This window comes from Lolium rigidum, chromosome 6, assembly GCF_022539505.1.
Source record: "Lolium rigidum isolate FL_2022 chromosome 6, APGP_CSIRO_Lrig_0.1, whole genome shotgun sequence".
NCBI lineage: Eukaryota > Viridiplantae > Streptophyta > Magnoliopsida > Poales > Poaceae > Lolium > Lolium rigidum.
The window spans coordinates 67,141,899-67,210,886 of record NC_061513.1 but is presented as its reverse complement, the minus strand read 5'-3'; the positions used below and the strand labels follow the sequence as shown (position 1 = coordinate 67,210,886).

At 45.1% G+C, this 68,988-nt stretch overlaps 2 protein-coding genes, 1 long non-coding RNA gene and 2 other non-coding genes across 10 annotated transcripts in view; all 5 read right to left on the bottom strand.

The window, feature by feature from the left end:
* Positions 1-22,935: 22,935 nt before the first annotated feature.
* LOC124659216 lies at positions 22,936-29,907 on the bottom strand. Of its 5 annotated transcripts, XR_006989490.1 has the most exons (5): positions 29,743-29,907; positions 29,271-29,465; positions 28,943-29,182; positions 25,774-25,924; positions 22,936-23,400 (listed from the first exon to the last, which is right to left on the bottom strand). XR_006989490.1 is itself a non-coding variant. In XM_047197148.1 (4 exons), the coding sequence occupies exons 1-4, from the start codon at positions 29,779-29,781 to the stop codon at positions 25,874-25,876; spliced, it is 525 nt and encodes a 174-aa protein (XP_047053104.1). In that variant the 5' UTR covers positions 29,782-29,907; the 3' UTR covers positions 22,936-25,873. The 5 variants fall into 5 exon arrangements, 3 of the variants coding, with proteins under 3 accessions (XP_047053104.1, XP_047053103.1, XP_047053102.1); XM_047197148.1 differs by having other exon boundaries at positions 22,936-25,924; XM_047197147.1 differs by lacking the exons at positions 22,936-23,400; positions 25,774-25,924 and adding an exon at positions 26,818-27,487.
* On the bottom strand, positions 28,213-28,302 carry LOC124668909. Its single transcript, XR_006991976.1, has one exon. It is a non-coding gene; the product is annotated as a small nucleolar RNA SNOR75 (small nucleolar RNA).
* LOC124668910 lies at positions 28,594-28,678 on the bottom strand. Its single transcript, XR_006991977.1, has one exon. It is a non-coding gene; the product is annotated as a small nucleolar RNA SNOR75 (small nucleolar RNA).
* Positions 29,908-31,218: 1,311 nt separating the features above from the next.
* Positions 31,219-33,552, bottom strand: LOC124659549. Its single transcript, XR_006989617.1, has 6 exons — positions 33,316-33,552; positions 33,126-33,231; positions 32,721-32,787; positions 32,543-32,620; positions 31,569-31,767; positions 31,219-31,296 (listed from the first exon to the last, which is right to left on the bottom strand). It is a non-coding gene; the product is annotated as an uncharacterized LOC124659549 (long non-coding RNA).
* Positions 33,553-61,021: 27,469 nt separating this feature from the next.
* LOC124668407 (5'-3' exoribonuclease 3-like) overlaps positions 61,022-68,988 on the bottom strand; it is a 13,747-nt gene continuing 5,780 nt past the window's right edge. The window contains exons 1-23 of one of the 2 annotated variants that reach the window (XM_047205553.1): positions 68,886-68,988; positions 68,412-68,514; positions 67,732-67,808; positions 67,418-67,609; positions 67,114-67,233; positions 66,957-67,019; positions 66,594-66,740; positions 66,346-66,510; positions 66,083-66,160; positions 65,876-65,962; positions 65,065-65,334; positions 64,880-64,975; positions 64,058-64,153; positions 63,818-63,888; positions 63,553-63,681; positions 63,398-63,474; positions 63,271-63,311; positions 63,124-63,198; positions 62,874-63,031; positions 62,553-62,657; positions 62,399-62,474; positions 62,193-62,296; positions 61,022-62,113 (exon numbers count right to left, since the gene is read on the bottom strand). The exon at positions 68,886-68,988 is cut by the window's right edge and continues 170 nt beyond it. In XM_047205553.1, the coding sequence (XP_047061509.1) occupies positions 61,483-62,113; positions 62,193-62,296; positions 62,399-62,474; positions 62,553-62,657; positions 62,874-63,031; positions 63,124-63,198; positions 63,271-63,311; positions 63,398-63,474; positions 63,553-63,681; positions 63,818-63,888; positions 64,058-64,153; positions 64,880-64,975; positions 65,065-65,334; positions 65,876-65,962; positions 66,083-66,160; positions 66,346-66,510; positions 66,594-66,740; positions 66,957-67,019; positions 67,114-67,233; positions 67,418-67,609; positions 67,732-67,808; positions 68,412-68,514; positions 68,886-68,988 (3,064 nt within the window). In that variant the 3' untranslated portion in view covers positions 61,022-61,482. The remainder of the gene's footprint in view (positions 62,114-62,192; positions 62,297-62,398; positions 62,475-62,552; positions 62,658-62,873; positions 63,032-63,123; positions 63,199-63,270; positions 63,312-63,397; positions 63,475-63,552; positions 63,682-63,817; positions 63,889-64,057; positions 64,154-64,879; positions 64,976-65,064; positions 65,335-65,875; positions 65,963-66,082; positions 66,161-66,345; positions 66,511-66,593; positions 66,741-66,956; positions 67,020-67,113; positions 67,234-67,417; positions 67,610-67,731; positions 67,809-68,411; positions 68,515-68,885) is intronic. The other variant, XM_047205554.1, reaches the window with a different exon arrangement.

The window sequence follows — 68,988 nt, the reverse complement described above, 5'->3', positions numbered from 1 at the left end:
TCATTGCTATTATGGATTATGTGATATTGGTGCAAGTGTTAGTGCTATTCCGTATGAGCTCTACACGGAAATTATGCACGAAATTGATTCTTGTGAACTTGAAAATATTGATGTGGTTATTCAGCTGGCTAATAGAGAAACTATTTCACCAATTGGTATTGTCCGAGATGTGGAAGTTTTATGCGGTAAGATTAAATATCCTCGCTGACTTTTTGGTACTTGGTTCTGCTTGCTAGTGATTATTGTCCTATTATTTTTGGTAGACCTTTTCTAAATACTTGTGGAGCTATTATAGATTGCAAGAAAGAGAAAATTTTGACTAAATTTGCTGGTGAATCTTATGAGTTTAACTTCTCTAAATTTACTAAAACTCCTTATAAAGCTGATTTGCCTAGTAATGATTTTAAAATGGAGCAGGTGTGCATCTATTGTTCTTGTTCCTAACAATCCTTTGCAGCAACATTTGGAGGATAGCGAGAGTGAAATTTTTAGGAAAGAAAGAGATGAACTTGAGGAAATCTTTCTTCGCCAACCTATTCTCAAGCACGATTTACCGGTGGAAGATTTGGGTACAACACCGCCACCTAAGGAAGATCCTGTTTTTGATTTAAAGCCTTTACCAGATAATCTTAAATATGCTCATATTGATGATAAGAAAATATATCCTGTTATTATTAGTTCTAAGCTTACAGAGTTTGAAGAAGAAAGATTATTGCAAATATTGAAGAAACACCGAGGAGCTATTGGCTACACTCTTGATGATTTGAAGGGGATTTCTCCATCTATTTGCCAACATGCTATTAATATGGAAGATGATGCTAAGCCTGTTGTTGAACCTCAGCGTCGTCTAATTCCGAAGATGAAGGAAGTGGTAAGGAATGAGGTATTACGACTTCTTGAAGCTGGTATTATATATCCTATTGTCGATAGTAGATGGGTTAGTCCTGTACATTGCGTTCCCAAGAAAGGAGGTATGACTTGTTGTGCCTAATGATAATGATGAGCTCATTCCTCAAAGAGTAGTTGTAGGGTATAGAATGTGCATTGATTTTCGAAAAGTTAATAAAGTTACTAAGAAAGATCATTACCCTTTACCATTTATTGATCAAATGCTAGAAAGATTGTCTAAAAATACTCATTTTTGCTTTCTTGATGGTTATTACGGATTTTCACAAATTCTTCGTTAAAGCTAAAGATCAAGAGAAAACCACCTTTACTTGTCCCTATGGAACTTATGCTTATAGACGTATGCCTTTTGGTTTATGTAATGCTCCTGCTACTTTTCAAAGATGCATGTCTGCTATTTTTCATGGTTTTTGTGAAAGTATTGTAGAGGTATTCATGGATGATTTTTCCGTTTATGGGAATTCTTTTGATAGTTGCTTGCGAAACCTTGATAAAGTTTTGCGAGAGATGTGAAGAAACTAACCTTGTTCTTAATTGGGAGAAATGCCACTTTATGGTTAATGAAGGAATTGTATTGGGACATAAAATTTCCGAAAGAGGTATTGAAGTTGATAGAGCTAAAGTTGAAGCAATTGAGAAGATGCCCTATCCGAGGGATGTTAAAGGTATTCGTAGTGTTCTTGGTCATGCTTGGGTTTTATAGGAGGTTTATTAAAGATTTCTCCAAGATTTCAAAGCCTCTTACTAATCTTCTTCAAAAAGATGTACCATTTGTTTTTGACGATGATTGTAAGGAAGCTTTTGAAACTCTTAAGAAAGCCTTAACAAGCTGCTCCTATAGTTGAACCTCCCGATTGGAATTTACCATTTGAAATTATGTGTGATGCTAGTGATTTTTTTGTAGGCGCTGTTCTTGGACAGCGAGTAGATAAAAAACTGAATGTTATTCATTATGCTAGTAAAACTCTTGATGCTTGCTCAAAGAAATTATGCTACTACTGAAAAAGAATTGTTAGCTGTAGTCTTTTCTTGTGATAAATTTAGATCTTACATTGTTGATTCAAAAGTTACAATTCATATTGATCATGCTGCAATTAGATACCTTATGACAAAGAAAGATGCTAAGCCGAGGCTTATTAGATGGGTACTTCTTTTGCAAGAATTTGATTTACATATTGTAGATAGGAAAGGTGCTTGATAATCCTGTTCTTTGATAATTTGTCTAGATTGGAAAATATTGCTTATGATCCCATTCCTGTTAATGATAGTTTTCCAAATGAACAATTGGCTGTGATAAAGGTGAGCTCGCGAGACAGTCCATGGTATGCTGATTATGTTAACTTTATTGTTTCCAAGTACTTGCCTCCAACCTTTTCAGCTCAGCAAAGGAGGAAATTCTTTTATGATTTGAGGCATTATTTCGGGATGACCCACACTTATATAAAGAAGGAGTGGATGGTATTATGCGAAGATGTGTTCCCGAATATGAACAACAAGAGATATTGAGTAAATGTCATGGCAGTGCTTATGGAGGACATCACGCTGGAGATAGAACCGCGCAAAAAGTTCTACAATCAGGTTTTTATTGGCCAACTCTCTTCAAAGATGCAAGGAAGTTTATTTTATCTTGTGATGAATGTCAAAGGGTTGGTAATATCTCCATACGCAATGAAATGCCTATGAATTATACTCTTGTCATTGAACCGTTTGATTGTTGGGGATTTGACTTCATGGGACCTTTTCCCTCTTCAAAAGGTAACACTCATATACTTGTTGCTTTATTGATTACGTTACTAAATGGGTGGAAGCCATACCTACAAAAAGTGCTTGATGGTGAGACCTCTTTAAAAATGCTTTTAGATATTATTTTTCCTAGATTTGGAGTACCTAGATATATTATGACTGATGGAGGTTCTCATTTTATTCATGGAGGTTTTAGAAAAACTCTTGCTAAGTATGGTATTAATCATAGAATTGCTTCCGCTTATCATCCTCAAACTAGTGGTCAAGTAGAATTATCAAATAGAGAGATTAAATCTATCTTGCGGAAAACCGTTAATAAATCTAGAAAGAATTGGGCTAGTAAATTGAAGGATGCACTATGGGCTTATAGAACTGCTTATAAAAACCCCATGGGAATGTCACCTTATAAAATGGTTTACGGAAAAGCTTGTCATTTACCTTTAGAACTAGAACACAAAGCTTATAGGGCTGTTAGAGAATTAAATAAAGATCCTAAACTTGCCGGTGATAAGAGGTTGCTACAATTAAGTTCTCTAGATGAATGGAGAAGTGAAGCTTATGAAAACGCTAAACTCTTTAAAGAAAAAGTTAAAAAATGGCATGATAGAAGGATCATCAAAAGAGAGTTTAATATTGGGGATAAAGTCCTATTGTATCGGTCTCGTCTCAGATTCTTTGCAGGGAAATTACTCTCGAAATGGGAAGGACCATATGTTGTCGAGGAGGTGTATCCCACTCTTTGCTGGTTCCATCCATCTTGAAGTACTGCCCACCACCGAAGTTCTCGGAATTACCCGGATGATCAATTATATAGTGTTTAGTCAGACAAGAATGGCAGCAATCTGCATTTTGTAGAAACAAGATCAGAAAGATTTTTATCTAAGGAGTTCAGAAAATCTAAAAGTTGCAAACATGTCAACATGCTGCATGTCAGGCCAGAGGCAGGTCATCTGAAAGTTCAAATAAAACAGACATCATGAGGGGCAGGCACCGCTTTCAACGCTAAGGTTAATAGACAACTTAACGATTAAAATAAGGGGTTAGTCATAAATTTTGTTTTGTACTCCAGGCGAACCATGAGATGATCAGATAGCACTTAAGTTCAGTACTGAAAGGTGCTAAGCGATTGGACGTCAAGAGCATACCAACTTCACTTGATGAAGGTTGTACCGTACAGCACAAGGTGATGTCCTCTTCACAAAAGTGCGAGCCAGACGGGCGAAGAGCTTCAGCGAAGAAAAACACAGGGGCATCTCTGGCGGAAGAAGGGTCCTTTGGCCACGCCATGAAATTGATATGGAAAGATTTGTCCGTATTAAATTCATCCTTCATGGTTCCTAGGCCATAGACGATATGAAGCTGGTAATGTGCCGCAGTTTGCTTAGCATACTTAGATAACGCTGCATCAGCCATTTCAACCCATCGTCTGTACCATCTTATAAGAACATCCCTTCTTCTAGCGATGATTTGGAAGGCCTCCTTGCAACGCTCCCGAAGAGGAGGGTGCGGCAGCTCATCGGGTATCGGGGAGGGCAGCAGCATAGAGGAGAGGCGCAGAATGTCAGCTGAGGAAAGCCTGCGCATACCGCTTGATCTTTATGATAACTCTTCAAGCTCTACACAAGCCGGAATGCCTCACTTGATCAATGTTGCTTTGTGAAGACTCACAAATGCTCCCCCATACACTATGATGGGAAAGCTCCGTTGATGCACATCTTCACATGTCCATTATCACCAAATGGACGGCAAGCTTCAAGCATGTGATCCACTCAAGATGCTCATCTTGAACTTGCCCAACTCAACCTTGTATCTTCTCATACTCACATAAGATAGAGCATGGCTAATATTGAGTTCCACATAAGAACTCCATCTTCATTGTTCTTCTTGATCATATCACATATATATCCTCATACCGATGATCTTGATGCCAATACACAATACATCCATACTTGAATCCAACACATGGAGTACAAGTAGTACCTATGGAATATTCCTTCATATAAACTCAATGAAAACATTAGTCCATAGGGATTGTCATTAATTACCAAAACCACACATAGGGACAATGTACCCTTACAGTAGTGAATAAAAATATTATTTTTTATAAGGGATAGTCAATAGGATTTTGTTCAGTGACACGACACCTCGGACGAAACAGTAAGCAGCGTAATGAGGCATGTCCCATTCAATAGGTACTTCATGAAAAGATATTTAGTTACGGAGGGCTTGTTGGCTTCCGGATCACTAAACGTTGCCTCCTATCTCTCAGGTCCATGCATGGGGTTGATCCTCAGGAATGGGATCCATGCATGGGCTTGATCCTCACGAAAGGGAGGCTACGTTGTGGCCAGATCGACCTTAGCGTCCAGATTGACCTTAGCGTCCTTAATGTTTCCTTGCCGTGAATTAACAATTTCATTGCGTCACTATGACATCTCAACGTACTCGAAACCCTGCAACTCCAAACTATGTACACATGCAAAAAAAAATCTCAATATAACAATGTTCATCTTCTGTAGCTTAACAAATATTCGTATATATCCAAAAGACAGGTGCAACTGAATAAAGCGTTTCGTGAAAGAAAATGCCATATATATACTTCATAACACAATTGCCACTCTACTTCAAAGTTGAACCTTAAACTAGTATAGCAGATGCACTTAACTAATATACGACTAAAGGCCCAAATCAACATGCTATCTACCAACAATCTTGTCTTCTATCTCGCCCGTGTCTGCTCCAGCCGCACTTCACTCCCTTGACGTCCGGTTCACGCCAACACCGCCCACCGTTGGTCTCTTGTTTCTCATCTTCCACATGCTCCTATCACACTGTTGAAGATAATCATTGTGCTTCCATCCGCTGCAGCTCGAGGTATCCAAATGTTGTTCAGAAAAGAGCACTTCAGTTGCAGCTGCTAAATGTACAAAATATTATTCAGAAAGGATGCATATACAAATATTCACCTGTGTAACATGTTTGTTCCTAGCTAGCTACAGAGAATATAGATGCCCAGGTGATATAGACAAAAAAAAACCAAAATACATTGTCACACACCATTTGTACAACACAAAAGATTCAGCCTATTTATCTTGCTTACAAGCTTTTGATTTTTTTAGGGCGTTTGACTTGATTTTAAATTATCTGCTATGTTCGGTTCAGGTGAAGAGAAAATGAACTTTATATAAAGGAACAAGAAATTCGTACTTCTCATCGTTTGGTATGTTCAGGTTTACCAGATATTGAAACGTCCACCCAAGGTTTGTATTTTCATATCTTAGGTAAATATTCTCATTTTGGCATATGATTGTTCTTCTCTTTTTATCTTTCTCTTCTCTTTTGTATCTGCTATCTTACTGAGATATGATTGATCTTCTATTGTGTACCTGATTGTGCAGGAAAAGAGGAAACATAAACACATTGTGCACCTTTATACACTTACACTTACAAAATACTACATTTTCTTCTCCCTTGCAGATTAGAAGGGACATGACCTAAATAACAAATAATGTTTATGTTCAATTGGTTGCGCAGATAAGCAACCGAAGCAAATAGAATACCTTTAGGTTGCTTATACAACATCATCTAAGAATCATTTTAAGTTTCATTTTTCATAATATGGTCAGTAGATGATCAAACATATGTTCACCTTCTCTCAGAAGGTCGTTGCCACTGATCACTACGGGAACAACTTCATATGCCGACGGCCCCGTACCGTCGGCACAACCACTTCAACCGTCGGCACCGGCTGTGCCGACGGTGACCGTCGGCACAGGCTGGTCGGCACATTTCCGGTCGGGGCAGCTCCCATCACCGTCGGCACGAGTGGACCACCGTCGGCACACGCTGCACCGACCGGGCCGGGACGGTGGCCGTCGGCCGTGCCACCGTCGGCACGGGGCGTTGGTCGTCCGCAACGGAGTGACGGCGCTGGCGAAGGCCGTTAGGCTGTGCCGACGGTGAAACCGTCGGTACAGAGCCCGCATTTTCCCGAATGCGTGGGCGCGAAAACTGAAAAATTTCGAACCGGCAAAAACGCGCGGCTGGGCCGGGTCTGTGCCGACGGTGTCACCGTCGGCACGGACTCCTGCCATTTGGCACAGCTACGGGCTCGTGCCGACGGTGACACCGTCGGCACAACCGGCCCAGGTTTTTTTCAGTTTTCGCCATTTTTGCTCTATTAGCTCAGAAAATTGCTGAAATTGCACATATTATAATATTGAATGCCCGATAACATATATAGCACCATATAGCACAAAGATATCACCGTATAGCACCAAATCTCACAAATATAGCATCAAATCTCACAAATAGCACAAATATAGCATACAAGACCATGGTACATACACCGGATCCACTACAAAGATGAAGCGTGTCATCATGTGCTAGTACAATGTAGAAACTATGGTGGTGCACCACCCGAGTGACGATCTAGCTACGGTGACGAGCTAGCTCCGAGTCGGTGAAGTGAGGCCGTCGTATCTCGACGGTGCTCGGGGAGGTAGAACCACGACGAGAGCCACCGGAACCGAGAAAAATGCCGAGGTTCGGCGAAGCACCGAGGAGAATGGCGACCGGGGTGCATCGGCGTACCACAAGGAGTGTCGTTCCCGGATTCTCCCAATCCCTACATGTTGGAGGGAGTTAGCAACTTAGCCATGTCACACCAAGTTAGCAACTTAGCCAAGTTAGCAACTTACCGGAGTCAACCGACGCCGACGCTTGTACATGATATAGAACTCCTCCTTGGACGGGAACACCGGCGTCGGCCCCGGATGAGGTGGCTGCGGGAGTGGTTCCTCTCGCACTCCAGGTCATCATGAACCGAGTGAAACTGCGCAAGAAACGGGAGAGATTGCTCGGATTCAAACATGGGGACTTATGATGTTTTGCAACCATAGAGATTGAAACTTACCGCCATCCGGTTGCTCGTCCACTCGGACATAGGCATCTTTCACAAGGTCATGCTCCTTAATCTTCTCGAGATACTCCTCGTAAGCTACTCGCGTAGGCCTCCTCGAGCTGAGTCTACAATTTCAGAAATAATGCGTCTCATCAACATAGCCATTCGGGAACAAGAGTCAAAACAGAGGATGAAAGTGTGGATGACTTACATCTACCTCTACCCGAGAACGGCCCGTAGTCCGCGAGGAGGTAGCGTAGCTGCCGGAGGGAGGGTAGCCTTGATCTGCGTGAAGTTCCTCCGAGGCTTGAAACCCCCGGCAAAGGCAGAGCGGGACGTCCATGCGGCTGGCCGGACCCCGCCGAGCATCATCGCCACCTCGTCGACCGGCTCGGTCATCGGGTCCTCCACCTCCGGATGGAGCTTGGCGTACTCCTCGCAGTATCTTTCCTTGCTCTCTTTGGCCTTGCCGTAGTACCTCTCGAGCGCGGGCCGAGGCTCGTTCGGACTCGGGCGTCACCGGCTTCATGTGCGTCCACGCTTCCATCTCACCAACTTCCCTCCCGAGCTTCTTCCCCGCATCACAAAACAAATGTTATGCATATCATCGAAAATCAAAAAAATGCAGCTTGTTCCATTTTTATATGTACCGGACGCTCCCGATAGCGATCGGTGCTTGCTGCTCCCCGCACCTGTGTGTTCCACGGTTCCCACGGTTGGCCTTGTTCCGGTCGCTCACGGCCTTGAAATCGGGGTTTTCGCCGACCCAATTCTTGACCAACTCCATGAAGGCGGCCCTCTTATTATTATCAGCCCAATGTGGTACAACTCTGCAAAATCAAAACTCATTTGAAGAACAAACAATATAGTTGCAAGTTAGCCGCAGTACATAGAATCGCATTGACAATTACTTACCGACATGAATTGCTCTATCGTCATAGCCGGGCGAGTCCCCGCACAATCTCGGGCTTTGTGTACCTTACGCCCGCTCAGCATAGAAGTGGCCGATGCACGTGATCCTCCGGTTGTACCACTGCTGCCGTGTCAACTTCCGACACATGCTACGGAGGATCACGTCCGCCCTCTCCTTATGCTCGGTCGCCACCCTATAATTGCGCTCGCAATCAAGCATAACGAAAGTGTGAGAGGCATGAGTTATCACGGTGGGGTTATCAACTACATATGAACGAAACCCAAAGAGTATGCATTACGTACCCAAAACTTCTTGATCACGGCGTCGGCGGCGGAAGTAAAGCCGGGGTAAGGCGCTATCTCAAAGTCTTCCCAAGTGTAGGCTAGCTTCGACTCGCCCCCAAGGACCGGAGTGTACATCCCCGGCCGGTACTTCCTAATAGCAGCTCCAATCAGACTCCCTGGCACGCGGACATTCCCCGTGTATGTGAAATTCCTGCACAATTATCAAACATTAGAAAATGCTAAGTGTCATAACGAAAATGAAATCACCTTACTACTTACTCTGTCTTTCCTGGGACAAGGAGCCACTTCTCATCCTCCGTAGCAGGTTCCTTACTCTCATCGGGAACCTGCGCTTCCCCACGAATCCGCAACTTCTTCGGAGCCATCTCCGTCGAAGCCTCCTCGTCCCTAGACTCCTCCTCCTCCTCCCTAGTGTCCTCCTCCTCCTCCCTAGTGTCCTCCTCCTCGTCCATAGACGCGTGAAGCCACCGAGCCGAAGCGAGAGGGAATGTCGGCTAGAAGGAGCTGTGCATTCCCCCTCGTCCTCCGAGCTCGTCCTCCCCCTCGTCCTCCAGCTCGTCCCTCCCCCTCGTCCTCCAGCTCGTCCTCCCCCTCGTCCTCCCCGCCCTCCGTCTGCGTCTTCGTAACGCCGGGTGGGAACAATGGGTCTTCCACTCCGTCTGGAAGCACCCGGCCCTGGCTTCCGCTGATGCATCTGATCAAGCAAGGAGCTCGATGATGCCTTCCGTCCGCTCATATTGGGCAATTACCTGCATAAGAAAAAGAGAAAATAATTAATAAGCATGTTGAAAATTAATAAGCATAATGACAAATATAGGTACTAAGCATAATGAAAAATGTAGGTATTAAGCATAATGACAAATGTATGTATTAAGCATAATGATAATGTAGGTACTAAGCATAAAAGACCCTCACCATTCATCACCACTCTCATCTCTAGGCATTGGGTTCTCAGCCTCACTATCAAAATCAGTATCATATGAGTATTCATGGTCGGCATTGGGTTCCGGTTGAGTCTCGACAATGTTGTCTTTGCTCGCATGGCGCTTGGTGAGCATAGCTATGTCCTTCGGGTCCACCACGGTCTCACCACGCATTTGTACATCGTTGTGGAGATCCCGAAGACCTATGTCTATTTGAAGAGCCCCGAACTGCTCTTCCTCTTGATAGAAAATTCCCTCATATGTTACCGGGTCAATGTTGTTGTAATCGTCCTCGGAGGGGATGGGTAGCTTACCATGTGGCGATACCCGGAACACGACTTCCCAGCCCATGAGTTCCTCATTCCGACATGGGTAGGACAAATAATAAACTTGCTTGGTTTGGTGAGCCACAACATAGACGTCGGATCCGCTGTAGGTGGTTGTAGGCCTAACTTCAACTAAACCAATGGAGGGGTGCTTCTCATTCCACTGTGTGGGTCAAACCGAGTGGCATTTGAACACAAAGAGCTTGAGTTCTATGTTTGCGTTGTTGAACGTCAACTCGTATACCTTTTGTAACCTTCCATAGTAATCAAGATCATCGGCTCCGCGGGTGTAGACCCCAGTATTTATTGTTTTTGCATTAGGCCGGTTCTTCGGTGAAACTCCGTATGGAAGCGATACCCATTTACATCATACTTCTCATGCGTATGGACTCTACGGTTAAAACCCTGGGAAACGCATCTCAACTCATCTGTCATCTCAACGTTGGGATCAGCTCCCTACAAGTTCGGTTCAGATTATTTTGTGCATTAGTTACGTGTAATAAGACAAGTCACGGATTGCAAAGTAAGAGGAACATTTGAGAAATTACTTTTTCATGGAACCAGTTCACGAAGCTTTTATTTAAGGGCGGGGCACCCTCTTTCGGAAGAGTGTACCACTCGCGTGGGAGTGGGACCATTTCTTCCCGACCACATTTCATCATGGAATTCGCCGAAAGGAGAAAATACGTATTAGACCAAAACCAAGTTACTGGTTGCAAAGTAATTGGTTCATCATTTTACCTCATGAAATCGACCACTTCCTCCATGTTCATAAGCACGTAAAGCATTATGCAATCCTTCTCTTCGGCGAAATGTTCTCCACTTTTGAGGCACCGGCCTTGCCACCGGGATATTTGAAGAGCAAGAGCTTTGGGTCACGGTTGGGCTCATCGGAATTGTACCGAGCGACCGGGTTATGCTTAGTGGGCACATCATTGGCATAGTACATTGTCGTGGCGTCCGCCATCTCATGGAGGAGAGTTGCCTCAGCTATGCATGCTTCAATCTTATTTTTGTTTCCACATTTGTACCGAATATACTTGAACTCCCTCTCAATACAAAACCGCCAACGATATCTGCACCGGTCCCCCAAGAGTGCCTCGTTGGCGAGATGCACGATGAGATGTAACATCGGAGTGAAGAAGCTCTGGGGGAATATCATCTCTAACTTGCATAGCATGTCCGGCACTTGCTCCTGCAGCTTCTCAATCACCTCGGTACATATCCGCTTAGCACGGACCGTGCGGAAAAAATGGCTCACCTCCGCAAGCACTCGCCGGACATGATCGGGGAGATACCCTCGAAGCATCACCGGCATCGGCCGCTCAATCCATATATGATAGTCGTGACTCTTGAGCCCGTTTATTTTTCCCGTAGCAAGATTGACTCCCTTACTCATATTCGAACAATAACCATCGGGGAACATCACGTCATATTTGAGCCACGTAAATGCCTCCTTCTTGTCGGCGCTATCAAGACAAGTACTTGGCATGCGGCTTTAACCAACCTTTTCGATTGCCCTCGGGAGGCTGCATGTGTAGAGCCACCCTGTCACATATCTCCTCAATATCGACTCTAGCTGAAACATTATCCCTTGACTTGCCCGGTATATTGCAGCAGGTGTTAAGGAATGCCTCCCCACAATTCTTTTCGGTGTGCATCATATCGATATTATGGGGAAGTTCAAGGTCCTTGTAATACTCGAGCTCGTTATGCCCGCTATGTGAGTCCAGTTGTGCGTTTTACCATATCCCTCAAATTGGTGGCCGGGTTCCTTACTAGGTCCGGAGAGCACGTAGCTCAGCATCAGCAGTTGCACCATTGAACTTTGGTATTTCTTTATGTTCAAGCACAACTACGCCTTTCGTGAAGTTTTTCTTGTCGGATCTCGAACCGATGCCCTGGACTCGAGGAACTTGCGGTGTTTGTCAAAGGCAACATATTTGTGTCCAGCTTTTAGGTGCTCGAATTCTAGTTCGTGCTCGCACACTCGGGCATGGAAACTTACCAGCTGTACTATGCCCACGGAATAGGGCGTACCCGGGTAGGTCATGCATCGAATAGTGGAACCAAACTTTCATGATGAAGTTTCTCTTTGTTGCTCTGGTCGTATGTCAATGTACCGTGATGCCACGAGTGGTGCAAATCATCCACAAGTGGTTGCATTAAGACACTCAATTTCTTCCCTGGATATTCGAGGCCCCGGAAGGATCATCGACAAGAATATGTTCTTCCTTTGCATTACGACTCCGGGAGGGAGATTGAGCGGAATAACAAACACGGGCCAGCAGCTGTACGCGGCGGTCGACATACCATATGGGTTGAATCCATCGGTTGCTATCGCAATTCTAACATTCCGAGCCTCACTTGCCTCATTTGGGTGCTTTTCATCGAAGTGCTTCCATGATTCACCATCGGATGGATGTACCATGGGTACCCGTTTCTTCTCGTCTTGCAATCTTATCCCGGTCTTATGCCATGTCATCCGCTTGGCGTCTCCTCGAACATGTAAAGCCGCTGGATTCTTTTGATAAATGGGAGATAACGAAGAATCTTTATGGCTACTTTTGTCTCGCCTCTTCGACCATTGCCTACATCTACCTCATGATACCTAGAGTGACCACACTTGGCACAAGATTCTTGTCATCCGCATAGTCTTTCCAAAACAAAAGGCAAAGTTTTGGACAGACATCATATGTTACATAATCCATTTTCAATGCTTTCAAGATTTTCTTCGTTTCGTACATGGTCTTGGGCAAGCAATGACCTTCGGGCAACATGTTACCTACTGTGCTCGAGTCTTTTCAAAGGATGCTCGAGTACTCTCAAACATGCACTTGTCGGCTAGCAACTCGCGTGATGCCATCAAGTTGAGACATTTTTGCACCCGGGTATAGAGGCCTCCTAGCCGAGGCCATCATATCAATGAAGGCCCTCGCGGTTGGCTCGAGTTCCTCCTCCGGAAGTTCCTCCGGTTGTGGCGGTCCCTCCGGTTCGAGCGGTTCCTCCGGCTCGCATCTGTTCGTCCCATGGTAACTCGGCATGTCGGCATCCCGAAGATCATCTAGCAAGTTTAAGATGCCATCGTTCTCATTGCCATCGATCCGCTGCCGCATCACCTCACCTCTATCACGTTCGTGCCGAGAAAAGTCGACCGGCGGGTCGTAGTCACGCATATACCCATTCCACCAAAGGTGTTTAGTCATCTCTAGAATATCCTTAGGATGACGCCTCCTGCGGACATTGCAAGGGCAACGGGGACGAACAATCCCCTTCGAACCACGAGCTAACTCCTTCACTAACAAATCGGTCTTCCATTTCCATTCATCCGTCACTTGAGTCGAACTAACACGGCCACCTGTACATCCACTCATTATCGGCCATCCCGCTTTATTGCGTGACAAACAACAAATAGTAGCATGAAATTGAATGCATCATATTTTTATTTTTCTACCGGCGAAAACGCGTGCATCAACCTACATCTCTACTAGGTGGGCTCCTAGCAGCCCCGGACCCGTAGTTGGGTACGTTCTCCACGTTCGCTCGGGTGCGAGACGAGATTTCAGCAGCACCTCCCCGCTGCTCTCCCGATACACGTCTCGGCAAAAAGCCGAGAGGATGTGCATCCGGAGAACAACGAGGAGGCGCCGACGAAATCCTGTCTCGCACCCGAGCGTAACATGGAAAACGTACCCAACTACGGGTCCGCGACTGTCCCGTAAATGCCACAAGCGTTACGGTTCAAAATATCTCGACCACTAATGCATATTTATCCGCGTAACGCTTGCGGACGGGAATTGACACCTAGGTTACGCGACTTGACGGAGAAATTAAATCTAATGACATAAAAAATGCGAAGGGGAGTCGGCAATTCAGCTCACCCTCGGCTGTAGAGGAAGTAGTCGAACAACCGGCGATGTCGACGGCCGTAGAGATGCGCCGCAAGATCCGGGATCGTCACGCGGGATGCTCACTACTGGACCTAGTTAAAATAATAAAAATTTGTCAATGCAAATTCATCAATTGATAAAACAAATGCATTTCTACAAAATTCTAATTTATTCCATTTCAATTTCCATTTCTATTCCTTCATTTTCATTTCAATTTACATTACAATTTCAATTTCAATTTCCAAATTCTTTACTTCATTTCAATTTCAATTTCAATTTGCAAAATCTATTTCAATTTGCAAATTTACATTACAACTCTATTTCAATTCTTTACTTCATTTCAATTTCAATTTGCAAATTTACATTACAATTTCAATTTCAATTTGCAAATTTACATTACAATTTCAATTTTAATTTGCAAAAGCTAAAAAAAATAAAAAAAAGGTAAGAACCTTACCATGGCCGGGCAGGGGTGCAGGGAGGGCGGCGGCCGGGAGGACGGCGGCGGCGCGGGGACGGCGCGGGCGGGGGCGGCGCGGGGACGGCGCGGGGCAGCGGCGGCGGCCGGGAGGACGGCGCGCGGCGCGGCGGCGCGGCGGCGGCGCGCGGGGGCGGGAGTGGGCGCGGGCCGGGGCAGGGTGCGGGGGAGGGCGGCGTCGCGGGGAGGGCGGCGGCGCGGGGGCGGGCGGCGGCGGCGGCGCGGGGGCGAGGGCGGCGGCGGCGTGGGGGCGAGGGCGGCGGCGCGGGGGTCGGGCGTGGGGGCGGGGCCGCGGGCCGGGGTGGGTGTGCGTGTGTGGATGAGGCCGGCCGGCCGGCTCGACCCTACGGTTAAGTGGGTGTGTGTGCCGACGGCCGGGGTTGTGCCGACGGTGACCGTCGGGACACTTTTTTTTTTTTTAAATAAACATTGTCACTATTTATTCCAAATAATAAAAACATAATATATCATCTCAAATACTAATACTATATCATCTCAAATAATAGGGTTTAGGTTGTGCCGACGGTGACCGTCGGCACAAGTTATTTTTTTATTTTTTCAGTTTTTTAAAATAAACATTATCACTATTTATTCCAAATAATAAGAACAGAATATATCATCTCAAATACTAACACTAATCCTAACCCTAACCCTAAACCCTAGATCCGATCCTCGATTTCTGAAGAAACCCTAGTTCTGTTGACCGCGCCGTCTACCCCTTTAACTGCATCCCATCGGGGTTCCCCCGGTGGGCGTATGCCTACGTTTGAGCTTGGTTAGGTCATAGGTACATGTGGAAACAAAAATCATCCCATATGATATCAAGTTTCTCTCCGGTTCACGTACGAGGGAGTCCCCCCCTATACATGCAGAATCTGCCCAAGTGTAGGAACCCCCTGTCCGAGAAGCCGGACACACCCGGGGGTAGCATTGGATGTAGAACCATCACAAATCACTTATGTGCATGCCATGTGGACACACACAAGTTTTGGGGCCATTCCCTAGATCCGACGCTCGATTTCTGAAGAAACCCTAGTTCTGTTGACCGCGCCGTCTACCCCTTTGACTGCATCCCATCGGGGGTCCCCCGGTGGGCATATGCCTCCATTTGAGCTTGGTTAGGTCATAGGTACATGTGGAAACAAAAATCATCCCATATGATATCAAGATTCTCTCCGGTTCACGTACGAGGGAGTCCCCCCCTATACATGCAGAATCTGCCCAAGTGTAGGAACCCCCTGTCCGAGAAGCCGGACACACCCGGGGGGAGCATTGGATGTAGAACCATCACAAATCACTTATGTGCATGCCATGTGGACACACACAAGTTTTGGGGCCATTCCCTAGATCCGACGCTCGATTTCGAAGAAACCCTAGTTCCGTTGACCGCGCCGTCTACCCCTTTGATCGCATCCCATCGGGGGTCCCCGGTGGGCATATGCCTCCATTTGAGCTTGGTTAGGTCATAGGTACATGTGGAAACAAAAATCATCCCATATGATATCAAGTTTCTCTCCGGTTCACGTACGAGGGAGTCCCCCCTATACATGCAGAATCTGCCCAAGTGTAGGAACCCCCTGTCCGAGAAGCCGGACACACCCGGGGGGTAGCATTGGATGTAGAACCATCACAAATCACTTATGTGCATGCCATGTGGACACACACAAGTTTTGGGGCCATTCCCTAGATCCGATGCTCGATTTCTGAAGAAACCCTAGTTCTGTTGACCGCGCCGTCTACCCCTTTGATCGCATCCCATCGGGAGTCCCCGGTGGGCGTGTGCCTCCATTTGAGCTTGGTTAGGTCATAGGTACATGTGGAAACAAGGATCATCCCATATGATCCCAAGGTTCTCTCCGGTTCACCTCCGAGGAGTTCCCCTATACATGCGGAATCCGCCTAAGTGTAGGAACCCCTGTCCGAGAAGCCGGACACACCCGGGGGTAGCATTGGATATAAAACCATCACAAATCACTTATGTGCATGCCATGTGGACACACACAAGTTTTGGGGCCATTCCCTAGATCCGACGCTCGATTTACGAAGAAACCCTAGTTCTGCCGACCGCGCCGTCTACCCCTTTGATCGCATCCCATCGGGGTCCCCCGGTGGGCATATGCCTCCATTTGAGCTTGGTTAGGTCATAGGTACATGTGGAAACAAAAATCATCCCATATGATATCAAGTTTCTCTCCGGTTCACGTACGAGGAGTCCCCCCTATACATGCGAGAATCCGCCCAAGTGTAGGAACCCCCGTCCGAGAAGCCGGACACACCGGGGGGTAGCATTGGATGTAGAACCATCACAAATCACTTATGTGCATGCCATGTGGACACACACAAGTTTTGGGGCCATTCCCTAGATCCGATGCTCGATTTACGAAGAAACCCTAGTTACGTTGACCGCGCCGTCTACCCCTTTGATCGCATCCCATCGGGGGTCCCCGGTGGGCGTGTGCCTCCATTTGAGCTTGGTTAGGTCATAGGTACATGTGGAAACAAGGATCATCCCATATGATCCCAAGGTTCTCTCCGGTTCACCTCCGAGGGAGTTCCCCCTATACATGCGGAATCCGCCTAAGTGTAGGAACCCCCGTCCGAGAAGCCGGACACACCCGGGGGGGTAGCATTGGATATAAAACCATCACAAATCACTTATGTGCATGCCATGTGGACACACACAAGTTTTGGGGCCATTCCCTAGATCCGACGCTCGATTTACGAAGAAACCCTAGTTCTGCCGACCGCGCCGTCTACCCCTTTGATCGCATCCCATCGGGGGTCCCCGGTGGGCATATGCCTCCATTTGAGCTTGGTTAGGTCATAGGTACATGTGGAAACAAAAATCATCCCATATGATATCAAGTTTCTCTCCGGTTCACGTACGAGGGAGTCCCCCCTATACATGCGGAATCCGCCCAAGTGTAGGAACCCCCGTCCGAGAAGCCGGACACACCGGGGGTAGCATTGGATGTAGAACCATCACAAATCACTTATGTGCATGCCATGTGGACACACACAAGTTTTGGGGCCATTCCCTAGATCCGATGCTCGATTTCCGAAGAAACCCTAGTTCCGTTGACCGCGCCGTCTACCCCTTTGATCGCATCCCATCGGGGTCCCCGGTGGGCGTGTGCCTCCATTTGAGCTTGGTTAGGTCATAGGTACATGTGGAAACAAGGATCATCCCATATGATCCCAAGGTTCTCTCCGGTTCACCTCCGAGGGAGTTCCCCTCTATACATGCAGAATCTGCCTAAGTGTAGGAACCCCCTGTCCGAGAAGCCGGACACACCCGGGGGGGTAGCATTGGATATAAAACCATCACAAATCACTTATGTGCATGCCATGTGGACACACACAAGTTTTGGGGCCATTCCCTAGATCCGACGCTCGATTTCTGAAGAAACCCTAGTTCTGCTGACCGCGCCGTCTACCCCTTTGATCGCATCCCATCGGGGTCCCCGGTGGGCATATGCCTCCATTTGAGCTTGGTTAGGTCATAGGTACATGTGGAAACAAAAATCATCCCATATGATATCAAGTTTCTCTCCGGTTCACGTACGAGGGAGTCCCCCTATACATGCGGAATCCGCCCAAGTGTAGGAACCCCCGTCCGAGAAGCCGGACACACCCGGGGGTAGCATTGGATGTAGAACCATCACAAATCACTTATGTGCATGCCATGTGGACACACACAAGTTTTGGGGCCATTCCCTAGATCCGATGCTCGATTTACGAAGAAACCCTAGTTCCGTTGACCGCGCCGTCTACCCCTTTGATCGCATCCCATCGGGGTCCCCGGTGGGCGTGTGCCTCCATTTGAGCTTGGTTAGGTCATAGGTACATGTGAAAACAAGGATCATCCCATATGATCCCAAGGTTCTCTCCGGTTCACCTCCGAGGGAGTTCCCCCTATACATGCGAGAATCCGCCTAAGTGTAGGAACCCCCTGTCCGAGAAGCCGGACACACCGGGGGGTAGCATTGGATATAAAACTATCACAAATCACTTATGTGCATGCCATGTGGACACACACAAGTTTTGGGGCCATTCCCTAGATCCGACGCTCGATTTCCGACGAAACCCTAGTTACGTTGACCGCGCCGTCTACCCCTTTGATCGCATCCCATCGGGGTCCCCGGTGGGCATATGCCTCCATTTGAGCTTGGTTAGGTCATAGGTACATGTGGAAACAAAAATCATCCCATATGATATCAAGTTTCTCTCCGGTTCACGTACGAGGAGTCCCCACTATACATGCGAATCCGCCCAAGTGTAGGAACCCCCTGTCCGAGAAGCCGGACACACCGGGGGGTAGCATTGGATGTAGAACCATCACAAATCACTTATGTGCATGCCATGTGGACACACACAAGTTTTGGGGCCATTCCCTAGATCCGATGCTCGATTTCGACGAAACCCTAGTTCCGTTGACCGCGCCGTCTACCCCTTTGATCGCATCCCATCGGGGTCCCCGGTGGGCGTGTGCCTCCATTTGAGCTTGGTTAGGTCATAGGTACATGTGGAAACAAAAATCATCCCATATGATATCAAGTTTCTCTCCGGTTCACGTACGAGGGAGTCCCCCTATACATGCGGAATCCGCCCAAGTGTAGGAACCCCCTGTCCGAGAAGCCGGACACACCCGGGGGTAGCATTGGATGTAGAACCATCACAAATCACTTATGTGCATGCCATGTGGACACACACAAGTTTTGGGGCCATTCCCTAGATCCGATGCTCGATTTCCGACGAAACCCTAGTTCCGTTGACCGCGCCGTCTACCCCTTTGATCGCATCCCATCGGGGTCCCCGGTGGGCGTGTGCCTCCATTTGAGCTTGGTTAGGTCATAGGTACATGTGGAAACCCTTTCCCGCTCTTTTTCCCGCCCACCCTTTCCCGCTCCTTCTCTCCCGCCTTTTTTCCTCGCCCACCCTTTCACGCCGCTTCTCTCCCGCCCTTTTTTTCCGCCCACCCTTTCCCGCTCCTTCTCTCCCGCCTTTTTTTTCCCTCCATGATTTCCCGCCAAGTTTTCCCGCCCACCCTTTCCCGCCCATTCCCTCCCGCCAAGTTCTCCCGCCGTTTCAGCCCCTTGCCGGCCTATATATAGCCATGTCTTCTCCACTAACGACACCCGAGCAACATTTCTCCCTTCATCGCTTCTCTCATCCAATAGAACCACAAAATCCTCTAAGCTGCCGCCGAGATGGCTCCTCGTCGCCGTAGCAACACGGGCTTCATCGGCGTTCGCTCGCGGCCCGCGGGACATTTCGCGGCTGAAATCACCGCCGGTGGTACGCGTGTGTGGCTCGGCACCTTCTACACGAAGGAGGCTGCCGCCCGCGCATACGACGTTGCGGCTTGGAGGTTTGGCCGGCCGCGCCACGAAATGAATTTCCCGGAGGTCGGGTCTCGACGGAAGCTCGTAGTCTCTCTGCGAGCCGCTACTTCGCTCACAGGGTGAAGCGCGGCGGTACGAGGCCGGCCGGCCGGCGGATTGATACCACCGAGGCGGACGAGCAGTTCATGGCACAGTGGCGCAGAGACCATCCCGGAGACGTCGAGGCAACGCGCGCATTCCGGAAGGAGAAGCGTACGTACGGAGAGAGAGAGGAGGGCGGGAAAGCGGCGGAGGAAGGCCGAGGTTGAAGCGCAGTACGCCAAAGGAGAGGCGTCGACAGGGGGGAGAATGATGAACGGTGGTCGTGGAACCTCACAACCACCGCTTCAGAGGACACCCCCAGCGAGGATGAAGATTTCGACTTCTCTGATTAATATGTGTGTGTGTCGAGTCCGTGTGTCTAGCGGGTCATGTGTCGACCCAGTGTTAAGTGCTTTGTTCGTGTGTGGGTGTAGTTCTTTAAATGCTTTGGTTTGTGTGTGGGTCTAGTTCTTTAAGTGTTTTGGTTCCTGTGTGTGGGTGTAGTTTCTTTAAGTGTTTTGGTTCCTGTGTGTGGGTGCAGTTCTTTAACCGTTTCGGTTCGTGTGTGGGTCTAGTTCCGTAAGCGCTTTGGTATGTGTGTGAGTCTATTTATTTAAGTGTTTTGTATCGTGTCCGGGTCTTAAGTTCTTAAGTATATCACTTTTGTGTCCTTATACCGCCCTTATACATATATAGGTTTCCCGCAAAGGGGTTCGCCAAACTAGCGAGTAAGAAAGAAATAAACAAATAAAAATGATTGGGATTATCAATTATATGTAGTAAAAAATGTTAAATAAAAAATGTTAAATAAAAAATGTTAAATAAAAAATGTTAAATAAAAATGATGGGCTGTGCCGACGGCCGAGGTTGTGCCGTAGGCCACCGTCGGCACGAGGAAGAGGGGACCCGGTTGTCGAGTGCCGGGCCGACGGCCGAGGTTGCGCCGTGGGCCACCGTCGGCACGAGCATAGACGGCGCCGTGACAGCGTAACGGCTCGGCCCACCTACCGGCGCTGTGCCGACGGGTGAACCCGTGCCGACGGTGACCTTCGGGCGCTCTATCTTTGTGGCGACGGCCATGGTTGCGCCGACGGTGACCGTCGGTGTAGCATGCGAGTGTGCCGACGGCCGGCCTATGCCGACGGTCAACTCCGTCGCCGGTCGACGAGGGCTTCTGTGCCGACGGCCCCGACATTTGGCCGTCGGCACATCTCTTGGCCGTCGGCACATGCCGGCTCTCCCGTAGTGGATACTGACACACAACGGTGAGCGCGACTACAAACTGCATTCCTCTACACCGACGCGACTCATCAATGACTGTTTTCCTTCACCTGTGCAGGCTTCTGACGGCAGAACCGGAGGAAGGTACTAAAGGATTCCTGGCCAAGCTGCTACCGATCTGGCTGTCGAGCCTAATCTTTGCGGCAGCCATCGCGCAGGTCACCACCCTGTTCACCAAGCAGGGCAGCACGATGGACGACCGGCGCATCGGGGGCCTCATCGTGCCACCTACGGCGCTGCTAAGCGTGATTAGCATCACCTACATCACCCTGGTCCCCGTCTACGACCGCGCCCTGGTGCCGCTCATGAGGCGCCTCACGGGACACCCCTCGGGCATTACGATGCTCCAGCGCGTCGGCACAGGCATGGCCATGTCCTGCGTCGCCATGGCCGTCGCGGCGCTCGTGGAAGCCAAGCGACTCCGCACGGCCAAGGACGCTGGCCTGCTCGACCGCCCCTCGAGTACTGTTGGGCGTGCAGCTACAGAAAATGACGCGTTTCTCGTTTCCATCGGAAAGAAGTGGTGGTACGGTACCTTGGTGTAGATCTGACTCGGTCGATTGATCGATCCATCCGTATCCAAAACTCAGTGCTTGCTCAAACCAACAAGAAAGGGAGATGTGAGCGTAGACTGTATACTGTACAGCACTAGGTGATGCCCCCTTAAAAAAATTCAGAGCCAGAAGGACGACGAGCTTCAGAACAGAAAAATACAGGAGCTTCTCTGGAAGAAGAAGAATCCTTAGCACCGATATATAGACAAGATGAAACGAACCTTGCTCTGACCGGAGATGGGCTTGCCGCCGGTTGGCCGGAGATCTTCGCGTGGTCGGCCATGGCGCGTGCTCTCCTCTCCTCTCCGAGCAAGAGTCAAAGTCTAAGTCATAGTCACACGCGCAACCCGCACGCGGTCCGTGACAATGGCCTTCTACTTGTAGAGATTGGAGGAAAAGAGATGGAGAAGGTTTGGAACCTTTGCGTGGAAGAAGAGATGGATCTGACGGCTGGATATGCGATGCACACGGATCGCTGATCTAGCATCAATCAATCAAAATGCTCCGTCCGTCCGCATAATCTAGGTGTGATTATTAAAAGCTCACATGGATACCGATGGGTCATCCTAAATACTGGCGCTGATTTTGGTCCTTCCCTCGTCCTGGAATTAACTGCTACCTTGCTTCCATCTCAGAATCGATCCGTAACTCAAGGATCTGACTCTAATATTTTTTTATTATATTTTTCCTACTGAAGGGTCATTCTAATAACTGCCGCTGATTTTGGGCTTTCCCTCGAATTTTGAAGATGGTCGTGACTTTTTCATCTTACCGGTTGCCGCTATTTTTTCTGTCTCATTTACAGGAAAGCGAAAAGACGAGTTACAAGCTGGAATCATTTACGGGAGACACGTCGATTTTGTACACACTACATAAGATGGGAGTACTTATAGGACGGTGGTTATTAATTATGAAATCGTGTCGCCCCATGCAACGCATCATTTCCTTAATTTAACTGCCTGTCTAGATAATAAAACATATCCCATGATTTCTTCGTTGTGGTTATTATTTTTTTCCTTTAACGTTTTCACGCTGGCTTTGCTACACTCTCCTTCTCGAGGGTGTATTACAAACTTTCTGGTTTCCTGGAGCTAGCCTCAAGAAAAACCAGGGCTTAATTTCACAAATAGTGCTATACATTTTGACATGCTCCTGATACACATAAACATACTCTGCTTTCAAATCCACGTACACAAAAATTGCGGAGAGTCAGAGCTAACACCACGGGAGAAACAGTAATGATTCTTCTCCATCATTTTTGCATGCATGATTTTGCAACATAGTATGTAATGTCGCATTGACAAATGAAAATTTCAAGAGTTTTCAATTCATCAACACCAAAAAAAAACTAGCTTTACATACATCTAATGCTTCCAAAGCCTGAAAACTACATCACCTACTCAATATGGCAGCAAGGTAAAATTACAACGAGGATACATATTTGGGAGCTGTGTGCACACACATTGGAAAACCCAAAAGACGTTCCCCAATTCAGCTTCAGCCTTCTTCTTAAACCAAGGCACGGCAGATTCTTGTCTATGGGCTATGACCAGCTTGATCTTCAGCTATCACATTGATTTGTTAGAGACAAATCCATCCATCGTGGCTTAGCAATAGTACTGCATTGCAAATAGTTACAGCCACCATAGGTAAGTTTCTACACATACTCTAACTGCCCTTGTGGCACCATTGCCGGAGCCCAGGAAGCAGAGGTTATGCCCATTGGATGAGCCTTATCTATGTGTGTATCTCCTGGCACCAAAGGTTTAAAGGACATCAGCTCAGGAACATATTATGTCTCGTAACAGAATCACAGCTGCTAGCCGATAGCAGATAATTAACCTTTCTCCACAACTATGGTTACAACACAATAAAGAAGAAGTGCAGACAAAGTATATATATCTCATAGCAAAGCCTTCGGAATGATTCAAGGTTTGGCTTTGCAGGTTCCACAAGCAACATTAAAGAACATATTTACTCCAAACAAGTCGAAAGCACCCAAGCAAACAAAACTAAAAGCATCGCCCAGCTAGTAAGCTGCGAACTACTGAAGTACACAAGAAAAATGATCAAGCAGATAGCAAACTTCATAATTTAATTCTTGATAGTAATAAATAAACTAAAAGATTCATGTGCCTAGTAAAGGGCTATCTAAGAGCTGAAGAGCTAGTTCAACCACATTGTCGAGTGTGTGAGATGAAAGCGCACAAACACGCTCCATGGTAGACTGCAAAAACCAAAACATGTTCAGCATGAAGATAAATGACCGACCAGTGGTAAATGACAACAGATCGACATACACCATGACCAGCCAGTTTAGGTTTATAAGTTTACCTGCAGGGAACCAGACGAAAATAATTAAGCACTCAGAAATAGCAGTATGTCTGAGTAATTATAGGGACACAGGGTCTTCTGAATACCACCCACCGATCAACAAATAGCGCAGCATATTTCCGGTGGGCGGCCAGGCCACAAATTAATCTAAGGATTTCATGAAGTAGAGAAAATGGCAATATGCATCCTGGTCTTTGATGCCCAATTGCAATAATGTGAGGTAATCATCAACAGCCTTTTCATGCAGAAATATGGGAAACAATATACAAATGCAATGCTAGGCTGTTCAAAAAGGTGACCATGCTAAACGTATTTCCCGCATATTGTAGTTTTGCTGTTACCAAATATATAAAACAACATTTGGCAGCTTTATTTTCTCAAAACTGGTAAACTGTGACATATAGGTTCTAATCTTTAACCTAGTTAGGAATTTAGAAGCATCTAGGTGACCATTTGACAGGTTGCTGGAACGAAAATGTCTTTAACCGGAATTGCAAATAACTAGTTCTACTTCCCACCCCACTGACTGAACACCTCCAGATTGGAACCAAATAGCAAATCAAGAAGATCCACACACAGACTGACATTACTAACTTCAAGCGGAAACACATCGATAGTTAAGTAGATGATATTGCAAACTACGCGTTACAGAGTTAAGATGGTAGCTGCACCAGATAGACGCGTTCATGCAGTAAATACATATAACATGGTTCGGATCTTCAAAATGGTTTTCACAAGGTACAGTAAGCTAACCGTTGCGCAACCGATGATGAATATATCAGCAAAAAGGGGAGAAGCAACTAAGTAGCCGGTGCCGAGGGGGCAGCTGAGGCAGAACACCAACAGCACAGGGCAAGGCTCAGGAGGCCACACCCAACCTAGCAACACTGCCAGGGATGGAACACAATGCATAATGAACAATTAGTGGATCAGGGATTTCACAGTAGATGCACAATTGCAGTCATGAGGTTCAAAGTGGCTAATACAACTACACGAAGCTTACCATTGCAGCAAAAAGGGAGACACGACTAGCAAAAAAAGAACTCTGATTTAGTAGAACATGTATGCACAATGAGTTCAGACCAGCAAGAACTCGAGAACATGCATACAACACAAGCAATGCCCAAGAATTAACTAATTCTTGAACGGGAGTTTCTATATTTGTTTCATACAGCTAGTCATTTAGTAGGGCAAGCAGCAACAATGTGTGAGTTAACTTGCAACCTATAGGTTCTATAGATATGAATGTATTAATCAGAAACATGTTACACGTCTCATAACAAAAACTTAATCACAGCTGCTTGATAGCAGATAATTAACATTTCTCCACAACTATGGTTACAACACAATAAAGAAGAAGTGCAGAATAAGTATATGTCTCAAAGCGAAACATTCCAGATGATTCAAGGTTTGACTTTGCATGTTCCACAAGCACATTAAAGAACAGATTTCTGGACATTAATAATTATTTAGGCTGTTTAATCCAAACAAGTCCATAGCACCCAAGCAAAGAAAAGTAAAAGCGTCGACCAGCTAGTAAGCAGCCAACTACTAAAGTACACAAGAAAAATGATCCAAACAGACGGCGAGCTTCATAATATAATATTGAAAGTAATAAACAAACGAAACAATCTGGTGCGTTAGTAAGGGCAAAACTCAAAAGTGAATTTCAGAATTATCTTGTGTTAAAGATGTCAAATCTTTCTACGAAGCATGAAAATACTAATGATTGTGTGTTACCCAATAGGTTAGGAAATTTAACACATAATATCGAACAGCCTGGGAACTCACATGAATGTCCAAGGCGATACCTTCATCAAGCTCTTCCTAGATGATGTCAGTGAGAGGGAACCTCGCTACCATCCCATTGCTCCACACGCCCCCACGGACATCACCAGACCAGTGTAGCTCTCCCCACATTCCTTGCCAAACTCCTACTGCTCTACACGAAATTTCAGAAAAGGTAAGGTAAAAGTGTATACCAATATGTGAGGCAAATATAAGGTACAAAAAACACAGAATGCATAAATAATCAACCAATTTGTCCCGCCATCACTGTCTCATCACTATAGTATGCATTGCATTGATGTATTCTAGCATGAATGTATGATGTTAAGACTGGACCACTTCTATATGCAACCAAAGTAACAAAATAAAGATCGAGTACAAACTAATCCATTGACAAATAGTACCTCATAAGCTTGTAGCAAAGTAGCATCTAGATCGATGTGCATGCGCGCATACAACATTATACAACAAAGTCACTCTAACTTGCTACAACTTAGTAATTAAGTTAGATATTCTGTGCATGAACTGAACATGTTGATAATGCTCCTGCTATATACCTTATCCGAAAGATCAAGATATAAACACAACTGCAGGTTACAACGAAAATGAGTCAAAAGCACCCTACTACAGACCAATATGTGGTAAACTATCTTGTCTCGAGTTGCAACACACCCTCAGTCAGCATTCAACATTCATAATGAGAAATTAAAAATAAGTCTGTTTCTTCACTTCAAGAAAAGAATTCAGATTCAGGTGCCAGCGTCAGCAGGTCAACATCTTCAGAACACCTTCCAACCCACCGTCCTAATGGCTGGAAACTACCCACACAACCAATCTGAACTAGTGTGTGTGTTTCACTCAAATTGTGTTCATGGAACGGATGAGATCAAATTTAAGCAATAGGGAGAGATGGATATACCTTCTTCCACTGCTTCTTGGATGAAGACCATGGCCGAACCACCTCGCTACCGGCCTGAGGTACATCGTCATGCCAACAACCTGGGACATACATTACCACCCCCCCACCCCCCCCCTCCTTCTGTAAAATCATGATTGTAACCTCTTAGGAGGCGTGTAACAAAATCTATCTTTTCAATGAAATGACCTTTGCCTTTCCTCGAAAAAAAAAGTATTACTTTCTACGGTTCCTAGCACCAAGGCCGAGAGCCAGTAGTACCTTGCTTGTGCGCATCTTAAAAAGAAGAGACCAACAGGAACTAGTAGCCCTTGTTGATTTTTGCTTTACATAGAAGAAACAACCATGAGCAGCCAGGGGAGTCCAGGGACTCGAACACTGGTGGGTTGGGAGCTCACACGCTGCCACTACTAACTGGTTGACGACCAGTTCTCGCTTATGCGCATCTTTTTGAAAACATCTTGAAGAATCTTGTATTTCTCAATCATACCATTCTATGACTTGGCGTAGCAATTCACCTCCAATAAGGCAATAGCCCTCAAAATTGACTAATTGAGTAATTACTAATATTTTGCGAAGAACCTCATCCAAGAACAAGAACCAAGAACCAGAGCAGGACAAGGACCATGCCACAACCAAGAACCGGAGCATGTGGAGACAGTCTCACCCGTTCTTGGCAGCAGCTTGAGAAAGGGGAAGCTGAGCAGAGCAGCACAAGCCAAGAAGGAGCTGGAAGGCGAGCTAGGAGGCCGAGAGGGACGACAAGCTGTACGGCGAGTGGGGCGGAACTGAAATATAGAACTGCAAAATGACAGTTGGTTGACTGCACCATATGAACTCAACATCAATCAATCAAAACAATTATGCACAAGCAAGTAAATGGGATAAAACTATGCTTTCCACTTTTCTAATTAGCATCTAACCTATATTTGTGAAGCTGTTTACATTATCCAAAACTCCCTGGGATTAAGTTTGTTGCTCTCCAGAATCAGATGCCTAAATTTCTACTGTGATGAACCAGAAAAAGTGAATGAGAAATGTTACAAAAAGAAGAAGAAATGAACAAGAAATCATATATATGGTTAAATCATCAGGTTAATGGATTAGATTGAGTTCCATGTGCAACAACAAGAGATGAGAAAAATATTCTGTTACTGTATAATCAAAAGAGGTTGCCAGCTCTGATAATGGATTTTCAGGCTGACGAACTCTAAGTACTCAAAATATTACACAAGCAGTAAGGAGAGATAAATCAAGATCAGGGCCAACAACAGGGTGGCAGATGAACTACTACAAGCAAATCATATCAGATTGCTAAATGGACAACAAGCAAAAACAAACAAGATGTGGCGTGAATCTGCAACCCACAGTATATACATAAAAAAGTACTAACCACACTATGAAATGATTTTTTTCTTTAAGACAAAGTACATATGTTGTCGATTTCACATTCAGAATGAATAGGAGGATTATATCTTCAAATAGAACTATACTAATAAAAATAGCACAATGAAGATTATGCAGCGTTCTCTCAGCCAAATGCCACAATTGTCCACATGGTGTAACAGAATGGATTACATCAGACTCGTCGGCATATGTATTCATCATCACAGAGAAGATATAACAACAATATTACTTAGCAGCAAGCACTGAAGAAAATCCACCCTTATGTAACACAAACGAGCACAACTTTTAGCTAAAATAGCAGAAGACAAAAGTAAAGCGTATATAAATAGGCATTCTCTCGGAAAAATGCATCTAGTGTCTACATGGTGTAATACAGTGGACTACATTAGACTCGCCAAGTCGTCATATGTGTTCATCGTCGCATATTAAAACTAGCATATCAATTAATCAATTATTTACTGAAAACAAGATGCCAAGACTACAGCAAAAACTAATGGGTATTCTCTCAGTCAAATGCTTCAATTGTCCATACGGTTAAATAGAATGGACATCGGACTCATCATCTGCGTTATATCATCATAGAGAACCAAAAAACTCAACTCTATCTATGTAGCAGAACCAATATCATCACAAGGCAAAGGTATTAACCAACAGTGTTCTTTCATATAAATGCTTAGTGTTGTCCAAACTGTTTAGTGGAATGGATTGTACAAAAAATATAATCGGTTTAATTAAAAAAAAAGAACCAGACTACCATGTACATAGGCGTACGCTTCAGACTGTAATACGTATAATACAACTCACAGATGCATAGAAAAAAATTAGGTACAAGATCACCAAGAAGCAGACCTGACTATCATGTTGATGTGTTCGATCCTCCCTGTCGTGGCAGCCCGTCCCTGGCATCGTCATTGCCGGCGGAGGAGAGCAGCAGCAGGTCCGCCTCCTTTTCGCCTCGTCCTTCTCCTGGATGACACCAGATATTGCTCCGTGTTGACGCTGGCAGTAGCAGGAGCTCGAGGAGTCCGGTGCTGCAGAACGAGGTCCATGGCAGTGCTGCCAAGTTCCATGTAGTCCTTCTTCAACATCCTGCGCCAAAAATCCCAAATCACCCAAGAAAAATCAACAATCAACCAACACAAGAACCACTGCAGATAGTATCGGAGGTAGAACTTACTGCCAACCGGAAAGGCAACGTCTTTTTCCTACTTATCGTGCCCTTGTTGATATCAAGGAATCCTTCGAGTCGCCAAACAACGCCATGCCGCTGCAGTTTCATTGTTGAAGCCATGCCAGCAGCCGGAGTGACACCGAGGTAGATTCCCGGGTTTTGATACGAACCAGGCAGGCCCCAGGAGTCGCGGCCACGGAGCTGCAATGTGTTAGTAAGCAAACCTTACTGAAAACAGATAGAAATACGACTATTAAGTAGTATGATGAAACAAAATAGAAGCTTGCAAGCACTATAGCCGTCCAAATTGCTTGCCAAAAAAAGCCTATATGCTTTGAATCATAAAATTTCCTTCACATGCACTGCCCATAGCGAGATAGATTTCTATCCATACATGCATGAATCTCTACCATCTAAAAATTGTATACGAGAATAGATACATTTTTTAGCAAGAATAGATGTAGGAGAGAGAGCTCACTAAGCAACAGCTGGCTGGGGAGGTGGAATGCAGCAGCATGTGGGGGAAGTCACCAACAGCAGCAACTCAGGGAGGTGTCCCGAGAAGACATCATCAGCACTCCAGCCATGGCCGGCAGCTGCTAGGTCGCATTGCTACTGCCGTGTCGCTTGCAACAGGGCAGGGTACAGCGGGCGGGGGTATATCTTCGTGCCATCCTGCACACAAAATTCAAAACTAGTAAGATAATGGACTGCCGAGCAAAAATGCAGTTTTTCTTGACCAATACTTTAGCAACCTGCATATTTATCCATACAAGAAACATTTAAGGATCTAAATTAAGTACACCAGAAGTTAAAATTCACACATAAAAGTATAAAAAAAACTATGTTCGTTTATGCCCAAGATTGATTATCAAACTATATGCAGCCTCTGAACCAAAGGTTAATCAAATAGGAAATGAAACAGGCATCCAGGTCTACGTGATATACTCATCATGTTGTCGTGAACAAACTCCCAGGACATAATCTACATACGCAATCAACAGATAAGAATGATTCTCAGTTGGCCCTGATTTGTAAGCATCCAGATGTCTATAAATGCTACAACAAGAAAAGGACCCCAAAAGGTGATGGTATGGGGAAGCTGCCAGAACTAGAAACATACCTTTAGTTTTGGACTGAATAATATTCCGAGGTGTCCTTCGTGCGTGACATGCCAAATCTAATTTGACTGAGTCTAGGAAGTTTTCCACGGGTTGCCTCTGAGATGGATAAGGGATGAAAGGGAAACCTGGGTGAGTTCAAATATAGACATTGATATTAAATTACAGAAAAAATTCAATCTTACTTATGAGAATAATAACACACTAAAGAAGCAAAACAAAAAGAACCCATAAAACAGACGGTCAAGGTGTTCAGCCCCAAAACAAGGAGGGGCAAGTACACATTAGCATAAACAGAGGTTTTTTTGTCTAAGAAATAAAATGACGAAACTAAAGAGACTAGTCATCATTCATGACAGTAATCCACTATTTCTTATGATAAGGTGTTATGCAATGAATCAGCATTTATCTTCCATGAGAAATCCTGAAGGGGAATTGAGATTATCAAAGATATAACATTTGACCGTATTCTTTTGCTGCATATGTATTGCAAATGTCACAACCCCATGGATCATGTAACAAAGAAAAAATAAGACTGTGTGACTACAATTTTATAAATCTTATACAACTTTATGGAATGAACTTTGTATTGACCATAATATGCAGAGCAACAAGGAATCATCTTTATCGGTTATCAGTTGATTCATTACATGCATGAAATAAATATATACAATCAAAATAGCCATCGAAGGACGGTTTCAATTAAAATAACTACTACAGGCTACAACAGCTAATACTTCGTCGAGAAGCTACACGTACTAGTTGTGCTTCTCACTACCATCCAAGATCATTGATATAGTATTTGATAATCAAACAGTTCTGAATGATCAGGTAACTAACTTGAGCTGTCCGTGGAGTAGGAACTTAAGTAAAAGGAAAACATCAGAGTTTTGCCACTTGTAAACATTCATCTACAAAGGTAAAAGAAAAACATTAGGCTGATTTGCTGCAGAAAGAACATCACATTTTCAAGATCAAATAAGTATTTTGTTTCATAATTTATTAGAGTTTTATGTTCTGCCCATAGGAGCGCAATGAACGAGTATTCTACACAATCCACAATTCCATTAATGTAACACTAATGGTTGCAAGCATCTACACATAATATCCTGTACATAAAAGGAAGAGGGATTAACACCCAATGTCCAGAAACAAGAGCAAAGGATAGAAGAGGAGATGCAACCTTACGGTTGGGCCAGTCTCGGGGTTTGTGTCGATAGTAGGACCTCATGGCGGTGTTACTGGCATGAGGGCTCCAGCGAGCAGCCAAGTGCAGAGGCGTCAAAGTAAGGGACCACGGGGTAGCCAAGTGCACACGACACGGTACTCTCCAAGGGACATCAGCAACGCCTCTTGTTGAGCAGATGCCACCGAACCACTTCCTGCAGGTGTCCGAAAATCAGATGTCATTCAGTAAGTAGAAATACAGGATAAAATTGAATGGCCGCAATCAATTCGCACAACCAAATTTGACTTGAAAAATATTAGCTAGGTATGTCAATATCAACCCCGGGACAACAGTACAGAAAAACATGTTTAACTGATAAAGCCATATATTGGACTGCTTTGCTACTAGAACTATAGTCATCCATCACAATTCATGCCTGATGGTTCATAAGTCGAGCAAAAGATACTCTGCCTATCCTAACTGAAAAGTTTAAAATTGTTTCAAAGAACAATCTAAGTGTTTGAAAAAACGATTTCTCAAATAGCAGAGATCCATATATGTCAATCATCATGCGGAGACAATAATAAATATGAAATTATTTCTTCTATACCAATAAGAACTCAATTAGTGCCAAAAGATGGGAACACTCAAATGTTTCAGGAGGAAATGCATACAGCTTTGCATATCCTTTGAGGCCAATAGCAAGAGCTTTATCATAACAACGGTACAGTAGCGTGCGAGAAATAAATATTCTGGTCACTTGTACAACTGAATTAATGTACCAAATTATTATGGTACAAAGTAAATCAATTGCAAAGCCACAACACTAGAAGCGTGTAACATTTTGTTATTTAGAACAAGCAAAAAGAAAAAGAGAGCGATATTATTTGAACACCATGTGCAGTATAGTAGAGATCACATCAAGGTATATAACCACAAACCACAAAGTGCAAAAGTTATGCGCAATCGGCTAACTGTGGCTCACTAACCAGCAGATCCCAAGTTCAACAAATAGATGCAGCACTAGCCACAGGAGTGCTCTCACCCTCGTCAATAAGATACTTGACCTGAATGGGTAAATTTATACAAGTACAAAATTAAAACATGTCTTAGAATATTATATCTGTCAAAGAATACATAACAAGATCTAGCGGAGCCCTCAGATACCTTTGATAAGATGATTTACAACTTCGCGAATATCTTTTGTCCATCCACCATTTTTAAAGCAATCGAACTGCAAGAGAAAAAAAAACCAAGTGTCAGGTAAAGTTTGCGAGCAGAACATTTCCAGCCTCAGAATGTTAGTAAAGTTCCCTTAGGTGCGGAAGGTACAGGGCATGAATGGACTACATTAGCACGAGATTAAAACTTGGCAGTTGAATGGCAAAGAGACATGGAACTCCTTATTTTCCGCCAAGCATTCCCACATTTCAAAGGTAGAACTAGGTAAATATTAGAATCACGATGGCAGTATAATCAAAAGATGCAATTTTTCCGGCATCAAGACCCTAGCTATGCAAACAATAACTCTAGAATGACATGGCCACGGCTCGAAGCAGTGTTGGAGCTCACCTGAGACGGGGATGGCGATCTCGCTGCGCGCGGCAAGCGCCGACCAGCGGCGCATCCGAGGCCGGGGACGAGGTCAGGGGAAGCAGCAGTAGCTCCTTGTCCTTGTCTGCAAGAACGGACAAGAGCATGAGCAAGATGATAATAAAATCCGGGGATTGAACGAGGAGGGGAGATGGGATCAAGAGCTTACAATTTGAGGCGGCTGAGCAGGGTCCTCTTTCTCCTTCTGCCGTTGCTTGCTCCGTCGCCCACTGCTAGTGCATCAAGGCAGGGAGGGAGGCGCAGATGGGGCAAACTAAGAGGGCTACCAGGCCCAGCCTTTCGTTGCTCCGGACGGCGGTGTCAGTGAGGGCGGACGCCTCTAGGGCATGGAGGATGCCCGCTGCGAGGTGTTTGGTGGGGGGTAGCCGACGGGGGAGCAACACTGAGCGACGGCTGGGGCAGAAAGGGGATTGAGGAGGAAGAGGAGACGACGCGATAGACAGAGGAATGGAGCCGTGGTGCGTTAATTTGGCTATATATGCATTAATTCTTCCACAAAAGCCTCTCGTTTCTCCCAAGTAGGGTATTAATTACTTTCGCTGTTAATTAGGAAGCAGCATGCCCGAGAGGAATTACTGACCAGTAGTAACCTTCCACAACATCATGCGCGTGCACTCCCCCTTCTGATTTTTCCTGCGCGTGCAATGATGGATATGCTCCCGTGCAATTTATTGTTGGGAAAATCTAACAAGAGGCGCCGCACAAGACGCACTTTCGTGCGGCGCGTCACGCAAACTGCACCGCGCCCCTATAGAAGTTAATACCTTTTCCACCTTTTCCACCGTGAGCCTGAAGCCCCACCCGCACCGCTTTACCTTAATTCCCGGGAATAGCTCATATCCACACAATCCACTCTATCACCGTGGGGACATCGAGGAGCTCCACGCCGGGGAGCGGCGAGGTCACGCGCGCCAGGGAGCGGAGGGAGATTGAGGAGGCCCTCTGCTGGCGCACGGGAGTCCGTCTCCGGCGAGCATCCGCGGCGGGCACGCGAGGAGGAGCCTCTACTAGCGCAGGGGAGGCCTTCGCCGGCGGGCATCTCCGACGTGCTCGCTGGGAGGAGTTCGCCTTGCCACCGAACTAGAGAAGCACGAGGAGGAGGTCGCCACCACCGAGCAGCGAGCGCGCAGCGGGAGGTGCCGCCGTCCAGCATACAGCGCCGAGTTGACGCACCGGCAGGCACGAGTGGAAGTAACTTGAGAGTCGCCGGAGAGGAAGAGTCCGCCGCCTCCGGGATGCAGCGGGCCGCTGCCGACAGGCACGAGGAGGAGACCTCCAAACCTAGCGCAGGGTCTCCGACGAGCGCGCCCGTCGACGCTCGTGTCTGGGCGCCTTCGCGGAGCAGCAAGGCGCCGTGAGGCCGAGGACTCGCCGCCGGCAACTAGTGGAAACCACTCCGCCATCAATCCCAACAAGGACGCGAAGCCATGGACGAGCACGCACATGAAGAAATGGTTGTTCATATGCGTAATTAGGGGTAATTGCCATTTTCATTAGTTTTAATTGACGGATTAATTAGGTTCAGTTACCATATTACCAGATCACATAGTATTAGTTAGTAGTAATTGCCCGATTAATTAGCAGTAATTACCCGATTCATTAGTGGTATTTTATGGACTAATTATCGAGTAGTTGACATATCAGTAGCAATTGCCAGATTAATTATGTCCTAGTTTCCTGGTTATCAGACGCAGCGGCCAAATTTTAAAGAGGCTAATCTAGTTCATACCTTCACTTCATTTTTTGTCTAGTTTATAATTGCCAGATTAATTGGTGCAATGTTTGCACTAATTGCCATATTACTGGTTCAGGTTCCAGGTACTGTCGTTCTTTTCTCGTTTGGAAATTATATGAGATGCATAATTGCATAGTACTGTACATCTTTTTTCAGAGTTATTTGTGCGATGCAACTTTTTTTTTGGTTGACGGCATGCAATGCATGGTCATGGCTGGACTCTGCCACAAGCGATTCGCTCGACTGGGTAGCAACTTTTGGCTGTTTCTTCACATGGTGGGCCTGGTGGAATCCGCCGCACGGATGATGTGCTCGTGCGGCGCCGCCGCCTAGTGCTTTCCTTTATTGTTAGAGAGAAAAGAGGAGGTGGCGCTAGATTCTAAAGGTGTTAATTAAAAAGAGAGGGGATTAGATGTAGGGTCTACTACAGTGCTACCTCTCGTACATATAAAAGGATGTTGCTCTAGCATCACTAGTTATCTAAGCGTAAATGATACATTCAAGCTTATCTAAATTTTATATTTTAATGTATCTAGACATTTTTCAGTGTATAGATACGTTCGAATTTGGACAAACTTTTATATCCTTTTGTGGAAGGAAGGAGTAGTAGATTTTCTAGGGTTTTCCTTTTTGTTGCTGTTTGCCGCTACGCCGGGAGGCGGCTTGGGGATTTCTTCCTCGAGATCTTGAGCCGGCGACAGCCTTTCTTCCTGGATACGGAGCAGTGACGGAAGTAGCCGAAGGCGTTGATGAGGAATGCTGCTATCTCCTCTGCAGATAAAGGGGCTTCTTCCCTTGGTGCCGCTTTGCTACTTCTTCTCGTATTGGCCGACCGTGTGGCGAGGGGAAGGGGAGGAGAAGCGAGGGTGTTGGAGGATCTGCAATGCAGTGGGGGTCTGTCCCTATTCCGACGTATCGACGTAGCATCGGGGCTTCTGAGGAGGAAGACGTGGGAGTTTCCTCCTTCACTGAGTTGCTTCTTCAATAAGTACCTCCTCTCTCTTCTCGGTGGATGCGCTTCGCGCCCTGTTCTCCTGGATGGCCTAGGTGGCGAGGGGGTTCTCGGTGTTGCTGCCCCTATGTGCAAGTGATGTTGAGGATCTTCGGAGTCTGCGACCATCGCAGTAGCTTCCAAGCAACGACATCTGCCGCTGCTATCTTAGGCCATCAGAATGGCATTGTTGAGCCCAACCAACTATGTTGCTTGAGCTTCTTCCTACTTCAATTGGAGGATCTTCTTTTGTCCGGATGCGGTGGAGTCAGAAAATGTTCCGGGCGCCCCAGGTGGTTTTGACCCCGACAGCGATGGAAACGGCTGCATCTGGACATTAGGCGGTGGCGCTCAAGGACTCAATTGCGTTTACGGGGCCAACGCAATATTTTTGGGTGCAATCTGCAAAAACCAAAGGCTTGTGTGTACATTGTGGAGCCGCTCGGGCTCTTTCTATAAAACTACACTCTCCACAATTTTAATGCATATTACATGTCCTTCGAGCATTTTACCGTTAAAAAAAAAAGGAGAGGGGACATGGAGAAAGGATAGGTGTTGGATCTTGGGTCGGTGGGATGTGGACGGCTCAGATTAGATTGTGTGGGGAACTCCAAACTTGTCATCTCATTTGTTGGGGACGACTCCGCCGGATCAATGATTGCCCAAAACTACTTCATGTGCCTTGGTATGAAGTAAGATCAGTTTAATCGAGAAAAGCTACTTGATTGATATGTAGTACTCCCTCTCGACACTTATATATAATGGATCAGATGGAGTAGTCATATATAACAAGATATCCCACGCCAGACAATCATGTCCCACTATCGGCGACGACAGGTAGGCCATCACCATGTTGGCACAGGTCCCGTCGACCCGCAGGCCGCAAAGCTTCACCTCAGAGGTGAACTTGATTCTGTCGATCTCGCTCGGGATTCAGCCGGATGCACTCTACATGTAACAAGGTAGCTAGATGACCTAAGTTAGCTAGCTATGCATCAACGTGACTTGGAAAAAAGGAACTGCAATGTACAAGTTGCACCAGTGTGGTACCAATACACTACCGCCTCATTTTTCGCCTCATGTGCATGGATTTTCAGGCCAGCTGCGCGGTATATAAATGATCCAATGATGACACGAAAATGCAACTCTATATATTGTGATGATGCACACGATGCATGGATTTTGTGGCAAAGAGCACATGTACAAGTTTATACATGCTCGCTCCTTGCAACACCAAAGCTAGCTAGCTTACATACATGCGTCGACCCAACTTTGGTCCATTCGTTTGCTTTGAAACATAAACAACAGCTATAATGAAGATTTAAACTAAAATCTTGATTTCAACGGTCTTTTTTCAGCGGCCAACAAACTTTCAATTTTGTTTATGTCTCCCCTATTGTGCATGATGAAAATGAGGCGTAATGACGCCATGACCTTAACGCTGGCAAGTCTCATTGCGACAAGGTCTCCGCCGTGTGATGAATAACGAGTGGTGGTGTTGGTTGTGACTGACCACGTGGCATGGACCTTGTCCGCACCGGCCTTCCACTAGCATTCGTGACGTGGGTGGCGCCGGTACTAGATAATACTAGTAGGTGTTTACGAACCTGGTTTTGTAGTTTCATCGTTAGCCCCTAGCTACGGCATGACCTGTCAATGCCCTCCGCTAGAAAACTTGTCTAGGCATTTGGCACGAGCATAAAGCATTTGTATCGTGTTTAGATATATCTCGTGACACTTTACTCGAGTTAATTTTCTTCCAATCACAAAAAGGCCATACCAACTAATTATTGGGTCGCACGTTAGCATTTAGTCACTCTCCTTGTCCACACACGTCTCTTGATTACCCACTCTCAAGATTCACCCCGACCGCCACTTAACTACACCAGAGATACATTATTTTTGTTTTTATCATTTCTTACATGTGTGATCCTTTATTATAGAAGAATTAATCACCTTTTTTATGTTTAGGAAAATATACTCGATATTATTCCATGTGTTTAACACTCATAGTCCATCTCCCACACCTCCTCGTACGATCCACCCCGACGGGAACACCATGCCTTCGGTGGTGTCGAGGAAGTTGTCCACGGTGGGAGTCTTCACCATGGGCAACCATGTCCTCATCGGAGAACCGGCACCATGAGTTGGGCCACCATGGACAAAATGTCGGAGTTGCACTACGCGATAATCATGTCCATCACCGCTTGCACCCCATCGGGGACGGTGTAGCCGTCTCGGGGAAACTTCTTGCCGAGGGCCTGTTATCTGCTCGGCGAGCCAGAACAAAACCAGCGGTACCGAAACCCTAACTCACCATTTTTTCTCTTTCCCCTCACTGCTGTGTCCGCTCCCACCGACGAGATTCTGCGGCGCCCAAAGACGACGGGCGGAGCCATGGCGGCGCGGCCTGCTTGCTCGCCGGCGCGTGCGTGCAGCGATGCGCGGCGCTCCGTCGAGCTAGCCGGACCGCGTCGCGCGCGTTGCCGAGGCAGCGGGGTGCATCTGCTGGATGCCGGCGAGGGCCCGGCGGTGGAGCTCCGGCACCTTCTGCCCGTTCGATTTCCTCGCCGTGCCCGCTCAGGATCGCCAGCTTCTTCGCCAAGCGCAGCCCGGGGTCGCCATCCACTACAGGTCACCCTCCTCTTCCGCGGCAGGACGGCGCAGCGGCTCGGCTCCGTCCTGGCCGTCTCCTCCGACATTTTCGCCGGGAACAAGGCCACGCAGGCTGGTGAGACACCTTCCGTCTTCTTTCTCTCGTCGTTCTTGTCCTGAGTATGAAAAAAATGCAATCTTGCTCTGCTTTCTGTAGTATTAGTCGTAGATGCAGTTTGTAGGTTCATGAGGGTACTCGGTTTCAAGGCTGCAGTTTGTAGGAATTTGAGCACAGCGGTTGCTTCAAAATATTTTACCTTTATAGGTTCATTGCTGCAGTTTGTAGGAATTTGAGCACATCCGGGTCTTTGATAGGAGAGGATGGACGCATCATAATATTCTCTGTATAACTGCGTAGGAGATTTGGATAAGACGTGCCCATAAGATTTAATAATTCTCGTGCAATTTGAGCATGTCTGACGCTTCAACCTTGATTTATGTTAGTTCAAAGGGGATGCCTTGCTAGCAACTAAAATGTACTCTTGTTTTCTGATAACACAATCCTCATGTAGTGAATAGCTTGTGTCTTGACCAAAATGTACTTGTTTAATTTGCTTCTATTATTATTTCTATGGTTGTGGCACCATCCTGTTAATTTTGTTTGTTAAATGTGTACTCAAACATGAGGTGGCTCGGTAGTTTATCCCGTTGATGCAACCTCTTTATCCGGAACGACCAATCTATTATGCTTATTGTGTTCTAGTTGCGCTGCGCCGTCGTAGTACTTCTGTTTGTTGCTTTCTTGGACTTGATAATCATTTGTTCTTTTGCATCTGCACCTTCTGAAAGATGTTGTGCATGGCACTTCAATGCCAATTTCTTGTACACGATTATGTGTCATGTTGCCGTTTTTGCAATTCCTTTGATGCCAATTTGCAAGATGCGGACGAGGCAGTTCAACTCACTTGCTGGCTGTTGCGGTTCCATTCGTTCGGCGCTTGCCGCGTGAGCGGCCAGCCGCGGAAGGAGGGCCACCAGGAGGACGCCTTCGAGTTTGGCAAGGTTGCTCACTGCTTCTGCACGACCTAGGTCTCCTCCGATGTGTCTCCAGTTGCTGCTCTATTGCAAGAACGCGTTGTTACACTGCTCTCACTGTTGTTGTTCTGTATTGTGTTCTATGGAGGTATAGGAATCTTGCATGTATGGATGCCAACTTTTGCCAGTCAACGAAAATATTTGTGTGCATAGGTTGTAGATGCATAGGCGCTAGTATGTGCTAAATTGTTTTCATCTATTGGTATTTGTGATGCATATGCAGTACTGAGAATCTTGCTTATTTTTCAGGTTGAAAGCATAGAGGAGGAGATGAACGGTGTGGAGCCGGGTACTAGGAGGCGCGACGATGAAGGCCATCTGCAGCATCCAGAAGTGCAGCGGTAGGCGGGTGGCTGTGAATCAACTAATGTACTGATTAAGATGGTTATAGTGTACAAAGTTTGCATTTGTTCTTCTAGTCTAGATTTAATTTATGAATTTGTTCTATAGGTTAAATGCATGAGTTGGTTTAGATTGGTTGGACAGTAATGATGAAGTCAAATATACTATGACCTTAAATGGTCCTATGCTTGTTATTTTTTGACGCATGATAGTTCCTTGAGTGAAATGTACTAGTACCTTGATAAATTGTTGATTTTGAATAAGCTGCTCTTGGACGCTGCCCCCTTTGGCTTCGACAACTAACCTCCTACGGTGTGGCGAGTTTGCATCTGATGGCGGTTATCTCCATTGTTTAGGTGAGATTCAGGGTTATCATAGGAATGGTTGTGTTGGGCTTGTGGCCATCGAGCTGGTGAGCTGCTCCTGAACACTTTAGTGGTGGTTATATGATTTTGCGTCGAGGAGGAGGTTCGGGACCTGCTGCTTGCTTGATTGGGTCTGTCCGTCGAGGCCCTGTCATAGTCAGGCGGTGGCGCTGCTTCGGCCGTGGTTGGCAGTGTGTTAGTGTTATACGTACTGGTTGAAGGGATGGATTGTCTGTATTGTTTGTGTTGCCAAAAGAGAGAACGAAAGATTGGAACGAGGCTGCATCTTGTGTTGTACTAATAATGATGTTTCCCTTTGGTGCACGTTGTGGTTTTGTTTGTTTTTGAGTTACATCAGTCGGTAATTAGTGTATGCCAATACTTGCGAGGCTTGGAAGTAGAATTGTTTATGTATATATTGTTTTGCTGTTTGATAAAAAAGAATGTAGAGGACGTGTTATGTAAAAAAAAAATATTGAAAAGAATGAACATACTTGGTGATGAAAGTGCAGCTGGAAAACTCGTCAGCTTTGGCCGGTAGATAAAATAAAATGGCAGTGGTACAGTATCTGAAACGTGGGCTTGGGCTTTGACCAATCGACGGTAGCATTTGCATTCCCTGGCATTTATGACTGAGGAGGAAGCATGCGCACTGATGAATCCCTCGGGAAGCCCAAAAAAAAAAGGGGAGACGTGAGGGAGTAAATGCGCGACGCTGATTAACGATGGAGGAGCCGTGACGCGTGCGTGCGTGCGGGCGTATCTTCGATCCTTGGCACGCGCTCTTCGCTGCTTCATTCCGTGGAGCCACGCGACGTACGAATCGATGCGCGCCCACAACATCACGACTTTGACTATTCGTACGAGCCGAGAGGGATCTCCGCGCCGCCTTTGCATCCGCACGCGGGGCTGCGAATCTGCGATGGAATCGAAGGCGGTGCGGCACCCGAATTCCGAAACCTGGAGCCCTCGCGCGATTCGCTGCTTCCGTAATCCACCCCTCCGTGTCCTTGAACACTTTCCTGTGGGATGCGATTACATCAAGATAACGCTGCATCTGCCATTTCAGTCCATCGTGTGTACCATCTTATAAGAACATCCCTTCTTCTAGCGATGATTTCGAAGGCCTCCTTGCACCGATCTTGAAGAGGAGGATGCGGCAGCTCATCGGGTACCGGTGAAGGCAGCAGCATAGTGGAGAGGCGCAGAATGTCATCTGAGGAAAGCCTGCGCTTGTTGTTGAGCAGCGAGACGGCGTCACGTTCCACAGCGGGCAGCACTGAAGAAGCGAAGAACGCGAGGGCGGCGGGTTTCGGATGCCGCGCCGCCTTGGCAGCCGCCTGAAAGGCCTCCGGTCCCGTGGGAGGGAGCAAGGAAGGCGCTGCCCCGCGCGCGGATGCAACGGCGGCGCGGAGGTCGGCGCCGGAGAGGCTGAGGTGCCAGAGGGCGTCGTCGGGGGAGAGGCCGGGGCAGTGATGGCGCAGGAGGGCGACCAATCCATCGAGGGAGCGCTGGACGATGCGGGTGATGGCGGTGTCGTTGATGACGGCGACGTCGATCCGGTCGCCGGGGCGGAGGGGAAACGCGGCGGAGTGCGAGATGGCGTTGAGGAGGACGTTGTGGACGGGGTGGAGAGCGCCGTAGCAGTGGCCGGCGGTGAGGAGGCCGCGCGCTAGGGTGGTATTGAGGTCGGCGGTGGGCAGTCGGGAGATGGCGTCGAGGTAGTAGCCGCGGATCTGGCCCAGCAGGTTCTGACGCGGAGCGCGATCATCTAGAATCGACCGCGGCTCGCCCTCCTTGGAGCGCGCCGCCGCCTCCTCCTTGGCGCGCCGGCGGCTGCGACGGCGGTTACGCATCCTTCTTCCGCGTCGCTGTGTTCCGGTGGAACGAGGTTGGGCTCCAGCACTTTCTGATGGATTGAGATTTGCCCCGGCCTGTCTGCGAATATACTACAGCTAGCTTCAATGGCGTCTGTCTAGTGGGTGTGTATATAACCCAAATCTTTTGATTAGTGAACAGATGCATTGCATCAATCTTTTTATATTTAACACATATTTAATGACATTTCAAACTGAGTATATAATGGATGAATATACATTTCTCTCTAAGACTCTACTACCTCCATCCCAAGTCTTAAGGCTTATTTTTTTTATATTTGACTTTCTGAAAAATATAGGCCTTAAGCTTTAGAATGGAGGTAGTATTAGGGAGACACAGTTATGTTATCATAAGTACAATGGTCACTCGTCCGTCTTTTGTTTATTATTAGTACTTCGAAGCAATTATGTTTTTTATACCATTAACTTCCGAGCGAGATTGTTTTTAGATACACATCAAACTGAAATGCCCATAGTGTACTTTACATCCCTCCCTGTGGCAATACAGCGGAAATATTGTCTTTATTTCAAGCTAAACAATATGATGAACTTCTTATGATGAGATAGATACAAGGGGCGCTATATATACCATTACCTAAAATTGATACACGAGGGAATTCAATTTTAAATAAAGACAAAATGACAAACAGAAACATAATGTATCTCTTACAAAGGAATAGACAAATAGAAAAAAAAATCACAAAGACAACTACCTAGTTCGTCAAAGACTTTGTATTAGTCGTCGTGTCTAGAATTCCAACTCCCAAGCATTTGGTTGGGTTATACCAGAAATTCATTATAACTTCATGCAATTTCAGCGGGATAAGTTTAAAGCTCCCTAACTTCATCGTGTGACCTCATTTTCTTCCCACAAACAATGCCATTAGCCTAAAGTTATACTACTACTTCATGTGGTATGTTAACCATTATGTCATTTTCCTGAGACATATGATGGTGAGAACATATGAACCATATTCATGCAAAATTATGTTGTTTACAAACTAAAATTTTCCTGCAGACTTGCATCATTACAACTTTCTGTTAACACATGAAAATCAACATCAGAATATGCCCTTGCAGACCCCAAAACATCCGTGGAACCACCCTTGAAGACGGCCATATAGGCAGAAGCCGCTGAATATTCCCCATTCCTAGTAAGTCGCCAAGACTCAAGAGAATGAATCCTCTTCCACCGTAAGCGACGGCATATTCCACATGGAATTCCAGAGAGCGATTGACTCAACCATGGCCTGAATTCTCCTCTGAACTCAACCATGAGATGATCAGATTCATGAATTTTAGTACTGAAAAGTGCAAGGCAGTTGGAGGTCAAGAGCATACCAGTTTCACTTGGTGATGGCTGCACCATACAGCACAAGGTGATGGACTCTTCACAGAAGTCAGAACCCTTCAGCAAAGAAAGATCCATTGGCCGCGCAATGAAATTGATAAGGCACGATCAGCAGTTTTACAAGGAATCCAGTAGAAACTAGAGAATACAACTTAAGCACCTCCCAAATTAGCATGGTTACAAGAAATGCACTAGAAACTAGAGAACACAGCTTTACAGCTTAAGCACCCTCCCAAATCAACGTGGTTACCAGGAATCTTCTAGTTACAAGATACTTGTACTTGTAAATTCAGAATGCAAATGACCAGATGTGTATCAGCTTAGCATGGGTGATTAACAAAAATCCACACGCAACAAGGGTAAAGATATATTAAAAGCATAATTCCAAAGACAGCGAGCATCTCTATAAGAAAAGGCTCACAGCAAGTTCTTCGATCATAAAGTGGGTAGAGATAGCCCAGTAGAACATGAATGAAGCACTTCTGCAACACAGCAGGTTAACAGCATACACATAACATCTACAGTACTTTTTGGAGAATGGCAGGGTTATGTTATCATTCAAATGACAACCAAGAAGTAATCTTGTCATCATCTTAGCTCTGCTCCCTAATGGCCGTTTTCCTACAGACTTACATCATCAAACCTTCCTGTCAGGATACCTAAATCAACATCATAGTATGGCCTTGCAGTCCCCAAAACATCCGTAGAACCACCCTTCTCACAAGTAGCTATACCATCCAAGTGATTTGCAAAAACACTGTCTCTCTCAGCATCAAAAAAGATGTAGTCGACATCCAATGGATTTGGAAAATCACCATCATTGTCAACATCATCCATTTGAAAGTCCCGGCCACCAAGGTATTCATCATAGGTGGGGTGTACAATCTTCTTTTTGTTAGTCTCACAAGCAAAGCAACTCCCTATATTTACAAAAGGCAGCATTGCAAAATAAGGTGAGTAAAGATTGCTCAACAAACGATACACGTATCTTGCTAAAAATCTACAAAATGTCAGTATATCAAATGCACTTGATAAGAACAAAGCACACCGAGTAAACAACACAATCAGACATTCCCAGAAAAAATGAATAGTTCAGGCATATTCTGGATGTGCACAATGAGGTAATTCCCAACAAGTGCCTTTCTAGATAGTGGAATAAGCAGAGCTTGTTTTAAGTAGCAGCAGTGATAATAAGCGCATAACAACAAGAAATTATATTTAAGCACTGCTAGAAGTTGTCCCTACATAACTATAAGCAAAGCAGTTAAAACTAATTACAAGCACATAAGCAGTGTAACAAGCACAGAAAAAGAATCTGCTTAGAATGCTCATAATAGGGAGGATTTCCAAGATCTCCAGCTGTTTGTAGTGCATGGTGGATACTAAGCCAAACAGAAAATGGAAGTATTTAAGCCATGGAAATTTTGATCTCGAAAACTGGAATTGAGAAAATACCTATTTCTGTTAACGGATCAACTACCACACACAAGCGGATACTGCTGTCATCCAAAGCTGGAACAAGTGCCTCCGTGAAGAAGAGGAGAGGGGCGCCTAACACAGAACCAGATTCCTGACGATGTGCAAAGAAATTTATGTGGTAGCAGTTATCCAATCTCTCTTTCTCCAGCAAATTCACACCACACACTGAATGAAGAACAAACTGTTCCCCGGATTGTACTGTGTACTTGCGCAATGCCACTGTCACAACTTTGAGCACTGCCTCTTGTGTGTCCTTGAACAGTTTCCTGTGGGATGCGATTACATCAAGAACCCCTGGGCTGATTGTTAAGGGAGGCTGCAGAAGATCGTTTGGCGAGTCAGGAACCAGTGATTTGGTAAGGCGCTCGATGTCCATAGGTGAAAGCATGTGTGTCGTGCGCAGAAACAGCACAATGTCCCGTTTTACAGTGGGCAACACCGACGACGAGAACAGCCCAAAGGCGGCCGGGTTGGGGTGGCGCGCTGCCATGGCGGCCGCCTGGAAGGTGCCATGGGCCTCAGACCCCATCGCTCTCTGTGCGCTGGATCTGCTGGTCCGGTTCGCCAGGGCGACAGCGGCGGACAGATCGGCGTCGGCGGACATTAGATTCCACAGCGCGTCGCCGGTGGAGAGGCGGGGGCAGAAGTGGCGGAGGGAAGCTACCAGCCCGTCGAGAGAGCGGCGGCAGACGCGGACGATGCCGTCGTTGCTGATCATCTGGGCATCGACCCAGTCGGCGTCGCGGAGGGGGAAGGCGGCGGCGTACCAGATGGAGTTGAGGAGGGTGTTGTGGACGGGGTGGAGGGGCCCGTAGCAGTGGCCCGCGACGAGGAGGCCGCGCGCGAGGGTGGCCCGGAGGTCGGCCGCCGGCAGCCGCGAGATGGCCTCCAGGTAGTGGCGGTGGATGAGGCTCAGCAAACTCCTCCTCATGGCGCTCATGTCCACCTGCGCCCAGGCCTCCTTCTCCTTCCCCGCCGGCGCCATGGACGGTGGGGTTTTGCTTTTGCGCGCTGCGGCGCGACCGATGGTTTACACCGGAGATACTGAAACCATAGGCTACTACTTAGAGCATCCCAGCCGTTGGAGGCCCTCGGGGTGAATTCCCGATGAAAATAGCTTCGGGTTGGATCAATTTTTGGCATGGGGGCAGTATATTTACAGTCGTGTGCTCCCCAAACGGCGTTTCCTAGCATACCCGAAAGGTGTTTGACTATGCCATGCCAGACACGGCGCGCCTTCCACCCGACCATGCCCGGCCAGCTTCGACTAGGCGCGTCGTCCGCCCGACCACGCCCTCCTATACCTCGTCTTCACGTAGATGTCGAGACAATCGTTCCCGGCCAACGTCTTGGCCATCCGCGCGGCGGCGTCCACCTCATCATCCGTGCCGAGCTCGTACTCCTCCTCCGTGTCTTGGGCGTCGTCGTCCGCAGGCGTGGCGTGCTTGAGCCTGAGCAGGAGCGCCTCGAAGAGGTCCTGGAGGCCGAGCATGGCCTCGTCGAGCGGGCCCTCGATGCGCATCGCCTCGGCCTCCGTCTCGTACACGGCGCGCAGCGCGGACGCTGCCTCGGTGAGCTGCCGCACGCGGTCGCGGCCGGCGGCCTTACTGGTCGTGCGGCCAAGGAACCCCTCTGCACGGCCTCGTCCCCTCGCGCCACCGCCTCCTCGATGGCGTCGCGCAGCTGGTCCACGCGTTCCACGAAGGCGACGGCGCTCTTGGTGTCAGCCGGGTTGGCAGGGAGCTGCGCGGCCTCCCCGCCAGGGAGGACACCAGGCGCAGCGACGCGAGGAGCGGCTCGGCGGGGGCGACGACGCGGTCGATGGGCGCGCGCAGGGCGCTCGTCGCCACGGACTTGGACTGGAGCTTGGAGGAGGAGGACGGCGAGGAGCTGGATGGAGGGGCGGCGCGGCGGCGTGGTGGTTGCTTCGGGGGAGAGAGAAACGTTCGGGACAGATAACGTGGGGGAGAAAGAGGAGACACGTGGGCGTGGGCGGTTGGTTTTGCTCCATCCGGAGTCCCCGAGAGATCCCCGGGAAACCGAGGATGGCCTGGGGAGTCCGGACGAAATTAGGCAGTTTTCCAGACGAAAACGAGAACCTGGGGGCGCGACTGGGCCGTTTTTCGCCGTCCAGATGTAAAAAATGGCTCGTGGGGAGCTTCTCGGGGAGACGAGTGGAGATGCTCTTAGGTTCTAGCCACCAGGCACACACGATTAAGACTAGTTATAGGTAACCTAGATATTAACATGTGGCTACATGTAATATCAACTAAGTAGTGCGATAACACAATATTATTGATTGAGGAAACAGACGATTGTGGTAACTAGTTATGTTATCTGAATTACCTCATGTGTGATGAAATATGTACGATTTTGGTATGATGAAAAGGAGGTGATTACAAATGCATGTAGGTGTGATTAGCGACAAATAGGCTTGCATGCCATATCTTATGGTATGTTCCTGTAGTTCTTCCAATTGCCCTCTCTTGTTGATATACATAGCATGCCCTCATTTGTGTTTGGCAGTAGTGGTTTTTTGCTCAATTTTTACATGTTGTTGACAAACCAAGTGTATGTTGGATGTATTTAATTAAGTTTTACATATATTTTTGCCTCTGTTGCAGGTTTTTTATGTTGACACTCTTGAAACTGATGCTCTAGTTGCACGACTACACGGTACCCCTATTAGAAAAATAATTTTGTAGAATGGGTTCTTTCACCACATATCCACCCTATAAAATTGTATTTTACCTGTTGATGCACTCTCTGGGAGATAGTACCAAATGTTGTAGCACCGCCACCCCATACACAAACAACAATATATATATATAGTCCCGAAGGGAGAGCCGCGCGACGAACTTCAGAACAGAAAAACACAGGTAGAAGAAGAAGGATCCTTAGCACCGATATATAGACAAGATGAAACGAACCTTGCATCAAGTGTTGGCCGGAGATGGGCTCGCCGCCGGTTGGCCGGAGATCTTCGTGTGGCCAGCCATGGCGCTTGCTATCCTCTACTCTCCTCTTCAAGCAAGAGTCAAAGTTTAAGTCATAGTCACACGCGCAATCCGCAGGCAGTCCGTGATAATAGCCTTCTACTTATAGAGCTAGCCAAGGCAGGTTTGAAGTTTTTGAGGTAAAATTAGCTAAGAGCGGGAAGGATTCAGTTCGGTTCTCTCCTCTAGTTGCATGATGGAGTGGGACGGCTGAGATTTTTCTGGGGTCACGGATCGGTGACATGGTAGCTGGACTCCTTGGATGAAACAAAACACATCGTAAAACTGAGACATGTCCCATTTAATACGTAGTGAATAAAAATATTATTTTTTATAAGGGATAGTCAATGGGATTTTGTTCAGTGACACGACTCTTCGAACGAAACAGTAAGCAGCGTAATGAGGCATGCCCCATTCAATAGGTACTCCATGAAAAGATGTTTAATTACGGAGGGCTTGTTGGCTTACGGATCACTAAACGTTGCCTCCTATCTCTCAGATCCATGCATGGGCTTGATCCTCAGGAATGGGAGGCTACGTTGTGGCTAGATCGACCTTAGCGTCCAGATCGACCTTAGCATCTTTAATGTTTTATTGCCTTGAATTAACATTTCCGTTGCGTCACTATGACATCTCAATGTACTCGAAACCCTGCAACTCCAAACTATGTACACATGTAAAAAAAAAATCTGAATATAACAATGTTCATCTTCTGTAGCTTAACAAATATTCATATATATACACTTCAAAAGACAGGTGCAACTGAATAACAAATTGGCAGCGTTTCGTGAAAGAAAATGCCATATATATACTTCATAACACAATTGCCACTCTACTTCAAAGTTGAACCTTAAACTAGTATAGCAGATGCACTTAACTAATATACGACTAAACTTAACTAATATACGACTAAAGGCCCAGATCAACATGCTATCTACCAACAATCTTGTCTTCTATCTCGCCCGTGTCTGCTCCAACCGCACTTCACTCCCTTGACGTCCGGTTCACGCCAACACCGCCCACCGCTGGTCTCTTGTTTCTCATCTTCCGCATGCTCCTATCACACTGTTGAAGATAATCATTGTGCTTCCATCCGCTACAGCTCGAGGTATCCAAATGTTGTTCAGAAAAGAGCACTTCAGTTGCAGCTGCTAAATGTACAAAATATTATTCAGAAAGTATGCATATACAAATATTCACCTGTGTAACATGTTTGTTCCTAGCTAGCTACAGAGAATATAGATGCCCAGGTGATATAGACAAAAAAATACCCCAAATACATTGTCACACACCATTTGTACAACACAAAAGATTCAGCCTATTTATCTTGCTTACAAGCTTTTGATTTTTTTAGGGCGTTTGACTTGATTTTAAATTATCTGCTAGTGTTCGGTTCAGGTGAAGAGAAAATGAACTTTATATAAAGGAACAAGAAATTCGTACTTCTCATCGTTTGGTATGTTCAGGTTTACCAGATATTGAAACGTCTGCCCACCTAAGGTTTGTATTTTCAGATCTTAGGTAAATATTCTCATTTTGGCATATGATTGTTCTTCCCTTTTTATCTTTCTCTTCTCTTTTGTATCTGCTATCTTACTGAGATATGATTGATCTTCTATTGTGTACCTGATTGTGCAGGAAAAGAGGAAACATAAACACATTGTGCACCTTTATACACTTACAAAAGACTACATTTTCTTCTCCCTTGCAGATTAGAAGGGACATGACCTAAATAACAAATAATGTTTATGTTCAATTGGTCGCGTAGATAAGCAACCGAAGCAAATAGAATACCTTTATGCTGTGTTTGGATGCACAGAATTTGGCCATGGAATTGGAATTTGGAGCCAATTGGCCCAATTCGACTGTTTGGATCGCCTTAGAATTGAGGCTGGAAACTTTGGGCTAATTCCGAGTCGTCCCCCCGCGCGTACCGTTTCACTTGGAAACTTTCCGAGCTCACGACCTCGGAAAGGCGTGGAATCGCGGATCTCACGCGTACCCCTTCGTGGCTTCGTCAACCCTCGATACACCGAGGACGCCAGGGCGTCGGGAGCTCGGCCTCCTCCGTCGGACAGCGATGCGGAGGTTCCCGGCGGCGGCTCCGGCTCCGGCTCCGGTAAGCCACCCATCTGCGCCCTCCTCTCCCCATCTCTGCCCTCCTCTCCCCATCTGCGCCCTCCTCTCCGGCTCCAATCGTCCTCAGCGACCCCCTAACCCTAGAACGACGGCTGTAGGGAGGGGAAAGGCAGGGCGGCGGGCGGGCGGCGGTGGCCTCTCCCTGGCCAGTAGGGGTGGGGCGGCGAGCGCTGGCCTCTCCCTGGCCGCCGGTAGGGGAACGGCGGCAGGCGTTGCCTCCTCCCTGGCCGGTAAGGTAACAACGGCGGTAGGGGACCGACCGCGGTGGGTGATGGGGGAACGGCGGCGGTAGGGAACGACAACGGTAGGCCTCTTCCTGCCCTCCCCGCCCCTCTCTAATTCGATTCCACGATTGCGCGCATCCAAACAAGAATTAGAATTGGGTGCGAACTTTTGATTCCAACAACAAATATCATGTACATCCAAACAATAGAATTGAAATGGAGACCATTTTCTTTCCATCTCAGATTTGGAATTTTAGTCCAATTCAATTCCACACCCAAATTCTGTGCATCCAAACACAGCATTAGGTTGCTTATACAACATCATCTAAGAATCATTTTAAGTTTCATTTTTCATAATATGGTCAGTAGATGATCAAACATATGTTCATGCTTTTCTCTCCTTCAATCAATGCTTGAAGTGAAACCATTGTTTATCTTCCTTTACATGCAGAAATCGCCGACCTGATAACGATATATGACTTGCTTCCATCCAATCAAGTATTCTGGCTCGGTTAGTGGACCTTCCTTTGCTATAAAATCTGAACGGTTTTTGTTCACTTTGAAGATACAAAGTATTAATCATAATTTATGTTATCCCAACCATTTATTTTTTTAATGTACATACAATATACCCGTTTGTTGTACCAAACTCTCTTCGTTCCATTCTATAGTGCTTATATTTTTTGGCACGGAAATTAGCGCAAGAGTATTCTTTACATAAAACTCCCTGTCTTAACAATTTGAGATCAGAGTAAAATGAGAGAAATCGATAAGTTCCTAAATTAACATAACAAATCCCACAAATCTCTCTAGTTGACTCTGCATCTATGTGCAGACAGGTTCTACTAATAAGGAAAGAAAAAACAATGCTTCCTAAATCTAAGGAATCGTTGGGATCATGCATTAGGAATCTCAATTAATTGTTTCTCTTTTGTATGGATTTGTTTTCATGCATGTCGTGTGGGAGTTGACCGGTAGAGGGGGTAATTGAAAAAAAAAGCAAAACTACAACCTTATATTTTGAAACAAATGCCAAAAATTTATAGTCATTATAAAAAGGAACGGAGGGAGTACTTTTTATGACATCCTTTTGTTTGTACACCATGAGAGTGTATTCTAGATGTATACGCAACCCTTGGGTTATTTGTTAAATCATCCTGGGTTCCGCTTTGTATTTGTTGAATAATTTTTTTTTCTATGTGCTTTATTTCACTCTATGATCAGTTTTAACTTCGTATCATACAGTTCCGCCGCGACGCGTGGGGTATTATATAGTATGACTAAGTAGATCATTCCACTAACATATTTCTCTAAACATAGAGCCTATCCATCTCAAAAAATATTCCATTCCAACGATTTGTTTGGTCCACCTCATCTATTGTTTGCACAAAAATATTTTTTTTGAGTTAGTCGTTAACCATAATGCTCACACTTCCCTCAGTAACTATACGCAAAATCCAATCTACAAACTTAGCGCGGAACCCCTTCATTTGTAGAAGATTAAATATAAGGATCGGTTCATCCTATCATCTGCATTTTTCAAAGTCAGCTTTAACTGAAATTCCACATCTTATTTAACTATGCATAACAAACACTAATATTGCTCCCTCCGATTCAAATTAATTAACTCCACTTTACATATATACGAATATAACTAAATGAATTTGTTGACTAGATACATCGGTATCTAGATAAAGTAGAGACAATTAGTTTGGATCGAATAAAGTATCTAAAATGGTTTGCCTTTGATAAATGCAGATTAAATACAAATATTCTCCTACTTTATATGAGAAATTCAATTCGACTCCCATGTGCATATGCTTTCGCCACCCAAAAAATATTTTTAATTGCCAAAAAATTATAACAAAGAATTCTCATGTACATCTCGACAATATATATGTGTTCATATAGTTTCCCGAAAGGCCAAAAAAAAAAATTTGGTCGACAAAAAAAGACAAAACATGTCTCACAAAAAGCTTTATTTTTTTCAACAAATTTTTTCTTTTTATACAGCCCAAATGATACGTCTATTTTTCATGGAAAGACTGTATATCACGTAGCATGTGAAGATGCACACATGAATTTTTTGTTTGGATTTTTTTAACATTTCAAAATATATAGTAATATATGCATTTTAAAATAAATTATTAAGTAGTACCAAATTAGAAGTTTGAAAAGAACACTCACCAAACAAATCGGTATATACGTCTCCATTTTATTAGCTCCTAGTCCCTTGGGTTTTTTTTTTTGAGACAAACCAGCCAAGCTTTATTATTCATCAAAAACAGCAATTACAGGAACTGTCACAGAATGAGGGGTACCCAGCCATGTATGCCGGCCAACCCCAAGTGATAAACTATGCTTGGCTAGGTTGTGTGCTTCAAAATTAGAAGCTCTACTTTCAAACCCAAAACTACACTCCTGGAACAAACAAGACCTATGGTTTATTTCGGAAATAATAGCTCCATATCTACCCTTACTACCTTCATGAATTTCTCTTACAACCTGCTTGCAGTCCGATGCAACATATAACGATGAAAGCATCAAGTCCTCCGCCAGAGCTAGAGCTTCCCTGCATGCCAATGCTTCAAGAACCCCGGGATCCGTAATACCATCAAAAATCATCACCGACGATCCCAAATAGATGCCGTTGTGATCCCGGCATACAGCAGCTGCCGCTCCTCTGTTTGCTACCTTAGCTACAGCACCATCGACATTGATTTTAGCTACCTCATGAGGCGGTGGTATCCACTTACCCTTGTTTGAAAGAACAGGCTTCATGCTTTCAGATTTGCTCGTTGGCTTTCCCGGTTCTTTCAACTCCGAAAGATAAGAAATTATAAATGTATGGGTAGATAAAGGGCTCTGGAAGATCTCCTCATGTATAGCTTTCCTTCGCGCCGTCCAGATCGCCCAAAGTGTGACAGTTAATCTCGTGAACTGATCATGAGGTAGGGACCCCAGCATATCAAATAACCACTGTTTTGCACTAGGCTCATTATTCATCATCATATGCTCCACCATCCCGCCGTCTGCTAAAGCCCACACACTTGCTGCCATGTTACACTCAAGTAAAGAGTGTCTCCATGAGTCCAGAGCTCCACAGATTGAGCAGGAGTTAGACTGAGACATGTTGCGGTTTTGAAGTAAATCGGCCGTAGGGAGGGACTGCCTAGCCAAACGCCAAAGGAAAACTCTGATCTTAGAAGGAACTGAAGTCTTCCATAACAAACTCCAACCCTTCTCCTCTGCTTCAGAATTGGATGGTCCCGGATTTCCTTCCAGATAATTTTCTCTATGTATCTTTGTAACCATCAACATGCGATATGCCGATTTTACTGAAAAGACGCCGCTCTGATCATAGTGCCAAGCCCAGAAATCTTGCTGTCTCCTAGTACATAGAGGAATACTCAATATTGCAGCGGCGTCCATTGGCAAGAAGAACTCACGAATAATCTCTTCACGCCAGGTAGCCTGTGTTTCATCAATCAAATCTGATACTAGATGTGGTGGATTTGGTTTAAGAGCCACGACGGGTCTAAGCATATTATCCCTCGGTAACCAGTTATCCATCCAAATATCAGTTGTTGAGCCATCCCCAATTCTCCGTATCAGTCCTTGTATCATCACCTCTCTCCCGTCCAAAATTGATCGCCATATCTGAGATGGGTGGGACCCCAACCCGGCCTCAAGAATTGACGAGTTGGGAAAGTAAACTGCCTTCAAGATCCGTGCACTCAACGAATTTGGCTGTTGTAGGATTCTCCATGATTGTCGAGCAAGCAGACACAGATTAAAAATCTCAATATCCTTAAAACCAAGACCTCCCATGTGCTTTGGACGTGTCATATCCTCCCATGATACCCATGCCACCTTCCTCTTCCCCTGTTTGCTACCCCACCAGAACTGGCGAATGAGAGAATTGATATGATCACATAAACCTCGGGGCAGCCTAAAACACGCCATAGAAAATACTGGGATGGCCTGAGCCACTGATTTAATGAGCACTTCCTTTCCCCCAGCAGAGAGAATTTTCTCCAGCCACCCCTTGATCTTGCTCCAGACCCTATCCTTCAAGAATTTGAAAGTTCCATACCTTGAACTACCAACATCTGTGGGCATACCCAAGTATCTATCATTTAAAGCTTCATTTTCCACCTGAAGGATTTGTTTGACCATGTCTCTTATAATTTGAGGACAGCCTTTAGTGAAGAAAATTGAAGATTTTTCCCTGTTGATCTTCTGTCCAGATGCTAGACAATAGATCTCCAATAGGCTTGACAGTTCTTCCGCTCCCTCTCTACTTCCCTTGAAAAACAGCAGGCTGTCATCCGCGAATAACAAGTGGTTCACCGGTGGTGCCGATGGAGCCACCTTGATTCCACCAAGGTGATATGACTGATCATAAACTTTTAACATGCACGAAAGGCCCTCCGCTGCTAACAAGAACAAATAGGGTGAGATAGGATCACCTTGTCTAATTCCCCTTGTAGGTTTAAACTTCTCCAATTTACTTCCATTAAACAGAACAGAAAATGAGACAGACCTAACCATCCCCATGATCACAGAAATCCATTGTTGAGAGAACCCCAACTTTGTCATGATCGCCTCCAAATAGTCCCATTCAACACAGTCATATGCCTTCATCATATCCAACTTGAGAGCACAATAGCTATTATTAGTTGACCTATTACGCTTCATAAAATGCAGGCATTCATACGCCGAGATAATATTATCAGTAATAAGTCTCCCGGGGACAAATGCAGATTGCTCCTCCGAAATAATATCAGGCAGAATCAACTTAAGGCGATTGGCTAAAACTTTCGAAGCAATCTTATAGAAGACATTACATAAACTGATCGGGCGGAACTGAGATAACAAGGTCGGATTTTTCACCTTGGGGATCAAGACGAGAATAGTGTCATTAATACTCTCCGGTGTTTCAATACCTTGAACTATCTGTAGTACCGCCTCAGTAACATCCGCTCCACAGACATCCCAGTGTCGCTGAAAGAAATGCGCAGGAAAACCATCCGGCCCGGAGCCTTAGTCGGAAACATTTGAAAAAGAGCACTTTTAACTTCATCAGGACTGTACTGTGCCATCAGTATTGCATTCATCTCATGGGTTACCTTCCTGGGGACTTTATCCAGAACCCGGTCCATGTCTTGGACCCCTTCAGACGTATACAGATTTTCATAAAAATCAGATGTCATCAATTTAAGCTCATCAGCCTCCTCTATAACCACTCCGTCACCCCTTGTCAGTGATTTGATCAAATTCTTACGTCTTCTCATGCTCGCCCTTTGGTGAAAATAGCGGGAGTTTTTGTCGCCCGCCGCTAGCCAATCAGCCCGGGACCGTTGGCGCCACATAATCTCTTCTCTGTGGTATAGTTCCACTAGCCTGTCATTGATCTTGATTTCGCCATGAGTCGGACCAACTCTAACAGGATCGCTTCGGAGCAAATCAAGTTCGCTTTTAAGCTTCTTTATTTCTTTCCTGACACTTCCAAACGTTTCCACTCCCCACCGGCCAAGCTCATGTGATAGGGACCTCAGTTTTCCGCTTACATCCAAAACCGTCGGGTCACCCATAGTGCTATTCCATCCAAACGAGACAAGGGGTTTTAGTTCTTCATGCCTCTCCCACATAGTCTCATAACGAAACTGAAAAGGCCCATTCTGTAATGCCTCTGAGCCATCAGTAAGCTGCAGAAGCAAAGCTCGATGATCCGACGTAGCTACATTAACATGAGTGATACACGCCAAGGGGAATTGAGCAGACCACTCGGCTGACCCCAATGCACGATCAAGTCTGACACGGGTATATGAACCGCCTGTTACTTTCTTCTCCCAAGTCCAAAATTCCCCCTTGAAACCAAGGTCGATGAGATTGCAAGTATCAACCATATCTCGAAAGCCCTGAATCTGGCTATGGTTTCGACTACCAACACCACTATGTTCCTCAGGGCGAAGGACTTCATTAAAATCGCCGATACAGAGCCATGGGAGAGTGCTATCACCTGCGATACCTTTAATAGTATCACAAGTCTTATACCTTTCAGATGTTTGTGCCTCCCCATACACTGAGGTGATTCTCCACATATTCTCACCACAACCTTGAACAGATGCATCAATATGGTACTGAGAATAACCCAAAACAGTAATATTTATTTCATTGTTCCAAAATATTCCTAGACCTTCACTTCTACCATCACTTCCTACTGCAAAAGATCTATCAAAACCAAAGGTGCTAGCTAGAGATTCAACACGATCCTTACTAATCTGAGTTTCTAAAATGCATAAAATAGTAGGGGCATACTTGGTGACAAAGTCACGAATTTCCCTAACTGTCGAGGCATTGCCCACTCCTCGACAGTTCAGGCTCAGAAGACTCATTGATCCTGGCGGTACCATAGTTTTAAAAACCGGACCGGACCGCCGGTTGAACCGGGAAAAACCAGAACCAGGGCCTGCGCTGGTTTGTTAAGCGCACAGGACCGCTTGCGCAAGCGACCCGGTGAAAACCGGACGAACCGCGGTTTAACTGGCGGTTTCAGGAGAAAAACCGGCATTTCAGATCGCCGGTCCGACCGTGCAAGTAATACTTCGAGAAAAATTTAATGCAGAAGGTAGGAATCGACCCTGAGACCTACGCGTTACCAGACAACAAACCAGTTGAGCTATACTCTCTTGTCTTACAAATAAGACATAAGACTGTTTTATACGTTAACCAGGCGATATGCCTTTGCTGTTTGCAATTTTCCGCTCCATGACGTACATGATACATAGCAGCGCTTGAACATTATAAGGCCGCGAAAAGTGCTTTTAGCCCACGGGCTCCAGTGCTCTCGCTCAGTTAAAAAAAATTAAAAATATTTTTACAAGTTATAAAAAATCATGAAAATAAATATGTACATTACCATTGATACATCCCACAATCATGAAAAATCCCAATCCGAAATTCGTTTTATTTTGGCCTGGACAAAAATAACAAATTCTGATATGTTTTGGAGATTTGAAAATGACTACTCAGATCTACAATTTTGTCATTTTTGTGTAGCTCAAAATATTAAGTATTTGAAATTGATTTTTTACCCGTTTGTGGGATACATCATTGACTATGTGTGGATTTTTTTCCAGAATTTTTTACAACTCAAAACTATTATTTTTATTTTTTTTAAAAAACGAGATCACTGGTGCCCATGTGCACCAAATCTCTGTCCCATCATTCGCAGCTTTTGCTGAATGCAAAAAATGAAATACATACCTGTGTTAGCTACTTTTCTGTTTTGGACACGACAAACTTGGCAACTACTTTGTGAATTGATATGCCAAATTGCAAGTCTAATATATGTTTTCATACATAATTATTTATTTGTTGCAGTATTTATAAGTAAAAATATACTACTCTATATTTTTTAAAACCAGACACTGAACCGATGAACCAGTGGTTCGACCAGTAAAAACCTAAACCAATACCTTCACCGGTTCGGTCGCCGGTCCGGTTTTTAAAACTATGGGCGGTACCCCTCTTGGAGGCCCGCCAATTCAGAGTTGTTCAGTACCTTGTCACCTTCTATTGCACCATTCGACACTGCCATCTTGCTCCTCTTCGGATCCCTTTTAATAGGTGGACTAGGGGGCAAACTTGGTGGATGTTTGCCCTGCTCAAACTGCTGCAATATAACTCCAACATTCGTGCCCTTGCCATCCCCAATGCCAGCATTTGGAGGCAAAGCTGGGCGCTTCTTGTTAGGGTCTGAGCTATCATCCTCGCTCATGAAATCATCCTCCCAGAATATATCCTCACTTCTACCTCCTCTACCTCCACGACCCTGGCCACGACCTCGCCCACGGGCAGAAGGGCGACCACCAAAGCGAACGGCTGATTCAGCACGTAAGCCTCTGGACACTTGAGCCGACAGTTCATGCACACCATCTCCATGCTCTTTATATAAATGTCCAAGCATACCGCACACAGAGCACCAGTCAGGGAGGCGCTCATATTTGACCAGGAAAAGTTCTCTCTTCTGAGCTCTTATTATTGAGACAACACTCTTCAGCTGTTTGCGAACATCGATCTTGACCCTAACACGATAGAAGTTCCCAACCATGTCAGTAGAGGCTTGTTCTTGCGTCACAAAGTCACCAACCTTGCTAGTCAGGGTCTTTACCATCCCCTTGTACCCATCTGGTAGATCGTGTATCTGTATCCACATTATGACCTTGTTCAGCTCGATTGACGACGGCTTAGAGAAAACATCATAAGGCGCCAACAGAACAGTCTTTCCTCTAAACACCCAAGGACCTCCCTCCATCACTTTTTCCCAATCGCCCAAGTACGCAAACTGGAATATGAAGCGATTCTCTTCTATGACTCTAATCTTAACATCCTTCGCCAGATCCCACGCAGACCTCATGTTCTTGAAGAACCAGTAATGGCTGAACTCCGTATCAGTATCATAGTTTTAAAAACCGGACCGGACCGCCGGTTGAACCGGAAAAACCAGAACCGGGGCCTCGCGCCGGTTTGTTAAGCGCACGGGACCGCTTGCGCAAGCGACCCGGTGAAAGCCGGACGAACCGCGGTTTAAGCTGGCGGTTTCGGGAGAAAAACCGGCATTTCAGATCGCCGGTCCGACCGTGCAAGTAATACTTCGAGAAAAATTTAATGCAGAAGGTAGGAATCGACCCTGAGACCTACGCGTTACCAGACAACAAACATCATAAGGCGCCAACAGAACAGTCTTTCCTCTAAACACCCAAGGACCTCCCTCCATCACTTTTTCCCAATCGCCCAAGTACGCAAACTGGAATATGAAGCGATTCTCTTCTATGACTCTAATCTTAACATCCTTCGCCAGATCCCACGCAGACCTCATGTTCTTGAAGAACCAGTAATGGCTGAACTCCGTATCAGTATCATAGTTTTAAAAACCGGACCGGACCGCCGGTTGAACCGGGAAAAACCAGAACCAGGGCCTGCGCTGGTTTGTTAAGCGCACAGGACCGCTTGCGCAAGCGACCCGGTGAAAACCGGACGAACCGCGGTTTAACTGGCGGTTTCAGGAGAAAAACCGGCATTTCAGATCGCCGGTCCGACCGTGCAAGTAATACTTCGAGAAAAATTTAATGCAGAAGGTAGGAATCGACCCTGAGACCTACGCGTTACCAGACAACAAACCAGTTGAGCTATACTCTCTTGTCTTACAAATAAGACATAAGACTGTTTTATACGTTAACCAGGCGATATGCCTTTGCTGTTTGCAATTTTCCGCTCCATGACGTACATGATACATAGCAGCGCTTGAACATTATAAGGCCATCATTCGCAGCTTTTGCTGAATGCAAAAAATGAAATACATACCTGTGTTAGCTACTTTTCTGTTTTGGACACGACAAACTTGGCAACTACTTTGTGAATTGATATGCCAAATTGCAAGTCTAATATATGTTTTCATACATAATTATTTATTTGTTGCAGTATTTATAAGTAAAAATATACTACTCTATATTTTAAAAAAGCAGACACTGAACCGATGAACCAGTGGTTCGACCAGTAAAAACCTAAACCAATACCTTCACCGGTTCGGTCGCCGGTCCGGTTTTTAAAACTATGATCAGTATGAACTCTACCCACCACCATCCATATGTTATCAACCTGGGATTGTTCAATCTCCTCTTCAAAAACAACGTCATCCAGGTCCGTCTCCGAGATCCCCAGGGAGGCCATCATTGCCTCCACATCCTCATGATTGGCGACCTCCTTAGTTGCTGATCCCTCAGCCGGAGACGCTCCCGAGCTTCCATCCATCGTTCAGATCGGAAAAAACGAAACCCTCGACGAGACAAATTTCCCAAGGGAACTAGGCTGCGGAAGAGCACAAAAGCTCCTCGTAGATCAGCCCCAGATACACCAGGCGACCAGCTCATGAAGGGATCGGAAGAGATTTGCTCTACAACTCCGTCGCCGGCGAGAGCAGGAAAACCCTAACGTGAGGGGACCCAGATCCCCTAGTCCCTTGGGTGACATAATTAATTTGAGGCGGATCTGATATATCACCACTCCTTAAAGGTCATGAGTAGATCATGACATATCAAAAGGCCAAATATTCTATAGGGAAGTCATATGGGCCAGATGCTTTGTTACGTTCCATATAAACAGCCCATATTTTATCTCTTTCTGAAGTAAAAAAAAACTTGAACTAAAATTTCTCTATCAACATTTTGTTTATATAAAATTATAGCATAAGCAAGGACGGCTGTAACAAGAGGATTGGAGTGGATTTAAATGGATTTTGTGACTTAATCCACTCCCAATCCCCTTCAATGCCTCCGAAACTGAAAGCCAATAGAACTCGAGAGAAGTACTCTCACCTTCCTACCGGTATTGCCACCCTCTAAAATAAAATTGCATCTCATCATCTATACAGATCTGCTTTAAATTAGCTTGCAATTGATCCCTGATTCGTGCGATCTGCACTGCTGCCCCGTGATTACACAGAACAACTCCTCTTTCTGGTGGCTGGGAGGATAAACCAATGAAACTGCAAGTTCTTGAGTACAGTACATTATGGCAGATGGCACAATCATTATAACATAGCATAATGACACGTATTTGAACTTGTCTAAAGTACCAGTTTACAAGTGAAAAATCACACAAAGAAAGAACTTGTGTATCGATCTAATTATCCATCATCAAAATTGAATGAATCCAGATACATAAATTATCTCTACAATACAAAACTTGTTGGACATCTTCCCAATCGCACTGGGAACTTATATATAATGTTCTGCTTAAACGGCTACAAATGAAAGAACAGAAATAAGACAACAATTGCTAGTATACAACACTTGTCCCTTGGAATTTTCGCTGCCACGGCCAAGAAACTTGATGATCACCAGATTTTGCAAATATATTGTCTAATCAACTTTCTGGTGGTCTGGCAATAACGGTAGTTACAACATTTCTCCATGGGTACCTTTTATGCCAAAACCAAGAAGCTTCAAGATCACCAGACTTTGCAAATGATGTGTCTATTCCTATACCTGATGTAAGCCAAGTAAGTTCTAGTAAGTAGTAACAGCAAAACCAGGGCTAGAACCAAAGAGGACACGGGCCTAGTAGCGGCCCTGACCTGGTGGTCTCCTGTTTGAAGTCCTATCTAAGGTGCCATAGCGGTTTTGTGATTGATGTGGTCGTGAATTAGGCCTTGCAGGAGGTGCCCCACCCCCTGAATAGGAACTATGAGGTTGTTGCTGCTGCCACTGCTGGGCCCCTGCATATGGTGCAGGCTGGTAGGCACCACTATACCCCCCAGTGTGAGATGGGGGTTGCCCATAACGTCCAAAACCCGATGATGGAGGAGCGGGATGTGATGAGTATGAGTGGCTACTACTCTGATGGTGTCCAGATTGATGCCGACCCACTCCTCTCGAATCATTGTGGCTATCTCTTGCATAAGATTGGTGTCTTCCACGATTATCTCTTGTATACTGATGACCTGATGGCGGTGCATAAGGTGGTCCATGACCATTTGGTATATCGCTAGGAACATGCCAACCAGGACGTCCAGCAGGCTGCTCCATCCTTGGTGGCATTCCGTTTGGATAATGCATACCATTCATTATAGTTTGATACGGCCTAGCCGGAGCATACTGCCCACCGCCGCGAACATTCAAGCTGTTCACAACTAGTCGGTGGGCAGCTTCCCCAAGTTGGCGGCCATGTATCGCTCCTGCAGGGTTTGGCCTGAGCCATTTCACAAGTAGGTAAGGATTTGCAATGTGGAAGCAACGATTCACAGATTAAGGCGAAGAGCTCATACTACCTGCTACTGTAATCAGAATGCCTTCTGTTATTAGCATAAGCCCTCCTGCCACTGTCTTCATGCCACAGAACAGGTGGTGGTTTCAGATCACCAGCTTCAACAATCTTCAGAGTAGATTAAACAATAAGCCTGTTAGCCATAAGCGCATCCCCAGGTGAAATGATATACTAGTGTTGCTGCTACAACAAAATCATACTGTACTGTACCTTCTTGGGTATGATAACACCAACAGGTGGGCGTGCTATGTGCTTGTGAGGATCTGGAAGCTTGTAAATTGTAGATCTAGCGAAGGCAAATGTCATAATTTTGAACGGAAGTGCCACTATATTAACTAATAATACAGAAAAAGAATGAACTTACATCACTTGATTGTCCATAATATCTTCTAGTCCATCCACAGGAGACCTGAAGATAGGCGGGCTTGGATCCCCACCACAAAGTGAGATGTAACCATTCATTCCTCCGCTGCACAACATAAGCAAGAACAGCGCATATAAAGGACACGTTTTTGTTATATTAGAATATGGCAGTCTACTCATGTTTTCACTTTACCCAAAGGCCTGAACAAACAGCGTGTTCAGTATATCATGTAGAAGGCCAATAAGTGCTAATATAACTGTACACTTAAGCAAACAAAGAACGAATCTACAAACAATCAAGAATCCTTGTAGGGCGAGCTACCTAGCAGAAGGATCGAGCTGTTCTTTAATTTCATTTCGCTCATTATCAGATAGATGTCCAAATTTACTGCTGAGAGAGTAGATATAGGGCGAAATCGGATGGGAGCCATTCACAAAAAGCATATTGTACATTGTACTGTTTCGCCTTGCTTCTTCAGGCTACACAAATGATGAGGAAAATGGTTAACATAGAACAAGGTCGTCTCCTCCATATCATAAACATAATACACACATCAGAAACTGTTTCATACCGTCAAAGTATGTTCAACTTTTTTAATCTCAGCCAGCAACCTAGCTTCATCAATAAAGGGCAGTTTCGCTATCCCCTGTGAAGTACAGATTTTCTTTAAATATGGCAGAATCTGATATACAAATTATGCTCACGAAGATCAACATACCTGCCAAGAAAACCTTTTTCCATTCATATCGACCTCAAAATCTGCAGAGTACAAGGTGAAGACAGATTATAATTGGCGTAAGGTTATAGGAGAATCTGATGAATCCATGATTGTAAAATCAGCATACCAATCGGATAGAAATCAATTATAGGCGAACTTGGATCACTCATCAATTGCCGATACTGTAGAGGGAGTGCATGCGAGCTGAAATATCATTTAAAAACTTATCAAATAATCCATCGCATTAAGGAATAAGATCGAAGAAATGCAATATATATTCACCTCGCTGCTGGAAAAACTCCCATAAGCTGATCAAATGGTTTGAACGGTGACCCGAGTTCGAAAGTTATATCAAGCTGGCCTAGTCCTTTTAAATCCGAAGCAAAGGGGGCATAGTGGTAAGGGTAAAACCTACATATCGTAAGGAGCAATTAGAAATAAACAGGTATTGGTGGGATGGATGGAGAATGATACAAGGATTATCAACAATTGTGCTACAAATAGAACTGTGTAACATCATATATTTGGCCAATTACAACAAGCTTACCATGTCCATGAGCAGACACCTTCGTAATAGTAGTGCATTACCCAACACAAACCTTCAGTATATTTGAGAACCTAAAGGAGCATAAAGCACATCATAGGAGAAAATAACACAATTGGGAAAAAATGATCATGTGACATTTTTTATCAAAGTTGGCACGAATAAAGCAATAATGGCAACAGTCATGGTGTCACTAATTAATCATGAATATGGTAAATTAATAGGCAGTTCCAAGATACTTACAACATCTCTACGTATTTCTTCAATCTGCTCAGGTGTTCTTGCCCCAAACTTATTTTCATAGTACCTTTCCCTCCATCCAGGTTCTCCAAGCTTTACCTGAATATTAACAAACAAGGTTATCAGTTATCACTTACATTTTTTAACCAATAAACTATACAGAAAAAATAGAGCTTCATTAGGTCAAAAAATGGAGGTATATATTCAATTCCTCTAGTCCCAAATATCTTCCTTAACTTGCAACACTAAAAGGGCACCCGCCCCAAAAAGGTCCTAATCCCTGAGCACTTATATTTAAGATCCAAAATATAAAATGTGCTTTCAATAAACATATAGATTCAAATATATTCAATGACTTGGTGTCACATGAAGTGGTGAGTAAACGTCTGAAGACAAAGGATAGGGCAGTCACCCTGATCTATCCACCTGAAGAACAAGATCCTGAGAACTTGGAACATATTAATTATTCCATTGCTTAAGGACAATGTGTTAAGTGTGGCATTCCCTTTCAAGGGACAACTTACATAGCCCCTAATGCAACTAGTGATTATTAACTTATATAATCATACTCTAAAAGGAATGTAATTTAATCCTATCTTATCTCTAGGAAATATTTAACTTGTATAATCATTACTCTACCAGGAATGTAGTTTTATCTTATCTTATCGCTAAAGGAAGGAATATTAAGCCGATGAGCAACAGTGATCAGTGGTTCAACAAATCCAACATTAGAATATGCCAGAGCACTGTTGAACTTACAACCACAGAACCAATACAGCAACAGCACAAGATTTGCACACAGATAACCAAAGATATATGACATACATTGTCCTCCTCTTGATTTTCAGAATTAAGAAGATCTGATTTCTCACGAAGTGCATCTTTTAGCATCGACTTCAAATCTTCTTTGTTTTCACGTTCCTGTGGAAGTTACAGCAAGGTTCAGATGAAACCATAAAAATATCTTTGAACAAATACAAAATCTTCCCAAACAAGATCAAATGAAGTACCTGTGCTTCAAGGCCAATTTCAGCTTCAACAACAGCAGCAGAAAGGCTGGAACCTGACGTTGAAACACGTGCTTTCTTATCTCGGCTGCCCTTTTCGGTACTATCTTTACGAGAGCCATTCTGTTCGTAGGGTGCAGCTACAGACCCAGAGGCAAGGCGAGACCCTTGGAAACGTGCAACAGGCACAATAAGATCACTCCTGACATGGGGATCCAGATCATCACCTCGCTTTGCTTGGGCCTTGTCACGTTTTGCTCTTTCCGCTTGACGCTACACAGGACAGAATCGTTGTAAATGTAAACTTTGAGTGAAAAATCCAACTACTCTTTCTAACATTTCCAACACTAGATCATCAAATGTATAGAAGTAGGTCAAGAAACATTTGCATTCAAGAGTTCCAGACTTGTATTGTCTAGTTCCATGAGCTTTACACAGTTACACTAAATGCAAATTTCATGATAGTATATTCAATTACAATGCTAAATATGGATAGAACACCACTAAATGGGAACATATTTTTCTTATTCCATAAAATTTCATAGAGTTCATAATATTCACAATGCATGAAGAGCACCTCAAAACATTCGAGCTTAAATAAAAAATAAACACTAAACTACAGAAGCAGATATCAAACAATACAAGTAAATAGGGAAAAAACGAGGAACACAATTGTAGAAAGAGGTTACCAACATGAGAAAACATGCAAGATCACCCAGAGAAGAAATGTCATATTGGCATAATGCTCTTCGCAATTACATATGCCAGGTATAACTGAAGTTAAGAGTAAAATCAAGCTGGCCATCATTGTTACCTTGTGAATTTGAGTTCTTTTCTGAAATATTCTATCCTCGAACGCACCAACTGCCTGAATGAAGTGTTCAACTCTATTCAGATCCGGCTACAACAATAAAGAAAGAACCATGTTATTGCTGAAATAACCATATGTCATCTGAAATCAAGTAAATATCTGAAGACGAAACCACATGGATCAGCTCCTGTACAAATAAAATTTAAATACCGTGCAAGCATCAGTTAAATAGCCACCCATTGAAGGAAATTCCTTCTTGTATACAGCCATTAGCAAATTAATAGCTCCCTACAGACAAATAAGAAAGTTAACACTGTGACAACAATTTAAGAGAGTGATCTACAAGCAGAAAACGGAAACTTGTCGAACTTTTTAAGAATAAAACACAGCTCCACTCTAGTAACTAGTAACACTACATAACTTGTTAGCTGCTAGCTTCATACTAAGATTGAACTACAAAATAGGAAACGAACCTCACGGATCTCTAGTGTTGGCATGTGTGGAAGAAAATCATTGCCAACAAAAAAGCACATGAAGATGAAATCATCAATGATACGTTCAAGATCGATCTCAAAAGGTGGATTTGGCATTTTGAACTCGTATTCTATGTATTCCCGTAGGGTCCATATATTCAAGAACTGTGAAGACACAAAAGTGAGGTAAGTCCACTGAAAAAATCTATTGCATACAAGTTGCACCAATAGAAACTGATCATCATTACCTGGTAAGGTTTCTTTGGTACAATTTCATCACCCTTCTCATCGTACTCCCCAGCTTTCCGTTTTGCCTTTCCTTCACATTTTGCCGCTAGATGTCCAACTTGGCCACATATGAAGCATTTATCCTGCTGTCCAGGTGTAAAAACCACCTGCAAACACAAAGTGCATGCAAATAAGCTTTCATGCCATAAAGTCAAACAAGATGATCAAGAAAAAAAATACTCTGAAAGAAAGTTACAATTCATAAATTTCACAAGGTAGAAAAAAAGCAACACAGACAACAGGAAAATATATAAACAAATTCACTTTTTCTTAGCACAAGGCAATGAAGTGTAAATTTGAAGCATTTGAGAAAGGAAGAGAACCTCTCTCAGTATGGAGAAGTGTACTTCATGTGTTGCTAAAGCTAACATGATAAGATCTGCATCCTGTATTTAAGAGAATAAGTTATACATTAGCAAGACAACTAACATATAAAATAGTGTCGAACAAGAAATAAAGCATTAATCATAAAGAACTTACCAGGCCATACAGACAATGTCTGGTATTCGGGTTAAATCCAGGGAGATTCCTTTGGCCACGAATATAGGACATAACTTTGTGTTCCCCTTCACCAGGAACATTGGCATCAGAAAGAATAACCTTCAGAAGATTTTAATCAGAACATATATTGTCTATACATACTTTCCCAGTACCAACCTAAAACGTTTCTAAACCATAAGGAAACGTGACTAAAACATGCTAACAAAAGATAATGCCCAGTAGCAAGTCAAGTCATCAAACAGGCACCCAGTAGAAAGCCGAATTATCAAAATGCCATGCTTACTTTAATCTGTTTCCACCCAGGATCATAATTCAATCTGAGATGGATGTAGTACTGCAAAGCAACTGATAGAACAGCCATAAACTCTGTCCCTGGAGTAATAATATTAGAGTCACAGGTTTGCGATTGATTTTTTGGAGGAAGTTTTCTGCCTTCCCTCTCAAACTCTTCACGCAATTTTTCTTCTTCAGCAGCCTGGAGATATGGCAACAGTGACCAGTGAGTGCAATCACAGATGGTTGCAAATACCTACATAACAACAATAGATACAGCTCTACAGTTATATACTGAGTATAAGAGGCCACTAGAACACTCACCGCATCAGCTGCATCTTTTGCAGCTCTGAATCGCCTCGAGCGCTGCTGGTTCATCTTAGCGCGAGGAGCCACACCATCTGTAAAGAATTGTAGGATATAATACAAAATGGATAAAATTGTGTTTAACATAACTGCATGACAGGGAAGCTTAACAAGTAGATGAATTATGGCACCATTGTTCATACATGGGCCTATTCATTCTAAAGGAAGGCTATGACTACCATGAGAGTGTCAGCACCAGGACAAACTACTCCCTCCTTCCCAAAACTATAAAGCATGTCAAAGTTGTACAAGTTTGACCAAGTTCATACTTAAAATATCGATATATATAATGTCAAACAAATACACTACAAAAACATGATTGATGGTGTATCTACTGATATTAATTTGTTCTGCTCTAGATGTTGTTATTTCTTCTACAAACTTTGCCAGCTTAAAAATGTTTTGCTTAGGATTATATGCATTATGTTTTTGGAAGGAGTATCATGTGAGCATATACATAGTTGCATTACGATGAGATGTTTTTCATCCATGATAGTACCTAACAAGCGACAGAGTTAAGTATAGTGAGCACTCATAATTTCTACCATATGAACTCCATCAGTTCAAGCAACATTAGAACAGGCAAAGGGAGAAGAACATCAAGAGGATTCCCTCCGTAACAGAGACGAAGTGCGTACCAATGGCCATGTACATGAGCTTGCGAGGGCGAACCATGATAAAGAGCCGATCTATGTAATCAAATATGCACTGGAAGACCTCGGCAAATGTTGTTGGCGAGGGCTGCGGCAGAAAATACAATAGCGGAGAGAATCAGAGTCAACACAGAAGTTGATAGTAATTGAGAAAAACGTAAAACGTTCGTAAAACGTTCTTATTAAGGGGAAATAAAATGCTTAATATGGTTTGGGGGACAATTTATAAGCTCGATTTTAATTACAAAGAGTCGTTCCCCAACGCTTAATAAAACCAATTTTTCTTCTCCAAGCCAAATCTGTTCTCCACGCTAGCTCCTCATACACGAATCAATCATCCAAGCACAAATATATCAAGTACCTACGCAGCCACAACCAAACACATCCAGCCTTCGTGCCCAACACATCTCGAGATTGAGCGGGGAAAGAGGGAGAGCAAGCGAGCGTGGGGGTACGTACCCTGTCCTCGGGGTGGAAGCACGGGTGGATAATCCCGTTCATGTCGAGGTAGAGGTTGTCGTACTCGAGGCCGTTGGGGTTGGGCTTGGAGGTGTCGACGGGC

What these genes read in the sequence shown, in the direction of transcription:
- LOC124659216 (XM_047197146.1), bottom strand. Translation starts at nt 29,781, where the DNA reads ATGCTGCTGCATTCCACCTCCCCAGCCAGCTGTTGCTTA. An exon ending in CCCCAGCCAGCTGTTGCTTA is followed by an intron (nt 29,466 to 29,742) that starts GTGAGCTCTCTC and finishes AACACATTGCAG; the next exon opens with CTCCGTGGCCGCGACTCCTG. An exon ending in CGTTGCCTTTCCGGTTGGCA is followed by an intron (nt 29,183 to 29,270) that starts GTAAGTTCTACC and finishes TTTTTGGCGCAG; the next exon opens with GATGTTGAAGAAGGACTACA.